At 40.3% G+C, this 72,089-nt stretch overlaps 1 protein-coding gene and 1 long non-coding RNA gene across 2 annotated transcripts; one reads left to right on the top strand and one right to left on the bottom strand.

Annotated features, from left to right (window-relative positions):
• Positions 1 to 23,892: 23,892 nt before the first annotated feature.
• Positions 23,893 to 29,836, bottom strand: LOC133260587 (uncharacterized). The gene is made up of 3 exons (XR_009740877.1): positions 29,166 to 29,836; positions 28,538 to 28,659; positions 23,893 to 24,336 (listed from the first exon to the last, which is right to left on the bottom strand). It is a non-coding gene; the product is annotated as an uncharacterized LOC133260587 (long non-coding RNA).
• Positions 29,837 to 51,101: 21,265 nt separating this feature from the next.
• On the top strand, positions 51,102 to 59,695 carry CCN3 (cellular communication network factor 3). Its single transcript, XM_061439081.1, has 5 exons — positions 51,102 to 51,445; positions 51,573 to 51,798; positions 53,085 to 53,339; positions 54,890 to 55,104; positions 58,174 to 59,695. Exons 1-5 carry the CDS (start codon positions 51,335 to 51,337, stop codon positions 58,432 to 58,434), a joined length of 1,068 nt encoding a protein of 355 aa, XP_061295065.1. The 5' UTR covers positions 51,102 to 51,334; the 3' UTR covers positions 58,435 to 59,695.
• The last annotated feature ends 12,394 nt before the right edge of the window (positions 59,696 to 72,089 follow it).

Below are 72,089 nucleotides of genomic sequence, written 5' to 3'. Positions count from 1 at the left end.
GTGTCACTCAGAAGCCAATAATTCAGGTGGGGTCTGGCCAAGGTAGGTGTTGGGAAGGAGAGGGTAAGGGTAATTGCCATAGAAAGAAGCCAAGTTTTTCTACCCTTTGCCTGACTGGCTATCTTAGACCCTTCTGAGAGTCTTTTATGGTATCATCCTTCCAAATGAATTCTCCACATTCTTTTTCCACCCCTTAAGCAGTCACATGAAGACATTTTACCCCCTCCCTCCCCGCTGCCACAGATTTGCTCTTTCCAGATTCTCACAGGATCAGTCTCCCTCAACCCCTCAATTCTGTATCCAGATTTCCACTTCCAACGTTCTATGATGCAAAATCACAGGAGAAAATGGGAACTGCCTTTTCAAACACCAATTTTAATTGTTTGCTCTTTCATTTTTAACATCTTTTTGGCCCTTGGAGAAGAGTATAACTCGAGGCGTCTCATGTATCTCCAAGATGAATTTAGCAAACGAATCCTGGGAAGACCCACCCTTTTTCTCCCCATTAGAATGAAATACAGCCTAACGCTTGAGTTATGTATCTAAGAATGTGGTTTAGCAAGACGGAAAGAAAAGAAAAACACTTTCAGCTTAATTTTAAACTGCAAAAGCACAGCACCCTCGGTATCTGTGGGTAAACTCTAGAATGACAGCTTTAATTAATTTGGAATTTCCCCAAGACGTAAATTTACTCCTACCTATTTTTAAAGACAAGAGTATTGATCTTGGATCAGTAATAAATTCCTGTAATATCTGTCCTCAGTAAAAAGCCAAGACCATTCTAGTCCATTTCTTTTCGTCTTGGAAGTGTTATGCCAAAACCATCACTTTGTTGGCTGCATACATTCTGATTTATATTCAATGAGAGTTGTAAAAGGCTTTTATAGAGGAGACAGCCGAGTGACATTTTCCTATAAATCACGACCACTTTTACTGCCACAAAGTTCTAGGGTTGAACTTCAAATGTAACCGTGGTGTAAACTCTGTGGTTGGAACCGCATTCTTGCTGAATGAGAAACACGTTTCCCCTTCTACCATGAGCGACTGCACATTCCGATCAGTCTCTGGCAGTTGAGAGCATCACAGAAAATCAGGGAACCGTGCTGGCTTTAACGTAGCAGCCCATGAAATGCAGGTCACCCAGGCCACCTCTGGATATAGCTATGCTTTCAGCTTCGTGAATCATTCAGATTGGTACAGAGACAGGCTGTTGAGCTGAAATACATGAGGCATTAAAGGTAACAAGAGAGAAAGGAAGCTAATTTTGGCAAACATCAGTTTTGTGGATCAGAAGTACACCCCTAGGGAGGGAGGCTTAAGAGGGAGGGAATATATGTATAATGTAGTTGTTGTATAGCAGAGACTAACACAACATTGTAAAGCAATTATACTCCAATTTAAAAAAGAAAGAGCTTGCCTGGTGACTCAGATGGTAAAGAATCCGTCTGCAATGCAGGAGACTGGGTTCGATCCCTGGGTGGGGAAGTTTCCCTGGAGAAGGGAATGACAACCCACATCAGTATTCTTGCCTGGAAAATTCCATGGACAGAGGAGCCTGAAGAGCTACAGTCCATGGGGTCACAAGAGTCAGACAAAAACACAACTGAGCGACTAAAACTTTCACTTTTCAGTTAAAAAAGAAAGAAGAAAGAAATTGGGATAATTATAAAAAAATACATTTTTTTATAATTACATTTTATTCAATATTAGTCTCCATGAGAATTTCTTCTGTCAATGGAAGTGTCTTCTTTGTGCATAACCCTGTTAAACCCTCCAGTGATCACACCTGTTCAAGTTAAAGGTAACTCGCTTTGGTAAGAAACATGTGCAGAGTAGGGGAAGGAGAAGGGGATAAGGGATTAGAAGCTGTAAATTTGCTTTCAACCTGTCTTAGTGGAAAGAACTTGAGTCTAGAAGACAGAAGCATAGCTTTCTTGGTGCCTAGATTCCTTATGTATATGAAACATGTTTATTAAAAATATAGGTGGAAGAAATGTCACTGTACTCCCCCCACAAAGTCAAATTAAATCCATTTTGAGTAGCCACTTACTAAAGATTAGCAAAACTTTCAATTATCACTTTTGCAAGTTCTCTACCCTATTCTTTGTCAGCAGCAGAACCTAGACTTATAAAGTACAGGATGAATGTGACAGAAGCTTTTGGGCTTCAGTCCAAAGCAGTAACCTGTGTGACCGCTTCCTTCCAAAGACTGCCATCCATTCAAATGTATGTAGCCTTGCAGGCAGCGCCATGTTCTTCTTGCCACCTTCAGATGTAGAGCTCTTCACCTAGGCTCCCATGAGCCTGGCGCCAGCACAATCTCCTCCCCTCATTAGAGATCTTTCTACCTTCATTGCATTATGATGAACAGAAATCCTCCAAATTCTTTACCTTTGTCCACCTTCACAGTGAATGAAACTACTGGCCTGGCTTTGAGCAGACTCTGCTTTAGCCCAGGAAAACCACAGCCTGTGTCCCCATTGTCTCTCTGACAACACGGTTTCATCATGTTGAAAGCTTGTGCATGCACAAGCCCATGTTTGTATGTTTGTCTGGGTGAGCATGCACACACACACACACACACACACACAGAATTCACTGACTTCTTGGAAATAAGAGAGTTCAGACCTGCTGAATTTTCTTGGAAGAAATGAAGATAGAGAGGAAGATGATTTCATTTTATTTTTTGGTGAATCTGTAGCAAGAGCATGTGTCTGCGGGGCAGGGGAGAGCAGGAGTAGAAGGGAGGGGGCATTTACATTGTATTCATTATGCAAAATATGGGAAAATCTCATCTCCTCCCTTCGTATCAATCACCAGTTAAACACATTCTGTAGCGAGACTTGCCATGGTGTTTCTCTCTCCTGAGCTCTGGATTGATATGTTCAATCCTCCCTGAAGCTCCTTTTGGCGACATATCAAAAGCCAAACTCATCACCTCTACTCCACCTCACCAACTTGCCCTTCCTCCATACATCTGGGAATGACATGACCACCATCCAGCCAGAAACAAAGGTATCATCCTTGAGTCCTCCCCTCCCCCTTTCTCAGTCCATGTAAAATCAGCCACCAGACTTGATGACTCTATAATCTTAAACTAGCCTAAATCTGTCCACTCCTCTTTCACCACTCTAGGTCAGTCCACCATCCTTTATTTCCTGAGTTGCTACTGAAGCTTTTTAATTGATCTTCCTGCCCCCACTGTTGTGCTGGGCTTGTTCCCATTCAACCACATAACAGTCAAAAATGCCCTCTCTAAACTGTAAATAGTTGCAGTGTGCCCATTGTAATATCTCTATAATGCTATTTATCTGATTTTAATACAGCTCCTTTACTTTCTTTCAGCTACCTTTTCTCCTTCTATGTCCTCTTCCATTCGTTCTTTGGGGGGCAAGCTAAGATACAGTAGCAAATATTAAATAAACCAAAACATAACAGTTCAATACAAAAAAAACTCTTCCTCCACTGTCCCCAACAGTTCTGAGTAGCTATCGGTTCTCTGAAGATGATTCTGCTCCAGGCTGTTATTCAGAGATCCCAGCTACTCCTGTCTGTGGTTCTTCCATCTCTTAGGCTTCACTCGAAATCTGAACCCAGTCGGATCAAGGCGAAAGGGCATGTTAGGCAATATAACTGGGTTAATGGGCCACGCCTGGAAATGGCATGTTTCATGTCCACTCACATTATCATTGGCCACACCCAACTGCAAGGGGGGTTGGCTAAGTGTCCAAGACGGGGATTTTTTTGTGGATGGCCAGTATATGTCCTTTAAATTAATAGACTAAGCAAAGGATTCTTTACCACTCTTGCAGTTTGTTTAAAATGGTTGTTGTTGTTTAGTTGCTCAGTCGTGTCCGACTCTTTGTGACCCCATGGACCAGGCTTCCCTGTCCTTCACCATCTCCTGGAGCTTGCTCAAACTCATGTCCATTGAGTCGATGATGCCATCCAACCATCTCATCCTCTGTTGCCCCCTTCTCCTGCCTTCAGTCTTTCCTAGCATCGGGGTCTTTCGCAGTGAGTCAGCTCTTTTTATCAGATGGCCAAAGTATTGGAGATTCAGCCTCAGCATCAGTCTCTCCAATGACTATTCAGGATTGATTTCCTTTAGGATTGACAGGTTTGATCTCCTTGCAGTCCAAGGGACTCTCAAGAGTCTTCTCCAATATCACAGTTCAAAAGCATCAATTCTTAGGCATTCAGCCTTCTTTATGGTCCAACTCTCACGTCCATACTTGACTACTGGGGAAAGATTACCTAAGAGCCATAGACTCTCAGGTGTCTGAGTGGCAAAGTGTGATAATATAGTTAAGAACATGGAGTTTGAAGACAGACTTAAGTTTAAATCCTGGCTCTAGTGCTTCCTAGTTGGGGGACATCCATGGGCTTCAGTTTGTTCATCCATTAAATGGAAATAATAATAAAACATGAATTTGATGTAAGGAGTAGGGAAATGAAATATTTAAAGCAATTAACTCAGTACTTATCAAGAGCAGTCTTACTAAATGGAAATTATTGTCATTAGTTATTGACTGGGTGAAATGGAAACTAGAAAGAGAGATTAGAAAGAAAGAATTTGGGATCAAGTGAATTCTGTTATGTGACATTTGAAAAATTATTTAGTGCTACTTAAATTATTATATAGACCTTTGTTTTCCTCGGATAAAATGGTAATTCCTTTTAGCTTATAGAATAATGTGGGAATTGAATGGAATATACACATAAAGTCTTTTATATCATGTTTCACACATAATAAGTCCTATACACGATAAGTATAATGACAATTATGATTAAAGAATGAAATAGTATGTCCAGAAGATGAATTCATTTATGTGGGAAAAATATTTTTCCCTTTCTAGAGAGAATAACTGACAGTGTAAAAACTCTTCCCACTCTCTTTCAACTCCAGTTAATATTTTTAAAATTTTCAAACCACAAAGCTCAAGTATGCAAAAAATGTAAGTATTTTTCCTAGTTTCTGTCCCAAATTTATGGTACCAAGAGCAGATTGGATTTTTGCAGTTTCAAGGAAAATTCAGTCACTTAAGGGCTTTTCCCAGTCACTTTCTAAGTGAACTCATTCAGTGTACGGTTCCACACTTGCCCCCACTGTTTGGTGGCCTCCAAGAATCAAAATAACTTAGCGTCCAGAGTAAGACACCTGTTTCTCAGTCTCCAGCCACCCCTGCTGACTTCCACTGAGGTTTGCAAAGCCCTGTTTGACCCAGGGTTTTCCTTAGACTTCCCTGGATGTCCATTGTCCCCTTTGCTGTCACTTATACCTGATCCCTGTCTTCCAGTCACTTCTGGAAGGCTTCTTGAACTTCCAGGCTTCTATCCTCTGCTCCTATGGCTACATGACACCACGTCACAGCTGGATTTTCTACCATAGTGTTTTATAGCTTCAGACAACTCAGTGAGACTAACTCATCTCTTGCTACCCTGTTCCCCATGCAAGCTCATCTCTACTCTTTTTTTTTTTTTCTTCCCTTTCTGTCATATGTGACTTTTATTCAACTGACAAACCTTTTTCTACAGCTGCACTTGTGGAACATCACATGGTAAAAACAGGAATTTTTTTCTCAAGAATTCCCCCCCCTTTTAAAAATATCTTATTAAACATGAGATTGGTCCTAAAAATACAGAAAGAAAGAAATTTAAATTCACAAAACTGTATATTATCAAAAAGTCACTAAAACACCACACTTGATTATATAAAAAGTCAAGTCCCTTTGTTGTTAAAGAAACATGCTAACTTATTTGTGTTGATGGTGTGGTTTCTTCCTGTTACCAGACTGATGGGGGGAGGGGGAACAAAGGGGCCAAGGGGGTTATTTACTTTTTTAACCTGCCTTCCCTAAGAATTACTCTTATTATTCAAGAAGAGAAAACCCAAGTAAATTCATTTTTCTTCTACATCAGGGATCAACAAACTTATTTTTTTTCTCAGTATTTTTCAACACTGCCAACTTTTCCCTCTTTGAAACATTGTCTTCTTGCTTATTTGACTTTTTAGTCCATCTGTCTCACTGATCATTCTTTCTCAGCTTCTGCAGCATACTCCTTCACTTACGTTACAATCTTGGACATTCTCTCCTATTTTCATTCTTTCTCTGGGTATCTTCATAACCTTGGCTGTAAGCCATATTCTGACATTCCTAAAATGTGTACATCTTCTGCCCAGACTATTCCTCTGAGATCCAGGCTCATGTAACCAATTATCTGTTTGGTATGTCTCTGGACATGTCTAATAGGCAACTCAAGGTTGACAAGACCAAACAGAGCTACTAATTTTTGTCTCCACCTGAGTCCTCTTTTTTCTGAAGCCTGCCCAGGTAAGTGGCACCAGCATCTACTTGAATACTCAAATCACCTTTGACCTTGACTTCTCTTTTCCACAAACCTACCAGACACATGCTAATAGTAAGTCCTAGCAACACAACCTCTAAAACATCTCTTACATCTACTCCCTCTTTTTCATTTCCGCTGTGTGATTCTCATCCAAGCCAGCATCTCACTTAATTACCACAATCACCTCCTCCCCATCTCCCTCTGCATCCCTGTCCAGCTACCTTCTCTATGCAAAATCAAAAGTCATCTTTCTGATACATGAATTAAATCACATAGCTCATCTGCTTTAAAGTCTCCTATGGCTTCCTACTGCATGGGTGTAAGATGCAAACTGCCTTCCACAGTCTGCCAGATCTAGAAAGACCTGCTCTATCCTCATTTCATACATTCTTTCCCCCTTGTTCACCATCTTCCAGCCACAGCCACTTTCTGTCAGGTCCTCAGACATAGCAAGCTCTTTCTGACCTCAAGGCCTTTACATATGCAGCCTTTTCTGCTAGGAACATTCTTTCTATGGCAATTAAATGCTCATCTTAAACTTGAGACCCTCTATGGATAAGACACAAAGGAGTCTATCTTCCATCCCTGATGTTACTTTCTCACCCAGCTTTGCTTCTCTTATTAGTCATTCAGTTCAGTTCAGTTCAGTCACTCAGTCATGTCCAACTCTTTGTGACCCCATGGACTGTAGCAGGCCAGGCCTGCCTGTCCATCACCAACTCCCAGAGTTTACTGAAACTCATGTGCATTGAGTTGGTGGTGCCATCCAACCATCTCATCCTCTGTCATCCACTTCTCCTCTCACTTTCAATCTTTCCCAGCATCAGGGTCTTTTCAAATGAGTCAGCTCTTCGCATCAGGTGGCCAAAGTATTGGAGTTTCAGCTTCAACATCAGTCCTTCCAATGAATATTCAGGACTGATTTCCTTTAGGATGGACTGGTTGGATCTTCTTGCAGTCCAAGGGACTCTCATAGAGTTAAAAAAGTTAGCTAGTTATGGTTTCCTGTTTGTTGCTTACCTCTCTCTGTTTCATGAGGGCAGGATGATACCGGTCCTGTTCAGCATTCAGTATGCGTAACATCTTGCACAGGCCCTGGTGCAGAGTGAATGGTTAATGGATGAAAGTCTACTCATTAAAAAAAATCAGTCTAGAATGTTAAATTTGGCAAAGACTATTAGAGATACTGTGGGGCTTCTCTGGTGGCTCAGTGGGTAAAGAATCTGCCTGCAATGCAGAAGACACAGGAGACATGGGTTCAGTTCTTGGGTGGGGAAGATCTCCTGGAGAAGGAAATAGCAGCCCACTCCAGTATTGTTGCCTGAAAAATCCCGAGTACAGAGCATCCTGGCAGGCTATAGTCCATAGGATAACAAAGAGTTGAACACGACTGAACAACTAAGCATGCACCTGTAATTTGTATATATATATTCTACAGCGCAGGAAGGGCTGAAAGGAGCTACCTTGCATCCGAGGTCAGGGGGTGCGGCCGACAGGAGATACCCAGCCTCCGAGGTCAGAGGCGGCGGACGGGAGGAGCTACCCCACGCTCCCAAGCCCGAGGCCAGGGGCGGCAGCCAGGAGGAGCAACCCACCAGCGAGCCCAGGGGTGGCGTCAAGAGGCCGGGCCGTGGCTGCGCGGGCACAGGAGGGCCTAAAGGAGCTATCCCACATTGAAGGTCAGGAAGGGCGGTGGTGAGGAGATACCCCTCGTCCAAGGTAAGGAGCAATGGCTGCGCTTTGCTGGAGCAGCTGTGAAGAGATACCCCACGCCCAAGGTAAGAGAAACCCAAGTAAGACGGCAGGTGTTGCAAGAGGGCATCAGAGGGCAAACACACTGAAACCATACTCATAGAAAACTAGTCAATCTAATCACACTAGGACCACAGCCTTGTCTAACTCAATGAAACTAAGCCATGCCCGTGGGGCAACCCAAGACGGGCAGGTCATGGTGGAGAGATCTGACAGAATGTGGTCCACTGGAGAAGGGAATGGCAAACCACTTCAGTATTCTTGCCTTGAGAACCCCATGAACAGTATGAAAAGGAAAATAATAGGATACTGAAAGAGAAACTCCCCAGGTCAGTAGGTGCCCAATATGCTACTGGAGATCAGTGGAGAAATAACTCCAGAAAGAATGAAGGGATGGAGCCAAAGCAAAAACAACACCCAGCTGTGGATGTGACTGGTGATAGAAGCAAGGTCTGACGCTGTAAAGAGCAATATTGCATAGGAACCTGGAATGTCAGGTCCATGAATCAAGGCAAATTGGAAGTGGTCAAACAAGAGATGGCAAGAGTGAATGTCGACATTCTAGGAATCAGCGAACTCAAATGGACTGGAATGGGTGAATTTAACTCAGGTGACCATTATATCTACTACTGCGGGCAGGAATCCCTCAGAAGAAATGGAGTGGCCATCATGGTCAACAAAAGAGTCCAAAATGCAGTACTTGGAAGCAATCTCAAAAATGACAGAAAGATCTCTGTTCATTTCCAAGGCAAACCATTCACTATCACAGTAATCCAAGTCTATGCCCCAACCAGTAATGCTGAAGAAGCTGAAGTTGAACGGTTCTATGAAGACCTACAAGATCTTTTAGAACTAACACTCAAAAAAGATGTCCTTTTCATTATAGGGGACTGGAATGCAAAAGTAGGAAGTCAAGAAACACCTGGAGTAACAGGCAAATTTGGCCTTGGAATACAGAGTGAAGCAGGGCAAAGACTAATAGGATTTTGCCAAGAAAATGCACTGGTCATAACAAACACCTTCTTCAAACAACACAAGAGAAGACTCTATACATGGACATCACCAGATGGTCAACACCAAAATCAGATTGATTATATTCTTTGCAGCCAAAGATGGAGAAGCTCTATACAGTCAGCAAAAACAAGACCAGGAGCTGACTGTGGCTCAGACCATGAACTCCTTATAACCAAATTCAGACTTAAATTGAAGAAAGTAGGGAAAACCACAAGACCATTCAGGTATGACCTAAATCAAATCCCTTATGATTACACAGTGGAAGTGAGAAATAGATTTAAGGGCCTAGATCTGATAGATAGAGTGCCTGATGAACTATGGAATGAGGTTCGTGACACAGGGATCAAGACCATCCCCATGGGAAAGAAATGCAAAAAAGCAAAATGGCTGTCTGGGGAGGCCTTACAAATAGCTGTGAAAAGAAGAGAAGCAAAAAGCAAAGGAGAAAAGGAAAGATATAAACATCTGAATGCAGAGTTCCGAAGAATAGCAAAAAGAGATAAGAAAGCCTTCCTCAGCGATCAATGCAAAGAAATAGAGGAAAACAACAGAATGAGAAAGACTAGGGATCTCTTCAAGAAAATCAGAGATACCAAAGGAACATTTCATGCAAAGATGGGCTCGATAAAGGACAGAAATGGTATGGACCTAACAGAAGCAGAAGATATTAAGAAGAGATGGCAAGAATACACAGAAGAACTGTACAAAAAAGATCTTCACGACCCAGATAATCATGATGGTGTGATCACTGACCTAGAGCCAGACATCCTAGAATGTGAAGTCAAGTGGGCCTTAGAAAGCATCACTACGAACAAAGCTAGTGGAGGTGATGGAATTCCAGTTGAGCTATTTCAAATCCTGAAAGATGATGCTGTGAAAGTGCTGCATTCAATATGCCAGTAAATTTGGAAAACTCAGCAGTGGCCACAGGACTGGAAAAGGGCAGTTTTCATTCCAATCCCAAAGAAAGGCAATGCCAAAGAATGCTCAAACTGCCGCACGATTGCACTCATCTCACATGCTAGTAAAATAATGCTCAAAATTCTCCAAGCCAGGCTTCAGCAATATGTGAACCGTGAACTTCCTGATGTTCAAGCTGGTTTTAGAAAAGGCAGAGGAACCAGAGATCAAATTGCCAACATCCGCTGGATCATCGAAAAAGCAAGAGAGTTCCAGAAAAACATCTATTTCTGCTTTATTGACTATACCAAAGCCTTTGACTTTGTAGATCACAATAAACTGTGGAAAATATTTCAAGAGATGGGAATACCAGACCACCTGACCTGCCTCTTGAGAAATTTGTATGCAGGTCAGGAAGCAACAGTTAGAACTGAACATGGAACAACAGACTGGTTCCAAATAGGAAAAGGAGTTCGTCAAGGCTGTATATTGTCACCCTGTTTATTTAACTTATATGCAGAGTACATCATGAGAAACGCTGGAGTGGAAGAAACACAAGCTGGAATCAAGATTATCGGGAGAAATATCAATAACCTCAGATATGCAGACGACAGCACCCTTATGGCAGAAAGTGAAGAGGAACTAAAAAGCCTCTTGATGAAAGTGAAAGTGGAGAGGGAAAAAGTTGGCTTAAAGCTCAATATTCAGAAAACGAAGATCATGGCATCCGGTCCCAATCACTTCATGGGAAATAGATGGGGAAACAGTGGAAACAGTGTCAGACTTTATTTTTCTGGGCTCCAAAATCACTACAGATGGTGACTGCAGCCATGAAATTAAAAGACACTTACTCCTTGGAAGGAAAGTTATGACCAACCTAGATAGCATATTCTAAAGCAGAGACATTACTTTGCCAACAAAGGTTCGTCTAGTCAAGGCTATGGTTTTTTCTGTGGTCATATATGGATGTGAGAGTTGGACTGTGAAGAAGGCTGAGCGCCGAAGAATTGATGCTTTTGAACTGTGGTGTTGGAGAAGACTCTTGAGAGTCCCTTGGACTGCAAGGAGATCCAACCAGTCCATTCTGAAGGAGATCAGCCCTGGGATTTCTTTGGAAGGAATGATGCTAAAGCTGAAACTCCAGTACTTTGGCAACCTCATGCGAAGAGTTGATTCATTGGAAAAGACTTTGATGCTGGGAGGGATTGGGGGCAGGAGGAGAAGGGGACGACAGAGGATGAGATGGCTGGATGGCATCACTGACTCGATGGACATGAGTCTGAGTGAACTCCGGGAGTTGGCCTGGCATGCCGAGATTCATGGGGTCGCAAAGAGTCGGACACGACTGAGCGACTGATCTGATCTGATCTGATCTGATATATATATACAGACATACAATACTGTATCTCATCCAATCTCACTTTGCAGATAAATACACTGAAGCCCAGAGTATTGGTGAAGTGAATGAAGCCATTGCTTAAATAGTATTAGAATCCCATTCTTTCATTTCCAGCCCAGGGCTGTTGGTTCTACATCACAGAAGGCAAGGCCAAGAGATCATAGGAGTAATGTTTGGTCTATATTTTATTCCATTTTCTTTATTAAAGTCAACATTTTCAACCTTTAAATAAGTTCCCAGAGGATGGGGACTGTCCTTTTAATTTGCCTAATGCAGCAAAAAGCAAGATAACTGCATAAACTTTTCCAGACATCTTGTTTATAGCCCTTAAGCTGGTGTCCAATAGAATTTAAATTGAATTGAACCTATTTTTAATATTTCAAACCATCGTTGGTTCATGTTTTCCATATAAAGTCTACAGTTCCCTCTTCACATTTCGCATTTCCATCGTCTTTTTCCACCATCAAGTGGTCTGGCTCTCCCATGAGTGTGGCAGCCAGATGACAAATGCTCTTCCAAATAACCCCAGGAGTGCCTTCTGCTTCTGAACCAGGGTTAGACAGCCAGCTACGAGAGTGGAAAGAGCAGGGGTTAGAAACGGGGCACCCCACTTTATAATCCTGACTCTGTCACTAATCCCCTGTGTCCCTCTGGACAATTTGCTTTAACACCCTGGCCACAGCCCCCTGATTTGTAGAATGGAGAATTCAAAATGAAATCTTCCCAAAGTTTCCAGCCAGCTCTAACATTCTGTGTGTAATTTTCTCTGTGTATTGCTACACAAAAAAGAAAACTTTGCAACCTAAGATTAATTCATCTCATCTGTCCCCTTCTCTCCTATTTAGATCTCATTTACTTTCTTCCTTTATAGTGTGACTTCCTTAAGAAATCTTAGGATTCCTAAGCATCTCAGGAATCCTTAGAATCTCTAGGTTCTAAGATTCTAATCTTAGAGAATCTTCTCAAACTCCAAATGACTCCTGAGAATGTTCAATTGCTTTTCACCATTTTGCTTCAACCTCTTTAAATTGATATCTTGAGCAAGAAAATACTTGAGGCATCATTAGGAATTGGTCACCAGTGTGCAGCCTCAGCACTTGTGCCAGGAGGCACCAGTGAGGTTAGCTTTTCTCCCCAGGAAATGCGATTTTGGAGTATTTCTGGAAAATGCCTAAGAAACTTTCCAGACCCCTGAACTTTGTTTTTTCACTTTTGAGGGCAGTCAGACATATATTCAGGGACTTTTCTGGTAGCTCTGACTATAAAGAGTCTGCCTGCAATGCAGGAGACCTAGGTTTGATCCCGGGGTTGGGAAGATCCACTGGAGAGGGAAATGGCAACCCACTCCAGTATTCTTGCCTGGAGAATCCCCTGGACAGAGAAGCCTGGTGGGCTATGGTCCATGAGGTCACAAAAGAGTCAGACACAACTTAGTGATTGTGTATAGACATATATGCAAGCATCCAAGTAGAATGAACACTTTCCCCCAAAGTGTTCCACTTCCTGCTTAAACTGATACTAAAATTACACAATCATCCTACTTGTCTAGTTCAGAGCCACTCTATAGACAGGCTGCCATAAAATTAAGTCATCTATTCTTTCATTCATTTACATGTTTAACAATTTTTTTTTTCAATAGCTGCTATGTGCAAGGCATTGTGTCAGGTAGCCAGGATCTAGAAATGGATAAGGGCACTAATCTATGTCCTCAGAAACCTTGGTCTCCTGATAATGCTGGATAGGTAAATATGAAAATTCAAGGTAATAAATGCTACAATTTCCTTTTACAGACTTCATGGCTATTTTTGAATGATGTATTAGGGGTCAGTGGATCTGCATGGCATCGTGGTGTTTTCAGTACCCAAAACCCATAAAGACTTAATCCAGCCATGTGTTTTGTGTGAATTACAAGAAGGGTATAAGATGAGGAGGTGAAGGAATGGTGATTTCTTCTTTATGCTACTGGGGGTTCTTGGAGAAGCGAATCATATTTGGATGGAGTCCAAAACACCACAGTCTTGTTTTAAAGTGTCAGGTCAATGGCACACATTTCACGCAGCTGAGCTTTGATGAAAACACTATTGCCTGCTCTTCTCATCCCAGCTCTTGAAGTCCCGCTGGAGTAGATTCATGCTTTGCCATAGTGAAAATTTTCATCAAATTTAGAGAAGGAGTTCTGTAGCTCAGTGGTCCAGCTCTCAGCAGGAACCTCAGCAGCTCTTCTTTCCCACCAACTGACACCACTGAGTTTGTGTGAAATGATCATCTCTGTAAGGAATTTGGGAAAAGAAGTTGTTTTTGTCTTACTGTAGTAGAATTTATGTGTTAGTCTCAGTGATTTCCAGTTGCCTTCATTCTTTAACCACAGGACCCTATGGACTATAGCCTGCCAGTTTCCTCTATTCATGGGATTTTTCCAACAAGAATACTGGAGTGGGTTGCCATTTACTCCTCCAGGGGGTCTTCCCCACCCAGGGATTGAACCCGAGTCTCTTTCATCTCCTGCACTGCAGGTGGATTCTTTACTACTGATCCTCTGGGGAAGCCTTCTTTAACTATAGTTCAGAGCCAAAAGGTGTGTTGAACTTTGGGATACCAATAACAAGAATATAATCAACATTTGTTGAACATTTACTAGGTGCAAAACATGGTTCTTAGTTCAAGTGCCTCTTATCCTTTGATCCTCACAACACCCCTGTGAGGTGGGTACTAACATAATCATCCTCACTTTACAGATAAGGTAACTGAGACATAAAGAGAGGTTAAATAGGGAATTCCCTGGCAGTCCAGTGTTAGGACTCTGCTTTTCAATGCAGGGGGTATGGCTTTCAGTCCCTGATTAGGGAAGCAAGGTCCCACATACTGTGGAGTGCTACCAACAATCTTTATTAAAAACAAACCCAAAAAAAGGGCTAAATAATTTGCTTTAGCTAGAAAGTAGTAATACTAAGATATTAACTCATAGTCCATTTGATCATAGCCTTCATGTTGACCTGCTAAACTAGATTATTTCAAATTTTAAAAAAATGTTCATCACTATGATACCAATTATTACAGATGTTAAGTAATTTGATACATTATGGTTATGTTACATAAAATGGATTTTGTAAAATTAACACAACAGAAACTTCAGATGAAATCTAATGATGAAATAAGACATCGTTGTGTCTTACTGATAAACAGTGAGTGCTTCCTGTCCCAGTCCTTTGCATCCCACTCATCCCACACCCTTCACATCCCAATGGGTGTGAATTTACCCTCCCCTGCTCTTAGAAAAAAAAGGGCTTTGATAAGACAGGGTAAATGGATCAAATCTAAGTGCCTCATCCAGTTTTCCAATCTCGAACTTCATTTTTTTCAGTGTTCCAAAGAACAGGTCTATTAAACTTAGTTTTAAGACTTACATCTCATTTTTCCAATTGTCTTGAATGCCCTCCAAGGGTTATGAATGCATGCTAAATCACTTCAGTTGTATCCAACACTGTGATCCTATGGACTGTAACCTGACAGGCTGCTCTGTCCATTGGATTCTCCACAGAGTATATAGTTATGTGAACCAACTGGTAAGTTCCATTTCTGGCAGTAACATATTCTTTAAACCAACATGTGGGGGTTGCTTAATGTGAAGATTAATAGAATTGGGCAGTTAGATGTGTGGGGTTATTAGAGTCAGCATGTATACTCATCCTATCGAGATCAACACAGGAGGTTATCTCGCTTGAATGCGGCCTCTTTTAACAACAGAATGAATAGTAACAACCTCACAGCAACCTTGGATGTGGGGTATCTCCTCATAGGCACTCCAGCACCACACAGACGCTATCCATAAGCCTCTTAACATCTCCATCAGAGAGCAGACAAACCGAAAACCACAATCACAGAAAACTAACCAATCTGATACATGGACCACATCCTTGTCTAACTCAGTGAAACTATGAGCCATGCTGTGTAGGGCCACCCAAGAAGAATGGGTCATGGTGGAGAGTTCTGACAAAATATGGTCCCCTGGAAAAGGGCATGGAAAACCACTTCAGTATTCTTGCCTTGAGAACCCCATGAAGAGTATGAAAAGGCAAAAAGAAAAGACACTGAAAGATGAACTCTCCAGGTTGGTAGGTGCCCAATATGCTACTGGAGATCAGTGGAGAAAGAATGAAGAACTCCAGAAAGAATGAAGAGATGGAGCTAAAGCAAAAACAACACCCAGTTGTGGATGTGACTGGTGATAGAAGCAAGGTCTAATGCTTTAAAGAGCAATATTGCATAGGATCCTGGAATGTTAGGTCCATGAATCAAGGTAAATTAGAAGTGGTCAAATAGGAGATGGCAAGAGTGAACGTCAACATTCTAGGAATCAGCAAACTAAAATGGACTGGAATGGGTGAATTTAACTCAGATGACCTTTATATCTACTACTGTGGGCAAGAATCCCTTAGAAGAAATGAAGTAGGCTTCATAAAGAATCTAAAATGAAGTATTTGAATGCAGTTTCAAAAACAACAGAATGATTTCTGTTCATTTCCAAGGCAAACCATTCACTATCACAGTAATCCAAGTCTATGCCCCAACCAGTAACACTGAAGAAGCTGAAGTTGAATGGTTCTATGAAGACCCACAAGATCTTTTAGAACTAACACCCAAAAAGATGTCCTTTTCATTATAGGGAACTAGAATGCAAAAGTGGGAAGTCAAGAAACAAATTTGCCTGGAGTAACAGGCAAATTTGGCCTTGGAGTACGGAATGAAGCAGGACAAAGGCTAATAGAGTATTGCCAGGAAAACACACCGGTCATAGCAAACACCCTCTTCCAACAACACAAGAGAAGACTCTACACATGGACATCACCAGATGGTCAACACCGAAATCAGATTGATTATATTCTTTGCAGCCAAAGATGGAGAAGCTCTATACAGTCAGCAAAATCAAGACTGGGAGCTGACTGTGGCTCAGATCATGAATTCCTTATTGCCAAATTCAGACTTAAATTGAAGAAAGTAGGGAAAACCACAAGACCATTCAGGTATGACCTAAGTCAAATCCCTTATGATTATACAGTGGAAGTGACAAATAGATTCAAGGAATTAGATCTGACAGAGTGCCTGAAGAACTATGTAGGGAGGTTCATGACATTGTACAGGAGGCAGGGATCAAGACCATCCCCAAGAAAAAGAAATGCAAAAAGGAAAAATGGTTGTCTGACAAGGCCTTACCAATAGCTGAGAAAAGAAGAGAAGCTAAAGGAAAAGAAGAAAAGAAAAGATATACCCATCTGAATCCAGAGTTCCAAAGAATAGCAAGGAGAGATAAGAAAGCCTTCCTTGGTGATCAATGCAAAGAACTAGAGGAAAATAACAGAATGGGAAACACTAGAGATCTCTTCAAGAAAATTAGAGATACCAAGGGAACATTTCATGCAAAGATGAGCACAATAAAGAACAGAAATGGTATGGACCTAACAGAAGCAGAAGATATTAAGAAAAGGTGGCAAGAATACACTAAAGAACTATACAAAAAAGATCTTCATGACCCAGATAACCATGATGGTGTGATCACTCACCTAGAGCCAGACATCCTGGAATTTGAACTCAAGTGGGCATTAGGAAGCATCGGTATGAACAAAGCTAGTGAAAGTGATAGAATTCCAGTTGAGCTATTTCAAATCCTAAAATATGATGCTGTGAAAGTGCTGCACTCAATATGTCAGCAAATTTGGAAAACTCAGCAGTGGCCATAGGACTGAAAAAGATCAGTTTCCATTCCAATCCCAAAGAAAGGCAATGCCAAAGAATGCTCAAACTACCACACAATTGCACTTATCTCACATGCTAGCAAAGTAATGCTCAAAATTCTCAAAACCAGGCTTCAACAGTATGTGAACTTCCAGATGTTCAAGAGGATTTAGAAAAAGCAGAAGAACCAGGGATCAAATTGCCAACATCCACTGGATCATTGAAAAAGCAAGAGAGTTCCAGCAAAAATCTACTTCTGCTTTATTGACTATGCCAAAGCCTTTGACTGTGTGGATCACAACAAACTGTGGAAAATTCTGAAAGACATGGGCATACCAGACCACCTGACCTGCCTCTTGAGAAACGTGTATGCAGGTCAGGAAGCAACAGTTAGAACTGGACATGGAACAACAGATTGGTTCCAAATAGGAAAAGGAGTATGTCAAGGCTGTATATTGTCACCCTGCTTATTTAACTTATATGCAGAGTACATCATGAGAAATGCTGGGCTGGGAGAAACACAAACTGGAATCAAGATTGCTGGGAGAAATATCAATAACCTCAGATATGCAGATGACACCACATTATGGCAGAAAATGAAGAAGAACTAAAGAGCCTCTTGATGAAAGTGAAAGAAGAGAGTGAAAAAGTTGGCTTAAAGCTCAACATTTAGAAAACTAAGATCATGGCATCCGGTCCCATCACTTCATGGGAAATAGATGGGGAAACCTTGGAAACAGTGGCTTACTTTATTTTTGTAGTCTCCAACATCACTGCAGATGGTGACTGCAGTCATGAAATTAAAAGAGGCTTACTTCTTGGGAGAAAAGTTATGACCAACCTAGAGAATATATTAAAAAGCAGAGACATTACTTTGCCAAAGGTCCATCTAGTCAGAGCTATGGTTTTTCCAGTGGTCATGTATGGATGTGAGAGTTGTACTGTAAAGAAAGCTGAGTGCTGAAGAATTGATGCTTTTGAACTGTGGTGTTGGAGAAGACTCTTGAGAGTCCCTTGAACTGCAAGGAGATCCAACCAGTCCATTCTAAAGGAAGTCAGTCTTGAATATTTGTTGGGAGAACTGATGCTGAAGCTGAAACTCCAATATTTTGGCCACCTGATGTGAAGAACTGACTCATTTGAAAAGATCTTGATGCTGGGAAGGATTGAGGGTGGGTGGAGAAGGGGATGACAGAGGATGAGATGGTTGAATGGCATCACTGACTCAATGGACATGAGTTTGAGTAAACTCCAGGAGTTGGTGATGGACAGGGAGGCCTGACATGCTGCAGTCCATGGGGTCACAAAGATTGGACATGACTGAGCAGCTGAACTGAACAGGGCAACCAATCACAGAAATTGAGCTCCCCTGATGAAAGATAAGAACCTTTGCTCTCATGATCAGTGGCACTTGGACCTACAGTGGTCCATGATCTCCTTAATCCCTCCTAACTTTGAGGGTTTGTCCTCTGGGTGGAAACTTTGGACCTCAAAGAAACTATATCTCTTGTTTTGGGTTCTATCCAGCCACTGGAGAGAGATTCAGTGGTGTAAGAGATACTTAACACCAATAAGAGTATTAAAGAACCATCACAGTAATCTTTCTAGAACTTTAGGCACTGAGGCATTTTACTCCTACTCACGTATAAGTGTGTATGTGATATGTGTAATTGTAAGAAAATTTTAGCTTAAATAAGCTGAATTAATTTTTTTGAATATTGCTGTTCATTTGAATGTTAATATAGTGAAAGCCATTTGAAAAGGCTACCCGTATTTGGTTTTTGCTTATTATAGCAGAGTCAATACAAAATGATTCACTGAAGGTCTTAGACTCCCTGCAGCTTTTCCATTTGCCCATCTCCTTTCTGCCAATTCATTGACGGTACTTTTTCCAGACCCATTCTTCAGCATTTATGCTTACAGCTTATTCCACATTCAAGGTTTTATGCACTTGTCTAAGTTTTATAATTATGTTGCATGGGAATTTCCAGTTTGCCCTTTCAGAGCACAAGGCAGGCATTTTATTGAATATTTATTGAAGAAATAGATACTTACTAAATATCCAGTAAGCTGAGTGAGAGATTAGAATGAAGAGAACACAACCTCAGAAGTTTGAAGTGTGTCCATAAAACTGAATTCAACCTTCAACACATGCAAAGCAAATAAGTGAATGTAACCTAATGCTGTAAAGGCCCATTAGCCTGCACATTTCACGTTTTGAAATTACATAATAAGATAAGGGAAGACAGGGCTTTTCCAACTTGTAGATGGGAAACACGAGGCAGAAAGCAGTGGTTTGACTGAGGTTTTTTTCCACTTAATTTCATTGCCTCTTAAAAAATGACGGAAACATTCGTGGAACAACTTTGTGCTGATTCACTCAAAAACTCAACCTCAAGCCATTGTGATTTCTCATTTCTTTTTTGGACCAAGTATTTTTGTGTCTGCAAGTGAAGTAGAAGTGTAAAATCGATTAAGAAGGATGGAGACTCCTGCACGTCTGGATCAGAGAGAATTTTTTCACCCTGACTGCAAGGTAAACCCATTACTCCTTGATGAGGTGCTTTCCTTTGTTCAACCTTCAAATTTAATACTTAGCAAAAAAAGAAAAGGAAAATGGTTTGGGTATAAAATAATATTCAACACACTATTAAAGTTGAGGGATGAGAAAGCAGGAGATAAAAAAATTAATATTTATGGTTACTTAATAGATGTTTTTAAAAGTTCAGAATCAATATTTTGAAAGATTGACTCCTGTTTAAATGTCAGAAAATAAATGGAACAGGCTGAGGCAGTGTTGCCAGGCCCAAACTACTCAAATTGTAGGCAAGTACGGTTTGTGACTGCTCTGGTATTGGTGTTCTCACTCAGAGCAGAGGGGTATGAGAAATCGACATAAGAATCAATCATTTTAAACCTACTGTGGCAGACAATAATGATTCCCAAAGGCGGCTACGTCCTAATCCCTAGAGCCTGAGAGCATGTTATTGTGTGTAACAATAGGGACTTTGCAGATTAAAAAAAAAATTTTTTTTTAAGTAGAACTTTCAAAAATTATTTATTTATTTATTGGCTGCTCTGGGTATTCATTGCTGTGCTCAGGCTTTCTCCAGTTGCAGGGAGCAAGCAGGGACTTCCTAGTCCCTAGGACTAGTTGCGGTGTGGCGTCTGTTTCGGAGCACAGGCCCGCGGGGTCCAGAAGTTGTGGCACGCGGGCTCAGTAGTTTGCTTTGCAGCATGTGGGAGCTGCCCAGACCAGGGATTGAACCCCTGTCCCTTGCATTGCCAGGTGGATTCTTAACCACTGGACCGACCAGGGAAGTCCCAGATTTTTTTTTTTTTTTTTTTTTTAATATAGCTGTGCTGGGTCTTCACTGGTGCTTGAGGGCTTTCTCTAGTTGCGGAGAGTGAGGGCTACTTTTTGTTATGGGCCCTAAAGTACACAGACGTCAGTAGTTAACGGCACATGGGCTTGGTTGCTCTGCAGCATGTGGACTCTTCCTGGACTGGGGATCAAACCCATGTTCTCTGCATTGGTAGGCAGAGTCTTATCCACTGTGCCACCTGGGAAGTCCCCAGATTTTTTTTTTTTAACTGAAGTATAGTTGTTTACATTGTCATGTTCATTTCAATTGTACAACAAAATGATTCTTTCCACATTCTTTTTCATTATAGAAAAATAGTTATTACAAAATGTTAAATATAGTTCCCTGTACTATAGAGTAGATCTTTTTGTTTATATTTTTTAAACTAGCAATTTTTAAACTATTAAGGGGAACTATTTTTTTTTTCATATTCTTATTGGCAATTTCTCTTTCTTCTTTTTTGAAATGACTGTATATTTGTACATTTTTCTATTGATTTATTCATATTTTTCATACTAGTTTATTGGAATCCCTCACAAGTTAACGTTAACACTTAGTCATGTATTTTGCAAATGTCAGTACAATTCATTCTTTTCCTCCTTAATTCATTAAGATTTTTAAACAGAAATTTGTTTTTCTTATTTTTATAGGATTCGGTTCAGTTCAGTCACTCAGTCGTGTCCGACTCTTTGCAACCCCATGAACTGCAGCACACCTGGTCTCCCTGTCTATCACCAACTCCAGGAGCTTACTCAAACTCATGTCCATCTAGTTGGTGATGCCATCCAACCATGTCATCTCTGTCGTCCCCTTCTCCTCCTGCTCTCAACCTTTCCCAGCATCAGGGTCTTTTCCAATGAGTCAGCTCTTCGCATCAGGTGGCCAAAGTATTGGAGTTACAGCTCCAATTGGAGTTTATAGGATTAAAACTTTTATTAAATTGTTCTTTGGTGACATGCTTAGAAAATGTTGCTCCAAAGTTGCACATTCATCCCTACTTATTTTCCTCCAAGATTTGATGACTTTACTTTTTCCATTTAAATGTTTTATCCACCTGAAATTCATTTTACCATGTGATGTTACCTAGTGATAGAACTCGAATTTTTCTAAATTGGTAGCTGAATTTACCAATACCATTTACAGAATAAATCAAGAACATCTTAGGCTCTACCATCACAGAATTCATGCAAACAGTAGGATTGGTATTTGAGTATTTCCCCCCAATGATGGTGCCCTCCTCATTGTCATGTGTTGAATATCCTCATAAATTGTCTCTCCTCTCCTAGGAATTGCTGCCAGGAAAGTGTCTTACAAATTCATTTTCAATACAATCTCCAAGTGTTGAACACCTTCTATAGATCAGGCTCTGAGCTAAGCTTCTTAAGATAAGTCACAGATCTTATCTTCAAGAAGTCTAGTGTTCAATGGTGAGACACAAATAGAAGCAGTAGGAGTTTTTAAATTAATTAATTAATTTGGCTGTATTGGGTCTTAGTTGTGGAAGGCAAGATCTTCATTGCAACCTGCAGGATCTGAGTTCCCCAACCAGGGATTGAACCCATGTGCCCTGCATCAGAAGGTGGATTCTTAACCACTAGACCACCAGGGAAGTCCTGAGAAGCAGAGAGAGTTTTAAGGTAGAATAATACTGAAGACTTCCTTGGTGGCTCAGATGGTAAAGAATCCACCTGCAATGCAGATTTGATCCCTGGGTCAGAAAGATCCACTAGAGAAGGGAATGGCAACCCACTCCAGTATTCTTGCCTAGAGAATTCTATAGATAGAAGAGCCTGGCAGGTTACATACAGTCCATGGGGTTTCAAAGAGTCAGACATAACTGAGGCACTAACACTATCTAATACTATTAATATTTATAACTATTTATTGAGTGCTTACTGTATGCCTCTCACTAAACCAGGTACTTCATAATCATCTCATTTCACCCTCAGGACAATGTTTAGGTGCTGCATTGATTCTCACGTTCATGACACATCCTCCCTTTACAAGTGATTAAAGGAGCAGATGTTTCAGGTACTGAAACTGATCGACACGACACACTTTTTAGTCCAAGCCGGTTGTCAGTCCTGAGAAAACATCACATTGAGAAATCTGTTGACAAAGCAAGGTGAGGGAAGAGCTCTGTGGGTCCTCTTGGCTGCTGAGCCCTAGCTTTGGATGACTGGCAGAGACTAAGGGCATACTCTAGACAACTACAGAGCATTATGTGTTCCATGGCGACCAGGAGCCACTACAGATCCCACACATTGTGTCTGACTGCTGCTTTCCTCACTGGCCTGGAGGAGCCACCAGGCTTGCACCTTGTCCAGGCCAGCAGCTTCTGTTTCAGCTATTCTGAGTCCAGTGCCAGGCATGTGTGCAGCCTCATGGCAAAGGGTTCCAGCTCCTTTGATTTCACTGGCATTGCCAAGGTTGGAGGCAAGGAGGAACTGATTTATGTTCCCATTTGTCATTCTGCCCTGCTTCATGTCTATGAATCTTCAATGACTTCCGTCCCAGATGCAGAGGCAACAGGCTCCCACTTCTTCGACAGCACCTACAACTGTGTAAAATCAGATCCCTAACGTAAATCCTTTATTCCATGTCATCCACAGCGATTCTGTGTCTCTGCTGAAACACTGACTGATACAATATGTTTGAATATTAAATAACAAATAGGGGTTAGTGGTAGCCTCTGGGGAGAGAAGGAAGAGAATGAATTGGCTGTAAGGTCTTCAGTGTTATTTATGTAATAAAATAACAATTTTTTCATAATGTATTTGTTACAGCAAACTATATCATATATTATAAAGTGGTATATGTTATTTTCAATTATAAAATTGTCATATGTTATAATAAAATTATAAAATTGTGAATTTATCAGGCTGGTGTCTGAGTACACAATGAATGAACAAATGTGTGACATTGGGCAAATTATTCAACCTCTCTTCTTTTCCATTTCTTGATCTTCAAAATAATAGGATTTAATTATATTTATGTGCATTTAATTTTAAAAATTCTTGAACTCCATCAGTACAGTCTGTTGATTTATATCAGGAAATAAAATACCTGTTCTCAAATATTTGAAGACCGCAATGGAAGATGGTGATCTGCTTTAACCTATGTTATTTTTTAGAGCAATGGGTTATATTCAATATAAGAAATAATTTCCCACCAAAAGAACAAGATGACTTTGGAGTAATGTGTTCTCTCTTTCTGGAAAAGCACAGGCAAAAGACAGATGATTCTTTTTTTTTTTTTTTTTTTATCATGGGGGCTACTGAAGAACTTGCCATCACGGGAGAATGATCAAGTAGCATAAATACTTTCCATTTAAACTATTAGTTTAGATGGTTACCAAAGCATAGTCCAGGGCTAATTTTTTTCAGTTATAAAAGATATAGCGTTACAGTTTTAATAGTTGATCAGGGCATACACAATTTCTTGCTTGTTAATTTGAACATGTAGCCAGGAATAAATAGCGCACAGTATGTGTAATGCAATCTTAAAAGTGTTTTATTGGAACAATTCTTAGACCTCATACAAGGAAATGAAAAAATAAGGAATGTAAATGAATGCTATGTCAGACTGATGAGGCAAGTCTCCAGAGATCTCTGGAAGTTAGAATGGATTTTAAAATTCATTATGACTGAATTATAAAATAAATGAAAACCAGCAGGGTTAATATGAGGTTGATGATGGAGGAAAAGAAAGTTCTGTGGATACCCAAGACGGAGCAAGTTCAAGTTCACCTCTAGGATAAGAAGAGATTTTATTCCAGGTTCTTCTCTTTTAGAGTTTATTGTGTGTCAGGCACTGTGCTGGTCACTTGAAATACAAAGACCAAGAAAACACAGTATCAACCATTTAGAAGTTCATGCTTTCAAGGGAGGGGCAGACATAAACAACTGAGTGCACATAATAATAATAATAATAGTGTAATAGCTCAAACCACTTGAGCACTAACAATGTCCCAAATACTTTTCTAAGCACTTTATACAGATTCATTCATTTCATTCTCACACCAGCCTTATGAGGTAGATACTATTCTATCACCTGTCTTACACATATTGAAAGTGAGGCACAGGTGGCTTAAGTACCTTACTTAGGACACACAGCTTCTGAGGGCGGAGCCAAGGTTTCGACCCAAATAGATCTAGATCAGAATCTGTGATCCTGACAATGCACCTCTTGCCTCTTTCAACATGATGATAATTCAGGGCTAAGAAGGCTAGAGATTGCTACTTTAAAGATGTTTATAATTATTCTTACTGTTTTTTTTTTTTTTAATAAATAATCTGTTGATGAGAAGCTTTGAAAATAGAGACTTTTAGTGCATATTAGAAAGAAGATGGGGACATTCCATGCAATTTAGCACAGGTTTAGTAATAGACACGGAGAAGGCAATGGCACCCCTCTCCAGTACTCTTCCCTGGAAAATCCCATGGATGGAGGAGCCTGCAGGGCTGCAGTCCATGGGATCGCTGAGGGTCGGACATGACTGAGCAACTTCACTTTCACTTTTCACTTTCATGCACTGGAGAAGGAAATGGCAACCCACTCCAGTGTTCTTGCCTGGAGAATCCCAGGGACAGGGGAGCCTGGTGGGCTGCTGTCTATGGGGTCACACAGAGTCGGACATGACTGAAGTGACTTAGCATAGCATAAAATAGACATGTGTGTTTCTGATAGTTCCCAAGAAACCTAATGGCAAAAATCACAGCTCATCTCAATTATATACCTATTGGATTGCAAAACTGTATCAAGCATTTCTTGGGGGTGGGGTGGGGTGGGAAGGATAAAAATAAGAGAAGTCTCTTAATTTTAGAAAGTTTAAGCTCTAGCAATATTACATAGGAACCTGGAATATTAGGTCCATGAATCAAGGTAAATTGGAAGTGGTCTGTTTGACCACTTGACAAGAGTGAACACCAACATTTTAGGAATCAGTGAACTAAAATGAACCAGAATGGGTGAATTTAATTCAGATAACCATTATATCTACTAATGTGGGCAAGAAATGGAGCAGCCCTCATAGTCAACAAAAGAACACGAAATGCAGTCCTTGGGTGCAATCTCAAAAATGACAGAATGATCTCTGTTCATTTCCAAGGTAAACCATTCAATATCACAGTAATCCAAGCCTATGCCCCCAACCAGTAATGCTAAAGAAGCTCAAGTTGAATGGTTCTATGATAACCTAAAAGGCCCTCTGGAACTAATGCCAAAAAAAGATGTCCTTTTCATCACAGGGGACTGGAATTCAAAAGTAGGAACTCCAGAGATACCTGGAGTAACAGGTAAGTTTGACTTTGAAGTACAAAATGAAGCAGGGCGAAGGCTAACAGAGTTTTGCCAAGAGAACACACTGGTCATAGCAAACACCCTCTTCCAACAGGACAAGAGATGACTCTATGCATGACATCACCAAATGGTCAATACCGAAGTCAGACTGATCATATTCCTTGCAGCAGCAGATAAGCTCTATACCATTAGCAAAAACAAGACCAGGAGCTGACAGTGGCTCAGATTATAAACTCCTTACCACAAAATCCAGACTTAAATGGAAGAACTGGACATGGAACAACAGACTGGTTCCAAATAGGAAAAGGAGTACGTCAAGGCTGTATATTGTCACCCTGCTTATTTAACTTATATGCAGAGTACATCATGAGAAATGTACACCATCAGAGTACATCATGGGTTTGAGGAAGCACAAGCTGGAATCAAGATTGCCGGGAGAAATATCAATAACCTCACATATACAGATGACACCACCCTTATGGCAGAAAGCGAAGAAGAACTAAAGAGCCTCCTGATGAAAGTGAAATAGGAGAATGAAAAAGTTGGCTTAAAGCTCAACATTCAGAAAACGAAGATCATGGCGTCCAGTCCCATCACTTCATGGCAAATAGATGGGGAAACAGTGGAAACAGTGGCTGACTTTATTTTTGGGGCTCCAAAATCACTGCAGATGGTGATTGCAGCCGTGAAATTAAAAGACACTCCTTGGAAGGAAAGTTATGACCAACCTAGACAGCATATTCAAAAGCAAAGACATTACTTTGCCAACAAAGGTCCGTCTAGTCAAGGCTATAGTTTTTCCAGTGGTCATGTATGCATGTGAGAGTTGGACCATAAAGAGGGGTGAGCACAGAAGAACTGATGCTTTTGAACTGTGGTGTTGGAGAAGACTCTTGAGAGTCCCTTGGACCGCAAGGAGATCCAACCAGTCCATCCTAAGGGAAATCGGTCCTGGGTTTTCACTGGAAGGACTGATGTTAAAGCTGAAATTCCAGTATTTTAGCCACCTGATGTGAAGAGCTGACTCATTTGAAAAGACCCTGATGTTGGGAAAGATTCAGGGCAGGAAGAGATGGGGATGACAGAGGATGAGATGGTGGATGGCATTACCGACTCAATGGACATGAGTTTGGGTAGACTTCAGGAGTCAGTGATGGACAGGGAGGTCTGGCATGCTGCAGTCCATGGGTTCGCAAAGAGTCAGACATGACTGAACGACTGAACTGAAACACTAGCATGTAAGATGAATCTAATACACAAATAATTATAGTATAGAGCAGTTTGTGGTAATGCCATGAAAGGGATACAGAATGGCAGAGAAGTTGCTGCTGCTGCTGCTAAGTCACTTCAGTTGTGTCCGACTCTGTGCGACCCCATGGACTGCAGCCTACCAGGCTTCTCCATCCATGGGATTCTCCAGGCAAGAACACTGGAGTGGGTTGCCATTTCCTTCTCCAATGCATGAAAGTGAAAAGTGAAAGTGAAGTCGCTCAGTCGTGTCTGACTCTTAGCGACCCCATGGACTGCAGCCTATCAGGCTCCTCCATCCATGGGATTTTCCGGGCAACAGTACTGGAGTGGGGTGCCATTGCCTTCTCCTGGCAGAGAAGTTAAGAGCTAAGAAATTTTCATTCTGTGGAAGGATCAATTACCAACTTACCACACCCTATTCCTACTTTACATTAAAGGTTCTACTGATTTAAGTTTCTTTTTCTCTGAAAATTCAGTGTTCTTCATTAGCTTTATGGTCTTGTCTTGCCCTACAATGTAGGGGTTATTGTAATATTGTAAGTAAAAGATAAAACAAAGGAAAACTACCTAGGGCTGTAGATGTAGAGAAAGGATAGAGTTAAGTAATTTAAAAGACAGATTTAGCTAGTCTTGAGCACCAATAGGAAATACTGGAAAGTGTTCAGGAAACAATCCAGTGTGCTTTAAATGTTTCTATCTTAGATGAGCATGTTGATGGTAGAGTCATCTGTCTAAATAAGAATTAATATGGAAGCAACTTTGGAGTGGAAAGAAAAATACTGAGTTTTAGTTGAGGTCACAGTGACCTTAAAATATTTATGGAGCACCATGGTGTCTAAGAGACAGAAATATAAACAACTGAGACATAAACTGAGAAATATAAACTGGGACACTTTGGGTGATAACCTGAAATTATTGGCTTGGGTCAAAGCAATCTGAGAGAGTCTAACATTGAGATGTTCAAGATACAAATCCTAAGGAGTATAAAAAATTAACAACATTGCCACGAAAAGAGGTATCTGAGAAAATTAAGAAGTCCAGAGAGAGACAGGGTAAATATAGGAAAGAGGAAGCCAGGGGAGGAGAAGAGCTTCAAGAAGGAAGGAAAAGCCAACATTGTTGGTTGCTTTGAAGCCTCCATCAGTAATAAGTAAAAAGGATTTGTTGGGTTTTAGTAGCGCTGGCTTTTTCAATGGCTCCTGCAAGAGCAGCTGCAGAGGAGCAATGGTACTGGAGTGGGTTGCCATTTCTTTCTCCAGGGCATCTTCCTGACCCAGGGATCTAACCTGTGTCTCCCGCATTGTAGGCAGACGCTTTACCATCTGAGCTACCAGAGAAGCTGAAATGATGTTACCTGAGGCCAAGAAGAAAACTGCAGTAATAGATTGTAACTTCAAATATAGATGATTCTTTCAAGATTTTTGGATAAAAGAGGAATTAAGAAGACAACTGGAATAGTTGTAGCTGGACTTACAATTCAGTTTACAGGAGAATAAATGGGAAGTCAAAATGCTTTTGTCTCTTTTTTTCCTTTAGGCTCTGTTTGCAAAGTGCTTTAATTCTGTGCTTATGAAGAAATTTCTGAAGTAAAGATTTCTGTAAAAATATATGTTAGACAACAATCATCATTTTCATGAACATGAATCAATATAATATTAATATCACCAATTTCTATATAACTAAATTTACTAGAATTCTAAAATTATATTTACCTGCATTTAGTCAGCATGCTCATGCTTAGTCACTCAGTCGTGTCTAACTCTTTTTGCAACCCCATAGACTGTAGCCCGCTAAGCTCCTCTGTCCATGGGATTTTCTAGGCAAGAATATTGGAGTGGGTTGCCATTTCCTCCTCCAGGGGATCTTCTAAACCCAGGGACTGAACCCACATCTCCCATGTCTCCTGCCCTGCAGGCAGATTCTTAGCCACCAAGCCACCAGGGAAGCCACATTTGGTCTGTATATTTTGAATTAATTTATTGATATGAAGTTTCTTTTGGGTGTATTGTTAAAATACTGAGAAATAATAAACAACACAACAATAGTTTTTTGAGCATTTACAACATGCCAGGCACTTTTCTCGGTGCATGTATTTTATTTACCTTTGCCAGTCCTCCCAAGAATCCATGAGGCTGGTCCTGTTTTTTATCTCCATTTCACAGAAGCACACAGGGAGGTTCCATTCCCAACTGAGTAAATGGTAGGCCTGTGTTCCAGCCCAGGCAGCTCCGTATGCATGCTTCTAATCATCATGCTGTCTTGCATCTTGGTTGTAAATTGTAACTATCATCATACCTAAAGAAGCATCTCAGGCAATAGAGTCTTGTTCTATTTTTCTGTCTTCACTAACTTTCAGGAGCTTATTTCTCCCTCCTGCACTTTAGCTTGAACAATAAAAAAGCATAGCAAAGTCACTTGTATAACTATACCAGAACTCAGATTCAAACTTGGAAATGTTTAATCCCTCTGTTTAAGAGGACTTCTTGGCTACTCCATCTCACTTTCCAAATGGGAACCAAGGAGGGATCCTTGCATGAACAGGTCATTGCCATCGGACCACTGGGTAAGGTATGCAATTGGGAGATTTTTAAATGGATTTTGATTATTGAGGAATTCCCTGGTGGTCCAGTGGTTAAGACTGCATGGTCATGGCCAAGGACTGGGGTTTCAATCTCTGGTCAGGGAACTGAGATCTCAGACCACATAGGGAGGCCAAAACAATAAAATAAAAAAGTTTCTGATTGTCAAAGTTAGAACTGAAATCTAAAGAAAAGCAAAATTTATTTCTCATGAAAACTATTCAAGATATTTATACAAAAAATACTGTAAATAACAAAACTCTTCAGACTTGGGATCGAAATGTTGAGAATGCTTCAATAATAAGAATAAAACTAAGGGGAAGAGACTTTTCTCTCAGCTCATATTAAATGGATGGGACACGGTTTGCACAAATATTTTTTTAAATGTCCTTATTATGAGTTACATAGGGAGCAACATAAAATAATACAAGTTTAGAAACAAATTAAAAATTCAGATCAGATCAGTTGTTCAGTTGTGTCCGACTCTTTGCGACCCCATGAATCCCAGCACGCCAGGCCTCCCTGTCCATCACCAACTCCTGGAGTTCACCAGACTCACGTCCATCGAGTCAGTGATGCCATCCAGCCATCTCATCCTCTGTCGTCCCCTTCTCCTCCTGCCCCCAATCCCTCCCAGCATCAGGGTCTTTTCCAATGAATCAACTCTTCGAATGAGGTGGCCAAAGTACTGGAGTTTCAGCTTTAGCATCATTCCTTCCAAAGAAATCCCAGGGCTGATCTCCTTCAGAATGGACTGGTTGGATCTCCTTGCAGTCCAAGGGACTCTCAAGAGTCTTCTCCAACACCACAGTTCAAAAGCATTAATTCTTCGGTGCTCAGCCTTCTTCACAATTCAACTCTCACATCCATACATGACCACAGGAAAAACCATAGCCTTGACTAGACGAACCTTTGTTGGCAAAGTAATGTCTCTGCTTTAGAATATGCTATCTAGATTGGTCATAACTTTCCTTCCAAGGAATAAGCGTCTTTTAATTTCATGGCTGCCGTCACCATCTGTAGTGATTTTGGAGCCCCAGAAAATAAAGTCTGACACTGTTTCCACTGTTTCCCCATCTATTTCCCATGAAGTGATGGGACCGGATGCCATGATCTTCATTTTCTGAATGTTGAGCTTTAAGCCAACTTTTTCACTCTCCACTTTCACTTTCATCAAGAGGCTTTTTAGTTCCTCTTCACTTTCTGCCATAAGGGTGGTGTCATCTGCATATCTGAGGTTATTGATATTTCTCCCGGCAATCTTGATTCCAGCTTGTGTTTCTTCCAGTCCAGCATTTCTCATGATATACTCTGCAGGGTGTTAAATAAGCAGGGTGACAATATACAGCCCCAACATACTCCTTTTCCTATTTGGAACCAGTCTGTTGTTCCATGTCCAGTTCTAACTCTTGCTTCCTGACCTGCATACAAATTTCTCAAGGGGCAGATCAGGTGGTCTGGTATTCCCATCTTTTTCAGAATTTTCCAGTTTATTGTGATCCACAAAGTCAAAGGTTTTGGCATAGTCAATAAAGCAGAAATAGATGCTTTTCTGGAACTTTCTTGCTTTTTCGATGATCCAGCGGATGTTGGCAATTTGATTTCTGGTTCCTCTGCTTTTTCTAAAACCAGCTTGAACATCAGGAAGTTCACAATTCACATATTGCTGAAGCCTGGCTTGGAGAATTTTGAGCATTACTTTACTAGCGTGTGAGATGAGTGCAGTTGTGCGGTAGTTTGAGCATTCTTTGGCATTGCCTTTCTTTGGGATTGGAATGAAAACTGCCCTTTTCCAGTCCTGTGGCCACTGCTGAGTTTTCCAAATTTGCTGGCATATTGAGTGCAGCACTTTCACAGCATCATCTTTCAGGATTTGGAATAGCTCAACTGGAATTCCATCACCTCCACTAGCTTTGTTCGTAGTGATGCTTTCTAAGGCCCACTTGACTTCACATTCCAGGATGTCTGGCTCTAGGTCAGTGATCACACCATTGTGATTATCTGGGTCATGAAGATCTTTTTGTACAGTTTTTCTGTGTATTCTTGCCATCTCTTCTTAATATCTTCTGCTTCTGTTAGGTCCATACCATTTCTGTCCTTTATCGAACCCATCTTTGCATGAAATGTTCCTTTGGTATCTCTGATTTTCTTGAAGAGATCTCTAGTCTTTCCCATTCTGTTGTTTTCCTCTATTTCTTTGCATTGATCGCTGAAGAAGGCTCTCTTATCTCTTCTTGCTATTCTTTGGAACTCTGCATTCAGATGTTTATATCTTTCCTTTTCTCCTTTGCTTTTTGCTTCTCTTCTTTTCACAGCTATTTGTAAGGTCTCCCTAGACAGCCATTTTGCTTTTTTGCATTTCTTTTCCATGGGGATGGTCTTGATCCCTGTCTCCTGTACAATGTCACGAACCTCATTCCATAGTTCATCAGGCACTCTATCTATCAGATCTAGGCCCTTAAATCTATTTCTCACTTCCACTGTATAATCATAAGGGGTTTGATTTAGGTCATACCTGAATGGTCTAGTGGTTTTCCCTACTTTCTTCAATTTCAGTCTGAATTTGGCAATAAGGAGTTCATGGTCTGAGCCACAGTCAGCTCCTGGTCTTGTTTTTGCTGACTGTATAGAGCTTCTCCATCTTTGGCTGCAAAGAATACAATCAATCTGATTTCGGTGTTGACCATCTGGTGATGTCCATGTATAGAGTCTTCTCTTGTGTTGTTGGAAGAGGGTGTTTGTTATGACCCGTGCATTTTCTTGGCAAAACCCTATTAGTCTTTGCCCTGCTTCATTCCGTATTCCAAGGCCAAATTTGCCTGTTACTCCTGGTGTTTCTTGACTTCCTACTTTTGCATTCCAGTCCCCTATAATGAAAAGGACATCTTTTTTGGGGTGTTAGTTCTAAAAGGTCTTGTAGGTCTTCATAGAACCGTTCAACTTCAGCTTCTTCAGCATTACTGGTTGGGGCATAGACTTGGATTACTGTAATATTGAATGGTTTGCCTTGGAAATGAACAGAAATCATTCTGTTGTTTTTGAGATTGCATCCAAGTACTGCATTTCGGACTCTTTTGTTGACCATGATGGCTACTCCATTTCTTCTGAGGGATTTTGCCCACAGTAGTAGATATAATGGTCATCTGAATTAACTTCACCCATTCCAGTCCATTTGAGTTCGCTGATTCCTAGAATGTCGACATTCACTCTTGCCATCTCTTGTTTGACCACTTCCAATTTGCCTTGATTCATGGACCTGACATTCCACGTTCCTATGCAATATTGCTCTTTACAGCGTCGGACCTTGCTTCTATCACCAGTCCCATCCACAACTGGGTGTTGTTTTTGCTTTGGCTCCATCCCTTCATTCTTTCTGGAGTTATTTCTCCACTGATCTCCAGTAGCATATTGGGCACCTACTGACCTGGGGAGTTTCTCTTTCAGTATCCTATCATTTTGCCTTTTCATACTGTTCATGGGGTTCTCAAGGCAAGAATACTGAAGTGGTTTGCCATTCCCTTCTCCAGTGGACCACATTCTGTCAGATCTCTCCACCATGACCTGCCCGTCTTGGGTGGCCCCACAGGCATGGCTTAGTTTCATTGAGTTAGACAAGGCTGTGGTCCTAGTGTGATTAGATTGACTAGTTTTCTGTGAGTATGGTTTCAGTGTGTTTGCCCTCTGATGTCCTCTTGCAACACCTACCGTCTTACTTGGGTTTCTCTTACCTTGGGCGTGGGGTATCTCTTCACAGCTGCTCCAGCAAAGCGCAGCCATTGCTCCTTACCTTTGACGAGGGGTATCTCCTCACCACCGCCCTTCCTGACCTTTAATGCGGGATAGCTCCTCTGGGCCTTCCTGGGCCCGTGCAGCCACCACTCCTTGGATGTGGGGTTGCTCCTCCCGGCCGCCGCCCCTGGCCTCGGATGCAATCTCGTCGCTGCCCCTGACCTCAGATGCGGGGTAGCTCCTCTTGGCAGTTCCTGTGCGGTTGCAGTCTGTTACTCTCGGCCGCTGCCCCTGACCTCAGATGTGGGGTAACTCCTCTTGGCCACCGCCCTTTGGGCATGGGGTCCTCTGGGCTTCTGCAATGGAACTGAAAGAATATATATATATATATATATATATATATATATATATATATATATAAAACCTGATATATAGACATTATGATAGGAGAATGGTTTAATGGCTTTTCAAGCTCTTGATGATTCTAAATGTATAATATGCTGAGATACAGATATTCCTATCATTATCCATAGATTATGTCACTTCAAGTAATTCATATACATGACATCAAATTAACCTTGAACAAGGTCTAATCTAAATAGACTCTTTCTCATTGAGCATGTAGAAGGAAGTAAAGAAAAACATTCAATATTTTAAATCAAAGAATAATACATCTGCATAGCTTCTCACTAAAATATTAGAAGATAAAGCTAAATGTACTAATTGGGAAAAGGAAAATAATACTTGTTATAAGCTATTAGATATCTTAATATGCACTAAGAGTTTTACATATTCTACCTCAGTATTCCTCACTACACTTTTCTCTCTGGGAATTTCTAAGTGTTCCAATTTGGAAAAAAAAAATCAATTAAGTTTTAGTTAAATAACTGATCTGCGTTCACTGAGCTAGCAAGTAGCTGAGCTGAGATTGGAATCCCGTTCTGTCTGATTCCAAAATTCCTTCCACTTCAAATATTACTTCTGCGAGTAATAAAAACCATGGTCTCTCAAAATTTGAATACAATGGAAAGGTAGAAATTAAATAATAAATGTGCCATGTGTGTGCTTAGTTGCTCAGTCGTGTCTGACTCTGCGATTCCATGGACTGTAGCCCGCCAGGCTCCTCTGTCCATGGGGATTCTCCAGGCAAGAATACAGGAGTGGGTTGCCATGCCCTCCTCCAAGGGATCTTCCCAACCCAGGGATCAAACCCAGGTCTCCCACATTGCACGTGGATTCTTTACCATCTGAGCCTCCAGGGAAGCCCTAAATAATAAATATTCATAGCAAAATGTTGATCTCAGATTAAGTGGATAATAATAGATCTTGGTAATGTTCCTGTTTTACGTTAAGAAGTGAAACAAGCCATAGGAAAAAAAAAAAGAACTAATTCATATGCAGAGATATCATTTACCCAGTGATCACCCATAAGAACCACAGCATAACTATTAAGAGTCACTAATTTCCAAAAGATCTTATTATCCTGGAGTTCGATTTATACCAAAAAAAAAAAAAAAAAGGAATATATGTCCTGCCTAATGGCACAGCATCATCCATTATTACACTAGTGGAATTTCTAGGTAAAATTATTGAAATAATCATTCTATTTCTGTCAATATATATTTAATAGAATGTGGACAAAATTGCTTCCTCAGTGAAAATCATGTATAAGTTAAGATTGTAAAATTCAACTGGCAAAATTCTACCTTAAGCTAGTTTAGACTAAAAGTGAAATGTATCAGAAACAGTTTGAGGCAGGATGGATCCAGGAGCTCAAAAAATAACCACCCAGAACTTCATTCTTAAACCTCTCTTTGTTTTGCTTTCCTTGATCCTCAGGCTCCCTTTGAAAGCCCTCTCAGCTCTCCTTACAGCAACAATGGTTTCCATAGATCCAGACTTCAGGACCTCACCTCATAGTATTGTAAAAAATGATGGTCTCTAGTAGTTTTCCCAGAGAAGAGACAAAAGCCCCAAATGATTGGCCATATCATTAGCTCTAGTTGGACTTCCACAATCCCTATGATCAGCGAGATGAAATACAAGTATTGACATAAGCCTCCAGAGTTGCTGCTCTATAACTGGGAGTAGACATCCCACGCAGAACACATGGACTCAGAATTGGGAAAGGCTAGTGTCTCAAAGGGGAGCTTGGGATACAATTAAATGGGAAAAGGATGTTTCAGTTCAGTTCAGTCGCTCAGTCGTGTCCGACTCTTTGCAACCCCATGAATCGCAGCATGCCAGGCTTCCCTGTCCATCACCAACTCCTGGAGTTCACTCAGACTCACGTCCATCGAGTCAGTGATGCCATCCAGCCATCTCATCCTCTGTTGTCCCCTTCTCCTCCTGCCCCCAATCCCTCTTTGGTGTCCTCCTAATTACAAATGTCAAGTACAAACTGAAGGATTTCTGACCAAGACAATAACATGAACATAGGTAATCTCATAGGCTGAAATAATATCCAAAACAGCAATAATATTAATAATTATATTGGATAAAATGTATTGATTGACTACTAAGTTAAAAGGTGAATGTTTTACATATTTTTCTAGATTGAAACCTCATAACCACCTGTGAAGTAGCTGTTATTACTACACCTATATATTACAGATGAGGACATTGAGGTCCAGAATATTTTAATTTTTCCAATTTAAAAAAGGATGAAAACTTCATCACCTGTAAACTATGGAAGGGTGCCATCTAGAGGACAGAAAATTTGAAGGAAAGTTGCTAGATAAAACACAAATAAGGCTAGATTCATGCAAAAAGTGTTTATTGAGCATCTACTACGAGTAGATATTGGGTTGATCATTAGAGACACTGAGATGAGTGATAAGTGGAGGAAAAGTCAGCTTGTAACCCCAGCTGCTAAACTTCTCATAATACTTCAAACCCACCACCTGTCTCAGGGTCTTCGTATATGCTGGTCTTTTTAGTTTCTCTCCAACCGTAAGTCTTCTCTTCACACATCTCATCTTTAACATGCATGGTTCATCACTGTGTCATCTAACACCTAAACTCATTGTGCCTCTGTCAGTTGGTTGACTGTCTGATTCTTTGCAACCCCATGGACTGTAGCCTGCCAGGCTCCTCTGTCCATGGGATTCTCCAGCCAAGAATACTGGAATGGGTTGCCATTTCCTTCTACAGTGGGTCTTCCTGACCCAGGGATACAACCCATGTTTCTTGTGCCTCCTGCACTGGCACAATCCACATAGGCAGATTCTTTAGCATTGCACCACCTGGAAAGCTTAGTACCAGGATAAACGGAAGGCTGATAATCCCAGCTGCTACCTAAGGTCGTACTAATTCTCTCTAGTACTCAGTTTCTCTCTTTCTGCAATTGCAATTTAAAACCTTAACTGTCTCCTCGAATCTTTGACTCTTCCACCTTCTCTTACTCTCAGCAATCTACCTCATCTATTTCTTCATGAGAAAATAAAAATTACTAGACAGGAACTTTCTCATGTATACTCCTAACCCTAACCCTAGCCCCATCCAATGTGGTAGTTCCTCAGAATCTTATTTTTATCATAAAACTCCCCCCTGAATCCAATTGAAAAGACCCAACTTGGACAACCTGGATTATGCTCTTGAAAAATTAGAATTGAAACTAAAGAATTAAAAATTCAGTTGCATGCTTACTTCTGACTGGAAGAGATGTAGAAATGTGAGTGATGTGCTATGACCATTGTCCATCAGAAGTATAGAACAGATTAAGTCAGTATGCACAGATAGAGGGGATGGCAGAGAAATTTTAGAAACAGAGATGAGAAATAAAAGTAAGTCATTTCTTGGTTCCAGGCCCTAAGTCAGCTATGTGCCTTCATTTCCTTGGAGACATTCCTGTAGTTGTATAATTAGGCTTGTCATGACAGTTTAGGTTGGTTTCTGTCACTTCTACTAAAATTTATAAACATAAAGCATTTACTTTGTAATTGTTTGTGAAACTTATTCTTTTCTCCCTCTCTCCAAGCAAGATTCTAGTCTAAGCTGTCATCTTTTAGCTGGACAATTGTAATGTCCACCTACTGGTCTCCCTACATACCCATTTAGCTTCATTTAGTCAGCTCTCTAGTTGGATGAGATCATATGATTTTACTACTTTAAAACTTTTAATGGCTTCCTTTTGTTAAAAAACCAAAGATTAACATATACTGTGCAGACCTATATTATCAAGTTCCTAACTATATGGATCACCTTCAGTTCAGTTCAGTCACTCAGTCTTGTCTGATTCTTTGAGACCCCATGAATCGCAGCACACCAGGCCTCCCTGTCCATCACCATCTCCCGGAGTTCACTCAAACTCACATCCGTCGAGTCGGTGATACCATCCAGCCATCTCATCCTCTGTCATCCCCTTTTCCTCCTGCCCCCCAAACCCTCCCAGCATCAGAGTCTTTTCCAATGAGTCAACTCTTCACATGAGGTGGTCAAAGTACTGGAGTTTCAGCTTTAGCATCATTCCTTACAAAGAACTCCCAGGGCTGATCTTCTTTAGAATGGACTGGTTGGATCTCCTTGCAGTCCAAGGGACTCTCAAGAGTCTTCTCCAACACCACACTTCAAAAGCATCAATTCTTCAGCGCTCAGCTTTCTTCACAGTCCAACTCTCACATCCATACATGACCACTGGGAAAACCATAGCCTTGACTAGATGGACTTTTGTTGGCAAAGTAATATCTCTGCTTTTGAATATGCTATCTAGGTTGGTCATAACTTTCCTTCCAAGGAGTAAGTGTCTTTTAATTTCATGGCTGCAGTCACCATCTGCAGTGATTTTGGAGCCCAAAAACATTAAGTCTGACACTGTTTCCACTGTTTCCCCATGGATCACCTTAGGTTACAATAATCTTCCCATTGTTCACTGACCTTCAGCAGACCCTGGAGCTCATTAAATGTACCCTGCTTGAACCCTTTTTCATTCTGCTCCCTCTGCCTGATATACCCTTTCACTCGTTAAACTGGAAAAGTCTATTTATCCTTCAGATTTCAAATTAAATGACATTTAAAATTATAATAGTGTTTATTTTTTTTTAAACCGCCTCACTCTAATTAGACTATAAGACTAATAAGGCTATATTTTCATCATCATTGTATTCATAGTATCTGACACATGGTAAATCATCAATAAATGTTTGTTAAATAAATGTGTAAGTCAAGTACCAGTGGATATACCATTTACATACATAGGGATCTGAAAAGGAGACAATACTAAAGAAACAACAAAATGAATGAAATGCTAGAAGAAAGCTTTACAGAGATGAAGTAAGTCTGAACATACAGAAAAGTTGCTTAAAAATACAAGCATAGAGACTAATAGTTTGATACCGCATCCAGGCAAAGTGAAGAAAAAAATACAACTTGTCTTCCAGTGAAGAAAAGTATGACTTCTCAGAGGTTATCTTCTCTAAAAGCCTAGAGACAATGAATTAACATCTATAAATACCTAAGACAAAATAATCTCCAATTGACTATCTACTGAACCATTTGCTATAGTGGTTATGAGTATAGGTTATGAAACAAAAATTGTCTAGGTTCAAATCTTGACTCTACTTACCAGTTGTCTCACCTTCAGCAATTTAAGCTTTCTGTCTTTCAGTTATACCATCTTCAGAATGGAGATAATGTTTAGAGCTTTCGTAGAGAAGAATTCAATGAGTCAATATATGGCAAGTGTTTGCAACAGCTCTATCTAAATATAAGCATTATCCAAAGTGAAAATTTTGTTATCCAAGAATTCTGTGTCCAGTCAAGTTGCAGATGTAAAGGACATCTTCATGTGCAAAACTCCTCAGCAAGTGTACAACTCACTTACCCCTCCTGGGAAACTAAAACATTAATCAAAGTGAAGAATGTAAAAAAAGAGAAGTCAAGGCACTAAAAAAATGGAAGTCATCATTGAAACTATCATCAAAGATAATGTATAAGTAGCTTAATGAAAATGTTATAATTTACTCATACAATAAAATATATAAAATAAAATGCTCAATGAACAAAAATTAGGACTATAAAAAAGTTTATTCCCAATCTTATTAAGAGAAAACAAGTAATATTCACTCTTTAGCTAAGTCATTAACATAAAATAGGCATTTTCATTTAAAGATAATGAAATTTTCATTTAAAGGTAATAAAAATGAGTTATTTACCCTCTAAACCACTTGAGGAAAAAGCTGAGGTTAAAAACAAATAAACAAAGAAAAACAAGAAAAAGAAAAGGAAAGCAGGGGATTGCAAATATTATAGAACATAAAACAAAATGAGAGAGACAAGAAAAATCTTGTCAGTTATGACAATAAATGTAAATGTATGAATCTTGCCTATTAAAACATCAAGTCTATGTATGTGTCAATGAAAACAATGAATGATAATACCATTGCAGGATGCTGTTTGAAAAACAGAAATATACACACCTAAAGCCAAAACAACACAGGAAATTTAAAAATCAATGAATCATCAAGGCTACATTAAAAACAAGAAGAAAAACAAAGAACTGAAATATTTGTATTAGACAAAGCAGAATCCAAGGGAAAATTATTTAAAGATACAGTAGGAAATATTTTATATAGAATATATATATATGAATTTATAATTTATTATGAGAATACTTTATACTTTTAATATACTAAAATGCCATAAATACACAAAGAAAACAAATAAATTTCATAAAAGATATCAATATAATTATTTGTCATAAATAAAGTATGTGAAAATGTATGCTTTAAAAAAATTTAATAAGTATAATATCATCATGTTAATAATATTAATTAAATGCATGTATATATATACAAGGACTCCCCTGGTGGCTCAGGCATAAAGAATCTGCCTGCAATGCAGAAAACTTGTGTTTGATCAGGAGACATGGGTTCAATCCCTGGGTTGGAAAGATCCCTCAAGGGAAAAAATAGTGACCCACTCCAGTATTCTTGCCTGGGAAATCCCATGGACAGAGGAGCCTTGCAGGCTACAGTCCATGGGGTGGCGAAAGAGTCAGATGTGACTTGGTGACTAAACAGCAAACAAAACATATATACAACATTATAACCATGGAAAATAAACTTTCTCAAATTCTATGAAACATTTACAAAAATAAAGTGACTTGCTTTAAACTTTGGAGAAACAAATGATCCACAAGCAAAATAAACTCTTCCAATACAAGTGAAAACAGGAGAGCTTCCTAATTAGTTATTATCAATTAACATCAAATTCTAACAAAGATTAAAAAGAAAAAACTATAAATATATTTTACTTACAAATATGAACACACAAATTATAAATAAAAACCAACAAATCAATTTATCAGCTTACACCATAACCAACTTGGCCTTTTCTGAAAACACAAGGATGATTTCATATTTAGAAATCAATTCATATTGAAGATGCAATATACATAACTCAATAAAAATCCTATACAATAAAATGTTAAAATGTATTCAGTAAAACCAAATAAACATTACTGGCTTTAAAAGTTTTCTTTGATAGAGTAATTAACAGGATACTTATTGGTAAAATGCTAGAGAAATTACCATGAAAGTCAAGAAGGAAACAAGGACATCTATTACTATCCCAACAATTAACGTTATTTTGGAAGTCTGGAACAATGCAAAAATAAATAGAAATGAGAAGATGTCCAAAAAAATCAGATATAAATTACTAATGTTTGTAACTAGTAAAGAATTGTTTGACTAAAACAGCAAGATAATTAGATGTGTGAAAGAAATTAGAACTAATGATAAATTTTAGTAAAACAGTCATATGTCAAATACATAACAAACAATGTCTTAGACAATATTGTCAAAACAGTAACCACAACAAAATACTCTGGATGAATTTCACAAGCCAAAAACAGTATTTATATGGAGAAAATGTTAACCTTACAAAAGGGATTTAAAAAAAATATTGTGTTCTAGGGTGAAGAAAACAACTACAACAATAAAATTAGTTAACATTTTTTTTTTGAGTACTTCCCACAAGCCAGACTCTCCTGAACACTTATAAGTATTACCTCATTTAATCCTCATAAAAATCCCTTGAGGCAATTCAATAATTATTTCCATTTTTAAAATGAGTAAACAGCTTTTTCAAGTGCACACAAAACATTCACCAAAATAACTCATATTTTGAGGCATAAAAGTCAAATCTTACTAATTTTGAAAGAATTGAAATTATAAACCAAGCATGTTCTGTGACCAAAACAGAATTAAACTACAAATAAATAACTGAGAGCCATCTGAAAAATTCCCAAACATTTCAAAATTAAGCAGCATACTTCTAAATAACTCAGAGATCAAAACAGGAGTCACACAAAAAAAGTAGAAAATATTTTGAATTGGATAAAAATGAGAACACAATATATCCAAATGTGTGGGATTCAGCTAAACCAGGGCTTAGGGGAAAATACATAGCATTAAAACAAGAAAGTTCTCAAAATATTTAAGCTTCCACCTTAAGAAACTAGAAATTGAAGAGCAAGTTAAACCTAAAGCAAGCAGACAGAAAAGATAATAAAGAACAAAAATCAATAAAATTGAAAACAGAACAAAAGAAAAGAAAATGATCAAAGCTAGTTTTTTGAAAACACCAATAAAATTGATAGACTTCTAGCCAGAACGATCAGTGAACAAAAAAGGAAGAAATTAACTACAGCAGAAATGAAAGAGGAGACATTACAGATCCTGGAGAAGTTAAAAGGACAGTAAGGGAATATTATGAGCAATTTTGTGCACACAAATTCAACAACTTATATGAAATGGAAAAGTTCCTTGAAAGAAACAAATTACCGAAACTCACTGGAGAAGAAGAAATAGATAATTTAAATAAGTAGAACTGGAAATGGAAAGACCCAGATACAACCCCATAGACTGTAGCCTGCCAGGCTCCTCTGTCCATGGGATTTTCCAGGCAAGAATACTGGAGTGGGTTGCCATTTTCTTCTCCAGGGAATCTTCCCAAGCCAGGGATCAAACTCGTGTCTTTTGTGTCTCCTGCATTAGCAGGCAGATTCTTTACCATTGTGCCATCTGGGAAGCCCTTAGGAGCTACAGACACTTCTAAAAACACCTTAGCAACTGAAAGAACTCCTCCTTCCTGGTTTAATAAAGATGTTTTCTCTTTTACCTAAAGGCAAGCCTCCTATTTCAGCTGAGATTCTATCCTTGCCCAGGGAACCCAGTTCTCCTCTTAGATAATGGGACTTGCCGCCCATTATCTTGCCCTCAGAAGAAGGCAAATGTAGAAGAAGGAGATATGGGTTTACAATTAGTAGAATAACTGCCAAACTTTGGGGGAAAGGTGAGAACATGTTTATGACAATAAGGATTGATGGTATTCAATTAAGGAGAAAGAAATATCATTTTTAGATCAGGCTGAATTTATGGTTATAGCTGAATTGATTAGAGATTCTGAATTTAATCCTCTCATTTAGGCATATGGGGCTGAATAATGAATACTTGGACTCAGGACTGGGCTGTACCAAACAAGTTGAAATTTCTTGGTATAATAAAAAGGAAGAAATTCTAAGATAGAGATAATATGAGTGAATGGGGCTTATTATATGTTACCACTCACCAACCTATAACCAAGGGGTCACATTCTATCACTAAGAAGCTAAATCATTAATTTAGGGGATCATAATGGACTTTTTTTTTTCAATGAAAGAGGCTAAACAGCAAAAATCTGAACACAAGGCATGTAGTAAAGACATTTATTTTATAAAACTTTTGTTCCAATTATACAGTATACATATATATATACTCTTATGTGTGTATGTGTATATGTGAACATGCATTTATGCATTTTTGTTTAGGATGTAAAATTTCATTATATCTTACTGAGTGTCATGGTCAAAAATATTTGACAGCCAATGTTCTGGTTTGTTATAGATGACCTGATACACACAAGTTAGCGGCAGCAAGAAGCAATTCTTCCTAAAGCTGAGCTTCACACTAGAGAGTTCTAAAAGACAATGAAACAGACGATATTTCATTAGTGATATCTTGCTGTGTTTCTAACCTGGGTAAAGATGACTTGAAGGAAGGAACTATAGCAATTCATAAGTAGTGACACGAGGAGAACAAAATGGCCAGGACTGGGTGACAAGAATACAAGTGAGTCCCAGAGTTGGCTGGAACAAGAGATCTCAATCAACAAAAGGGAGAGTTCTGCTACAGGAGGAGGAAAGGAAGAGTGCATGGGAAGGGAAGACTGAATGATCCTTCCCCGTGTGATCAGCAAACTCAGCTGTAAAACCTAGTGAAAGAGAACAAAGTAGGTAGAACCACTAAAAGCACTGAGGGTTTACATCCCTGTCTAACGAATCACCCCGACCACTCAACGTGCTGACTTTCTGGAAATCACCCAACATTTATCCCACTTTCATACACCGCTAACGGAAGAGCCAAAGGATGCATCCCCAGAAAGCAAATTGGAAATTTATATCCAAAATCATAAATTATACAAATCTTTGCTCTATTAATCTCAAAGAAAAAAATCAAACTTATTCACAGGATGCAATAAGGAAAAAAAATAAAAACCAACCTTGTCTACTGGTAACTGTTGCTACCAACTAAGTGGTGAGTTTCCTCTACTGTGAATTTCACAGAATATCAGCATCTGATGAGGATTCTCTATGACAAGAGATCATGTGTGGTGGAAATAAAAATACAGATAATGTGAAAGTGAAAGTGAAGTCGCTCAGTCGTGCCCGACTCTTTGTGACCCCATGGACTGTAGCCTAACAGGCTCCTCAGTCCCTGGAATTTTCCAGGCAAGAGTACTAGAGTGGGTTGCCATTTCCTTCTCCAGGGGATCTTCCCAACCCAGGGATCAAACCCAGGTCTCCCACACTGCAGGCAGACGCTTTACCATCTGAGCCACCAGGAGGCAAAGACAATGTACAGCCCCCCAAATGATGGAGCTTCCCCTGACCCAGCTAACATGAATAGCTATCGTTTCTTCTGCAAAAACAATTCTTTTTGTTCATTGTTCATCCTGCCTCTGCCATAAAGATTATCAATAAGATAACCAATCAGGGAATTACCTCCACATCCTGTAATTGCCCAACCCAAAACAGAACACAATTTTTTGAACTGTCCTCAACATCATCTAATCCAAATTCAAATCTTATAATAAGCCACCTTTGTGTGTCACATGCTGTTTTTGCTCTTTAGTCGCTTCAGTCATATCCTACTCTAAGTGATCTCATGGACTGTAACCCACGAATCTCCTCTGTCCATGGAATTTCCCAGGCAAGAATACTGGAGTGGGTTGCTATTAGGGATCAAACTCGCATCTCCTGTTTGGCAAGCAGATTCTTTTACCACTGAGTCACCTGTTACATGTTAGTACCATTCAAGCTGCAGAAAAGGGAAGTTGTTTCATTGAAATAGAAGCCTTGGGGTGTTAGGGATTAATTCTCTCACAGAACCCTGTTGAAATGGCTCCAATAATAAATCATATTATTTAGCTTAATAACAATCCTAGGAAAAAAGAACAATTATTATCATTCCTATCTTACAGACAGAGAAAGGCCAGGAAGCACAGACTGGCCAGGTAGTCTAAGATCTAAGGATCTGAACCCAAGTAGTCTATTGTAGAGATGTTTCATCACAGAAGTTATTTGGCTTCCATGAAAATGCTATCACAAGCTATTTAGTTACCTAAAGTCAAAACCTGGTTTCATACTGTCATTACCCTGACCTCCTGCAGCCAGTCAGAGCTCCACTGAAGGCAAACATCGCTTCCCTCCAAACTCCTCTTTCCATTCCCATTGCCATTCTGCAAGTTCAAGTCCTCATTGTCTCTCGTTGAACTGCAACAATGTCTAAACTGCAGTACTTACCTCTGGTCATCTCCTCCTATAATCAAACTCTTAAAGGATAATGTTCCTAAATATAGCTCTGCTTTGCAACTCCTTGCTGATAAGTAGAGAATGAGAGATAGATGATAGATAGATAGATAGATAGATAGTTTTTTTTAATTAAACTTGAGAATTTGGCATTTATATTCTTCCAAGAGTCGGCAGCTGTGGTCCACTTTTCCAAACTCATTTCCCCATGACCTTCCCATGTTTCAGATAAATAAATCATTCTTAATTTCCTGAACAAGTCCTGAATTTTCCCATCCTTATGCCTTTGTTCAATTGTCTCTGTTCAGCCCACATCTCCAGATTTCCAAATTTCATCCATGCTTTATTCAACTTAATGTCATTTATTCTTCAGCATTTAGTAAAAAAACAATGAAAAAAGGATTATTGTTTTTACTACTATCCCTTTCCAGTCTGCACTACACTCCTGCTCTCACAGCAGAGAGACTAATTTCATCTTCCTTTATGTTTCTATGTTACTTTGCCTTTGTTTATTTACAGGAGTTATCACATTCTGCCTTACGCAGTAGTTTTTTTTTTTTTTTTTACTTCATTTTCCTACTAGGTTATCAGGTTCTTGAAAAAACAAAACATCTTATTCATCTTTGATTCATGTCATGAAGAATAAAATAATTATCATTTCATGAATTGGACGACATAAACATTCACATCAGCAAACACAACACTGTTTTGTGGCCATGTCTCTCCTGTAAGTCTGTGTTTTGTTGCTGAGATTTCAGAGATTGGTGGGAGAGGCTGTATGAGTTTTTTTTAATACTCTGAGATAGCATTTGGAATAGAGACGCACCCAAAAAAGAATCTAATTTTTCCTTTCTCCAGGAACAATTGTTAAAAGTTATTCAAAACTTTGACTGTATTCAGGTGATACTACTTCTCTTCTTGTTCCCTTGGCCACTGGCGTTTGTGGGCTAGACCCACCATCACCCAATGGGAGCACCCCTGAGGCATGGCTGACACGCCCGCCATATGTATATGCCTTTGTTTCTGACACCAGTTTCTGGTCTAAAGGATTCTAGTCCATGAAGCAGAATGGTGTTCAGTCTACCCAGCTGTCACAAACCATACAGAAGTCACACAGAAAGGATGGCTGGTGGCTACTTTCTTCAGCTGAGTGCAGGGAAGGGCACTACTGGTGCCAGTGGGCTGGGAATGTGGTATGCACATCGGCAGACTTGATAGACTCCACTCCAGTTCAAAACACTTAAAATAATTATTTGATTCCCCCAAAGCTCATCTCCCTAGAAGGAGGTCATTAGCAGTGTGAGAAAGAAACTTATTTCTCAAATTTCTCTGTAATTTCTAGTATGTCTTTTTTTTTTTTTTTTAAAAACCTTTAGATTTGGGTTTTTTAAATAATAAATGCACTAAAAATAAAATGTGGGCAATAAGAAGATGTTTCCAAAGGGGATAACACTAAACATTATATATTTAATATCTTGCCTCTCATCACTGTTCCTTCTCTGCCCCTCATTGTTTCTGAAAAAGCAAGAAGTCAAGAGAGTTGTCAGAAAAACAAGAGGGTGTGGTTGGAATTAGCCATATAATTGGACATCATGTAGGGCTGGCTTGCCTAACATATACTCGGAATTACCTTGTGTTCTACCAAGTCCCCGAGGCCCCAGAAAAGGGACCTATGAAGGAAATTCAGAAAAGAGCAACAAAACGTTTAACAAGCTGTGAGGCTGACTTACGAGGCACAATATGGGACCTAAGTATCATGTGGGTGGGCGTAACAGTTCACTTAGCGCAGTGAATGTCTGTGAGCTTACAGAGAACATGCTCACTGAGGAAAGGGGAGAGACGGAGTTGTGCTGTGGGTGACAGCAGTCCCAGCCTTTTACTGGTTTCATTTTTAATATGGGATTCTGTGCTTTACATTTCTCTTGCCTGCTACAGAAACCAGTGCCAGTATATTTTACATCTTTTATCATAATAAAAAAGATAAAACAACAACAATGTAAGCCTTTATAAAATGCAGGAAGTTCTCTATATGTATTCTCTAAATGTAGGAGCACTGACTGGTAAGTCATAAAAATAAAAATCCATTAACAGAGAAGGAGAAAGGAGTCTCTGGTGCCACATCTAGGATAAGGGAAAGGGAGGAGAGAAAGAAATGAAAGCGGAAAAGTTAAATAAACACAGTCCTTGCACCTTCTAACCCAGTGGAGTTGTCATCTTGGTTGGCTGCCAAGATTTATGAGAAGTGTCTATTACAGTTTCTCCTAACTTCCCCAGGGGCTTCCCTGGTGGCTTACATGGTAAAGAACCTGTCTGCAATGCAGGAGACCCAGGTTCCATCCCTGGGTCAGGCAGATCACCTGGAGAAGGAAACAGCAACCTACGCTAGTATTCTTGCCTGGAGAATTCCATGGACAGAGGAGCCTGGGCTAAAGTCCACAGTGTCACAAAGAGTCAGACATGACTGAGCAACTCACACTTTTACTTTAACTTCCCCAGCAACTCAGCTGACACATGGTTTATTTCAAACAAGGGATCACCAGCCTGTGTGCCATCCTTTAGACGCTGCGTGCCAAGAAAGACTTAAGAAAAGGTGCGTGTCAGGGGCAGACGAGTAATGACTGATAAGACCAACACAGCCTCTACTGATGCCAAGAAACAAACGGCCTCTACCTCTTTCTTACCTCCTCGTATGTAAAACAGTGACAAATGACAAAACTTTAAGTGAGGCTAGCAGTGTCTCAAAAGGTCCTAAACCAACTGATCACGTACCTGTCCCTGAAGTAGATGCTGGGAATATTATGGAGAATATGACCTGCTCCCTGTCCGCAAAGGCTCCCAGGCGGGAGAGGGAGATAGATGCAGAAACAGGCACATCATTATTACTCAATAAGTTAAGAGATATAAGAGAAAAGCAAGAGATGCTGAGCCTTCAGAGAGGATGAAATCTCTCCTAGCAAGGAGGAGTCCAGAGACGTTATTCTGAAGGTGGCCACGCAGGACCTGACATGTTGTCATCAGATGGATCCACTCTCAATTGCCAGCTGTTTTCATGCAGAGGTCCTTAACCAGGAGCATCTATCTCCTGCATCTATGTCTGTATCTAGGAGATTACAGACTGGACATTCCTTCTCTGGTGACAGGATCATAATGTAAGAGATTAGGGAGAACTTAAGGATGACACTTTTCTTAAATGTTAGGAGCTGGTCCGTGGTGGGACAGACTGAGAAGCTGACACAAAGAGAAGGAAAATTTAGATAGAAGGATGGAGTCCTCATAGCTCCAAGGACCTGACCTTAGTTGTCTCTGAGGTTTAGCAGCACCGTTTCCACGTCGTTTTTATGTGAAATACCACAGGCTCTGCCTAATAAATTTGTCTTTCTAAAACTAGCTCGTTTGGTTTTTATCACCTGCAGCAATCAAGAGACTGTGTGAACTGTAACACACATTAGCAATGACTTGACATCCTCCTTGTCTCACAGTTAAATTTCTCTTCTCAACCTCCCCCTTTCCAAGAAGAGTCAACCCAATCTTAGTGCTGCCAATTTCTCCTTCTTCTGTCAATTCATACATTGAAAATTTAGCCAGTATTCCTGCCTCCTGGTTAGCTGTACTCCTACTGGTTCCATATCAAGGTTTCCCAAAGCCAGTTCCCATTTCCAAGTATTCAATACATTGAAATGTTGTCTACCAAGAGCCTTCACCAGAAAATCCAACTTGAGTGGGTTGAGGGTGAGGTCCAAGAATCCATATTTTTCATATACAATGGAATATTACTCAGCCATAAAGATAATGAAATCACTCCATGTGTAGCAGCATGGATGGACCTAGAGATTATTGTATCAAGTGAAGCAAGCCAGATAGTGACAGACAGATGCCATTTGATATTGTTTAAATGTGAACTCTACAAGAAAAAAATGACACAGATGAACTTATATCCAAAGCAGAGACTCACAGACACAGAAGACAAACTTACGGTTACCAAAGGGAAAGGGGGTGGGGGTGGATAAATTAGGAGGCTAGGATTGACATTTATACACTACTACGTATAAAACAGCTAAACAACAAAGACCTACCGTATAACACAAGCAACTATACTTAACATCTTGTGATAACCTATAAAGGAAAAGAATATGAAAGATAGTATGTATATATATATATATATATATATATATATATAATGTGTATATATATGGAAATGTATGTATAAATACATATAAATATATACATACATATGGCTGAATCACTTTGTTGTACACTTGAAGCTATCACAACATTGTAAACTGACTATACTTCAATTTTTAAAAATCCTTTTGAACAAAAATATACATCTTTCAAAATACACCCTGGTTAATTCTGATGTACAACCAGGTGGAAGCATCGCTGTGCCAGATGACTCACGAAGCCCATCAACTTGAAGAGTGTACTGAGTGTCCCCGACGTGGCACAAAGTAAAGGTTCAGCCTCTCACCAAGCTTTCCTAATCAGTCTGCATTTCCTCAAAGAAAGCGGAATTCATGGAGGCTCAGAAGTAGGTAATAGCAGTCTTAAGCTGTTCAGAGAACTACTCTGAAGGGGCTGGGGATGATTTCATCCTGGGAGGTAGGTGTGGCAGGGGGCAGACTGCCTTTGATTTCCTTCATGCTGGAGATGGATGATGTAGAGGAAATTTGCTTCCTTTCAAAGCCTAAAGTTCCATCACAAACCAGTATAATTTTCCTGAAAAGTGGCTTTGCAACAGGGCTACCCCGAAGGAGGTGGACACGGTGATCCCAGAGGCAGCAGCAAAGCTGAAATACAGGACAGAGATTTTAAGAAAACTGTCTAACACTGTCACCTTTGGGGCAAACTGTTCTTTCTCATGAGAGATGACAAGAGTTTCCCAGCAGTCATTTTTTGAATTTTTTGAAAGTAGGTGCCAGGTGGAAGAAGGATTTGATGTGCTGGAATGCCAGCTCAGGAAAGGAAGTATCTTTCCCAGTCCTTCCTTAATTTGCTGAGGTTTTGACAGGGCCTGAGCTGAAGCCATCTTAAACACCCTCACAGGCTCTTATATTCTGACAGATGCCCTTTCATGGGAGGCACGATACCACAGGTGTTTCAAGGTTTTTCCCTATAAGAAAGGACATTTTTTATGTCCCTCAGGCTCTCATATTTTCATTCTATTATGTTTTACTTGTATTTCTACCAAACCTGCAGATTTGGGGGTTTAAGAATCAGCAGGGCTTGAAATGATTAGTCAAAAGAACTCTACCTTAGGACTTCCGTAGTGGTTCAGTGGCTAACTCTCTGGGGCCGGGGCTTTGAACCCTGGTCCCTGGGAACTAGATCCCACATGCCGCAAGGTAAGATACCGCAAGCTGCACCTAAGATCTGTTACAGCCAAATAAATACAAATTAACAACAACAACAACTTTGCCTTTTGGCAAATAGCATCCCCCATCCTAACTTTAAGACTTATATTTTCTGCCCACCCCCGCACCCCCGCCCCGCATTTTCCCCTTCTCTGTTTCCCCCTTTCCTCCCTCCCCCCTCCCCAGCTCTCCACACTCAGAGCGAGCGTGCCCTAAACTGTGACAAACTTGCATGTGCTTCCTTTATGACTAAACTCCTGGGCCTCTCGCCAACCCCCCACAGATGGTCGCAAACATCAGACACCCCTTTAGGGGAGCCCCACGTTTGCAACCCGGCTGGAAACCGCCAGGCGGAGAAGCGTGATGGGGAGTGGCGGTGTCTTAGTCCTGGGGGAAGGCGCAGCCGCTTCCAGGAGGAAACGGGCGTTTCCTTCCCACGCGCTCGGCGAGCTCTGGGTCCTGGCCCCGGGCCTCCACCCAGCCCCGCCCGGAGCTCTGGGAAAAGCCAGTCGCCACACACAGGCACACGCAGGCCCGGGGGCCGCGCCCAAAGGAGAGCGGCACCCACGGCCAATTGCTATGGCAACCCCGGGGTTCGTTCCATTCCCACCCCGCCGGTCCCCCCGCCTCCTGCCTGAGCTGCAGCCAACCGGCTTGTGCGCGTCCCAGGAGCGCGCTATAAAACCTGCGCTGTGGCGCTGGCCCGGGGCGAGCCCGACCTGGAGCGGGGCGAGCGGAGCCAATCTCCGACCTGGAAAAGGCCTATGAGAGCGACAGGGGAAAGCCTGAACATGCAGGGTGCGCAGAGCTCGAGTCTCGATCTGCCCAAGCAGTGCCTCTGCCTGGCTTTCCTGCTCCTCCATCTCCTGGGACAGGTGAGTGGCGCACTCACCAGGTGCCTCTGGTCACTTTCTGAGCAAAGCCCCGGCTCGATCCCTGGCTCACTGGACTTTCCAGCGACCCTGATGAGAAGTTTCTCCTTCTGGTCTTTCCCGCCCGCAGGTCGCTGCGGCTGAGCGTTGCCCCTCCTCTTGCCCGGCCACGTGCCCCCCAAAGCCGCCGACCTGCGCCCCCGGGGTTAGAGCGGTGCTGGACGACTGCTCCTGCTGCCTGGTCTGCGCTCGCCAGCGCGGCGAGAGCTGCTCGGTGCTGCTGCCGTGCGAGGAGAGCCGCGGCCTCTTCTGTGACCGCAGAGCGGACCCCAGCGCCCAGACTGGCATCTGCATGGGTAAACCTGCCCCCATCCCGCCACCTGACCTCCTGTCTCTCGATAGCGGAGCTGTCCCCTCTTTCCTCTCCTCTTCTCTTTGTTCCCAGAGGGTGATGCGCAAATACTAATAGTGATGCCTTAGTTGATGTTTATGGAGCGCCTGTGCCAGGGATGGTCTGGGGTCGCGTGGGGTTTGGAGGAGAGCCAGAAGCTCGAAGGAAACCTGCCCTCCCGTGGAGGTGAGAAGCGTTGGTCACTTGCCTCCCTAGAGAAGAATCCAAATAGACTGGGAGCAGAGCAGAGTTAAGGGCCAGTGAAGTCATTTCCTATCCACATTTCCAGGGGACGCTTGGGGGGTGATGGAAACTTGGGCTTACTCACAGGCTCAGAGTTCCCCCAGCTGTAGCCATTCAGGTTTGTTTTCACACCTGTCATTGTCCCATTTGAGCCAAAGCAGCCCCTACTCTCCTGGGACCTATGGAACCCCTCTATGAGTTGTGAGTAAAATCAAGCTGGTGAAACTCAATCAGTTGGGGATCAGTTTCCCACCTGGTGCACCATTTAGTTGGAGGCTGTCCCCACCTCCCTGGATGAGGGGGCTTGGGATAGTCTTTTAGCTTCTTTTCTAAACTAGCAATGATTTATTGCGCTGGAATGCCAAAGAATCTGAAGCCCTTCCCAGTCTGTCCAGTTAACCTGTTTGGAGACTGAAGTGCTCTGTTTTCCTTTTTAATTCTGAGCTCCTGGAATAGGAGAATCTAAGGAGGTTCTTGCAAAACGACCTTTTCATTGGGAGCAAAAGCTGTGGGACCTTGGGAGTGTCACTTCATGGTTTGGCCCCTCTTCCTTCATCAGTAACATGAGTGTCAGGACTGGGTGGTCTTGAGTGTCTCTTCTTCCTCTGGGAAGCTCCATGAGGACATCTCTCTACTGGTGACAGATCAGCAACCAGATGCCTTCAACTAGAGAAAGAATGAATTGGGGTTTGGAACATGTGCTGTGCATCTTCTATAGCTTCTCCAGTGCATCCTGTTCTTTTTTTTTTTTCCTCTCCCCTTCCCTCTCTGCTCTTCTTCCCCAAGACTCTTCACCACCCCATTAATAATCACTGTAGCCCACCAAGCTCCTCTGTCCATGGGATTTCCCAGGCAAGAGTACTGGAGGGGGGTAGCCATTTCCTTCTCCAGGGGACCTTCCCGACCCAGGGATCGAACTCAGATCTCCTGCATTGCAGGCAGGTGTTTTAATGTCTGAGCCACCAGGGAAGCCCCTTCCCTCTCTGGTCTTCTTCCCCATGATTCTAGCGGTAGAAGGAGACAACTGTGTGTTCGATGGAGTCATCTACCAGAGTGGGGAGACCTTCCAGCCAAGTTGCAAATACCAGTGCGCCTGCCAAGATGGACAGGTTGGCTGTGTGCCCCGCTGTGAAGAGGACTTGCTACTGCCCCAGCCCGACTGCCCAGCTCCCAGAAAAGTTAAAGTGCCGGGGGAGTGCTGTGAAAAGTGGATCTGTGACTCCAAAGAGACGGGGACATTAGGGGGCCTCCAGACCCTTCCAGGTGAGAAATTCAACATACCTGAATTTAACAGTCCCAGCACAGGAGGAAATGCAGGCAGGAAGGACGTGTGCTCTCTGGGATTTGCAGTGAGAAACCGGGTTCAGTTTCTGGCCATTCATTCGTGGAGTCCAGCTGGCCCAAGGAGATTAGACATATCACGTGTGGGAATCCCAGCCAAGTTATGGAAGTATGCACACAGCCTCTCCTGAAGAAGAGTCATGTTCAGTCGTTCTTTTGAGTCATAGGAGTAATTTTTGTAGTCTTATTACATGACTACTATTTATATTTTAGTCTGTCTCACTTGACCCTTGTTAACATTGCAAAGGTATGTTTTGGAAACTTTATGCAAAACACACAATTGATATAGCTTCTATATTTATGGCTAGAGTCAATTTATGTGAGTCACTCAGTCATGTCCAACTCTTTGCAGCCCCATGGACTGTAGCTCTCCAGGCTCCTCTGTCCATGGAATTCTCCAGCCAAGACTATGGGAGCGGTTAGCCATTCCCTTCCCCAGGGGATCTTCCCGACCCAGGGATTGAACCCAGGTTTCCCACAGGGCAGGAAGATTTTTTACCATGTGAGCCAATGGGGAAGGCTATCAATTCAAGGGGAATGCCTTTTAGGTCATGCGAAGGGCCTGGTGACAGCTCTTTCTTTTCTGGATTCTGTCAACTACCTATGCACTCTTAAGACTATCTCCCCTAAGGAATGCCATCCCTGCACAAGTGTCACAGAGAAATGCCACCTTTCTAGATGCTGCAGGAAGGATCAAGTGACACTTTAGGATCTTTGTTTGCTTTTCCTTTTGCTTTGGCTCATAAAGGAGATGATTTTTTTTTTTTTTTGGAAGAACAAAAATTCAAGATCCAGTAGAGAATATTTTAGAAGCCATTAGTCAGCCAGATTATTTACACTGGCAGGACACAGAACTTTACAGTCTTTCTGAAGTGAGGAATTATCAACCATGCCTTACAGATAGGAAAATCGCCATGTAAGTGAGGAGATGTGCCCAGCATATTAAGGCCAGCATATTAAGTGTTGAGACTGAACTGTCTGAAAGTGACTGTATCCCACAACCCAGACAACCAGTTGCACCTCCCTAAGGCAGAGTTTTACTTTCATCACTATTTTGAGTTGGTTGGTTCTACTTTCTCATCCAATTACAATTTTTAACTGATCATCTTTCTAGACAAAAATCATATGTTGAAATCATGTGACTTCAGTACAGTTTATGGAATGGTTGTTGATGCTATACAGTGCTATATTCTTAAAACTACTAAGCTTCTCAAAGACAGGTTCTCCTAAATGTCTCATGAACAAATTGGACAGTCATTCTACAAAGATTTCTTGAAGGTCAACTGTGTGCTAGGCATTGTGCCACCTGTTTGGGGCTTATAAATACAGAGTTCCAGTCTGTCCCCTGAAAGCACCTGAGTTGAGCAGGTACCCGATTGGATGAGATGCTTTTTCTAATGACGGTTGAAAGGACCACTCTGCCATCCCCATGTTTCACTCAGTAGTGCTGTCTTTTTTCCAAAATCCCATAGCCTACAGGACAGAAGCCACTCTAGGAGTTGCAGTCTCAGACTCAAGTATCAACTGCATCGAACAGACCACAGAGTGGAGTGCATGTTCCAAGAGCTGTGGCATGGGTTTTTCCACCCGAGTCACCAACAGGAATCCTCACTGTGAAATGGTGAAGCAGACCCGGCTCTGCATGGTGCGGCCCTGTGACCAAGAGCACAGGCAGCCAACAGACAAGGTACAAGCCTGGGGGAAGCCTCCCGTGACAGGGGAGGTGGCCTTGCTCATTGGGCCCTGTGCCTTAGCAAGTCTCTGTGATGTTAGTTGACTCTGCAGTCAGCTCCAGTAGAGGATAGAGGAGTTTACCCTTTTTTTTTTCTCTCTCTCTCTTTAATGCATTGAAATATCCTAAGGAACTCATAGCAGGTAAAGAGGGAGAGGTCAGGAACGTCCCGGTGGTCCAGTGGTTAAGACTCCATGCTTCCATTACAGGGGGCACGGATTCAATCCCGGGTCAGGGAACTAAGATCTACATGCCACGTGGTGCCACCAAAAAAAAAAGAAAAAAGAGGGAGAGGTTGGACAACTCCAATACTGTCCCCAATTGAGACAAGTCTGGCAAATCTCATTTCATCCTGGAAAAACACAGTTACTCAGTGATCAAGCATGCTTGATTTTAGAGAGGTCATTTCTGAGGCCAGTTGTCTTCACCCTTTAGGTTTAGTCTGAAAGGAGCAACAGAGTAGGGACCACATCTGCCTTCCAAATCCTTCCGTCCTCCACATCCTACCTGGAATGTACTGTGTGCTTGATAAACAACTGTGGATGAATAAATGAATGGGTGTCTGGGAATTATTTTCAGTCTTTCAAAAAGCCTAGTGCCACCAGTACATTTGCCAGGAAGAAGTGATATGTGCCAAATAAAATAGCACATTGTTTTCCTTTTTTTGCTGGAATGATATCAAATCAGTGTGTTAATGCTGAGTAGAAGGCATGCAGTTCAGAAGCTCTCATTGGTTCCTGATGACATCACAGTCCTTGTTAGCAGACCCCGAGATGAGATAAATGCAATACTCAAATGAAACTAGTTGATGGACCCTTGTACAAACCTAAAGCCAAAATAAAATAGTCCCTAGCAATGAAAGATTTACATATCTCTCCACTGAGGCAATATCATCTCATGCTTAAGAGTACAACTTTGGAGCCAGACAGCCTGACTTTAAATCCTGGCTTCTCATATTAGCTGTGGGACTTGGGTGATTTTCTTAACCTTTAAGCCTCAGTTCCTTCCCTTACATAACAGAGACATTAACAGTAGCTACAGTTCCTTACACAGAGTTGTCATGAAGATTAAATTCTATGAATTTGCAAAGTGCTGGGCATAGATTGCTGCCCTGGCTCTCAGATGCTCAGCTGAGTCTGACTCTTTGCGACCCATGGACTGTAGCCCACTGGGTTCCTCTGTCCGTGGGATTCTCTAAGAATACTGGAGTGGGTTGCCATTTCCTCCTCTAGGGAATCTTCCCTACCCAGGGATTGAACTCTGGGGCTCTTACATCTCCTGCACTGCAGGCAGATTCTTTACCACTAGCGCCACCTGGGAAGCATAGATTACCGTATTAATATATATATATCATTACTTGATATTAACTATTATTTCTGTTATTGGTAAAATAAGAGTCTCTAGTGGTTGCATTGTTATATGGCTACTTAACTCTCTGACTTTTTAAGATCCATTCTAACTTTATGCTTCTTCTACTAGTTTAGAAAGAACACCTAGAAAAACCTTCCTCTCTGTTTCTGTCCCTTCATCTCTCTCTCTCTCTCTCTCTCACTCAGTCACACACACACAAATGCTGCAGACCTTGTGCCTTTTGGTTTATATTGGCAAAAACATACACTAAGTATTAAATATCAACAAAGAAAAAGCAAGAGCCTTTAAGTACTGTCAAGAACATAGTACTTTATTCCATAAGGTTTTTCCATGCCATGGCTTTAACATTTTGCTTTTTCTACTGTTTCTTTTTCCAGAATTTATAGTTTTTCTTATAAAAAATATAATATTGCACCCAGTTTAATATTATGAGATATTATATTTAAGATATTTATTTATAGTGTGTATATATATATATATTTCATTAGAAGTCCAGAAATGTGCTCAGAATCTAGGGAAATGCTAGCCCAATAATCATTACTTCCTTGTCACTGAAAGATTCTTAAATATGAAACAGTGCTTCTGTAAGTGTGGTCCCCAGACCAGCAGCATCATCTAAGAACTTTTTAGAATTGCAAATTACAGGGATCCACATCAGATCTACTGAATCAAAACCCTGGGTTTAAGACCCAACAATGTGTGTTTTAGCAATGTTTAGTACATTTTCATGCACTCTTAAAGCTTTAGAGCTACTGATTTTAGAGAATTCCAAGTCTCATCACTCCACGATTTATGGACTGTGCCTAAAAAGGTGAAAAGCAGTGGAGAATTGTGACAAATTAGGCGAAGAAATCTAGGTGGGAAATTAACATATAATCAGTGTCTTACTGCATTATCAGTATTGGGGTTCTTCATCAGTAATTACTAATGGAATGTTGAATAAGTTCCCTACTTACCATGCCTTCATGGAAAATAACCTTTAATCCCACTGTCTTAAACTTTCTTGAGGTCACAGTGTAATATCAGCAGAAAAAATGAGCTTTGTGTCAGACAAATTCAGTTACTAGTTGTCTTCTGATCACTTCAGCCTTCTGAGACTCCATTTACTCATCTATAAAACTTGGACAATTGCTCTTTACATGAATAATTGCTGCTTGTATGAGTGAATGTTGCTAATAAGGTTAAGTGAGTTAATGTCTGAAAAAATTTGAAACATTAGTAGGCTTGCAGTGATGCCATATTTATTCCATTTCTCTTTATAACACCTAAAGAATGTATCGGACTAAAACTAACGCTAGTTTTCTTATGATGGCTTGAAAAAGAAACTTTCTTTATCATGTATATGCATTCTAGGTAGGAAGGCAGATGAATACAGGAAGCAGTTAAGAACTGTACCTGTCTGAAGGGCAAAGAATTTCCCAGAATCTCTTGGTTTATGTATCATGGCCCAGAACTTGGCCACAAGCTCCCAGATATTCTGGGGGAAGCAATACTTGTAGTGGACCACACTGCTAGAACAAAATTAACATTCTGTGAGCAAAGAAGAAAGAGCAACAGATATTGGGTAGGCAACTAGCAAGTTATTCCATATGCCTAAATGGGTCTCTCAGAGGAAAGATGGCCATTTCATGCATCTCTCCTTTTCTTTCTTAGAAAGGAAAAAAGTGTCTCCGTAGCATCAAGTCAATCAAAGCCATCCACCTGCAGTTTGAGAACTGCACAAGCCTGAACACCTACAAGCCCAGGTTCTGTGGGATCTGTAGCGATGGCCGATGCTGCACTCCCCACAACACCAAAACCATCCAGGTGGAGTTCCAGTGCTCCCCAGGGCAGATCCTCAAGAAGCCAGTGATGGTCATCGGGACCTGCACCTGTCACAACAACTGTCCTCACAGCAACTCGTCTTTCCTCTAAGACTTAAAGCCAAATACCAGCGGAGGGAAGATGTAACGTGTCCCTTGAGAATCCCACCTGCAGAGGCAAACTGCAGCCACCCACCATCAAATGAATATAAGAAAGATTACGAAGAATTATTATCCTCCTCTGAGTCTCATGTATTTTCTGTGGTCAAATAAGGTCAGTTATATCTGTCTTTGTTTTCATGAAGGATATGATTAACTGTAAACCTGGAATCAAGGTAAGCTCAGGAGAGTACTTAGGGATGACTTTTTCTTTTACATGTTTACTACACACATTTACTACACATTTACTACATGTGAAAACTTCTATAAATTTCAGAAATCAGATACAGATCTTCCTGTGTAAACAGTATCATATTGTGCTCATCTTGTTATACACTTGTGAAATTTCAAGAAAAGGTCACTGTAATGAATGACATGGTGAAGTCCAAGGTCATACTGAGAGTATTGCCATATAAATATTTCACCATAGATTGAGGATTGACCTAAGGGTTCTCTGTGGAGCACTCTTTTTCAGTGACTCAACTCTGAACTTCAAATTCTGAGATCTGATGAAACATATAGTTCTCCAACTTGAAATCTGTTTTCTGTCTACATGGAAAACAAGCTATATCTACACAAATGGAAGCTTATTAATTAAGTGCACTGGTGTCGTAAACTGGCTCCATTTCAGACAAGTTGACTCCTTTCCAAAAGAAAGAAGCTAAACAGAAAACTACCCCTTATGCAGAGATGACCAGCCTCTATCAGCCCTCGGACATTTGTATGTGTCTGGAGGTTCCTGGGGATCACTAGTTTTTTAATTCAGAAGAAGCAGAACACATCAGCAGGGTTCCTCTTACCTTACTAATGAATAAACTGAGGCCCAAAGCACCTGATTACAACTTTTGGTAACTTTCAAATATGCTGGTAGTGGAATTTTGAAAAAGAAAAACAAAATCAACATGACTGCAGTGGCGAGATACCGCAAACTCCATGGGGGTTCAGAATTATTGTACAGATGCCCCAAACTTATCCTTGGGTCTTAGTTAGGCAAACTCATGAACAAGATATATGCATCTACATACATTTATCTAACTTGTCAGGCTATAAGATAGACTGCAAACTTAAATGTATACATTCTTCTATTGTCACCCTATGTGTTCAGCTTTTCTCCTTTTAAGTATTTATATAAATATAAATTATACATTTTAAAAAATATTCTTTTTTACTTTCGCTACTTGTTGGACATTACTAAATAAACATTATCTTATCAACGTGTGACTCTGCTATTAGTTTTGTGCTTCTGAGTTGTTTATTGAGAGTATAAACTAAATTAAAATTTACCAATTAAATCAGATAACAAGTGACAGCATCTATTGAAAGCAAAGTGGATACTTTTAGATGAACTTAACATTTCTGATCAGAAGGAAAACAAAAGACCGTTGTTAATTTGGTGATCTCTATTGCCGAGGCCTCAGATATTCTCCACTCTTTTTACTCAATCCAATATCTAGAACCCTGATATTTTTTTCTGGACAGCCTTTGAGATACCTCCATATATTAAAAATTGAACTTGTGGTTGGACCAAACAAAACTCACCTTACTGTCTGCCTTATCTAGTTAAAGTACCCCCCCCATTCTCTCAATTAGCCAACTTAAATTGCCAAGAGTATCTTCTTTTTTAAATTGAAGTATAGCTGATTTACAACATTATATTTGTTTTAGGTGTACAAATAGTGATTCTATATTTTTATAGTTTATACTCCATTTACAGTTGTTATGAAATATTGGCTATATCCCCTGTGCTATACAATGTATCCTTGTATCTTGTTTATTTTATACATAATAGTTTCGGCCTCTTAATCCCCTACCCCTATCTTGTCCCTCCTGCCTTCCCTCTCCCCTTTGGTGACCACTAGTTTGCTCTCTGTATCTGTGAATCTTTCTGTTGTGTTATATTATATTCATTCATTTTGTTTTTCAGCTTCCATATATGTGATAACATATAGTATGTGTCTTTCTCATCTTTTTCTGTCCATTTCACTTAGCATAATACCCTCTAGGTCCATCCACATTGTTACAAATGGCAGAATTTCATTCCTTTTTAGGGCTGAGTAATATTCTATTTTGTGTGTGTATGTGTATATATACATATATATGTCCATTCATCTGGGGATGGGCACTTAGGTTGCTCCTGTATCTTGGCTAATACACTAATGCTGCTACGAGCACTGGGGCTCCTGATGCCAGGATTACCTTGATCAGCCTGCCTTTACTCAGTGTCCAGTGGTGATGCAGAACACAGTCATGAGCAGGGCTGTCATCTGGGCAGCGTGAGGGCTAGAGTTAATATAACTCTGTGTTTTAAAGTTTCTGGTCAATGCACTGGTTCTCTGGTTCTTTCATAATTTTTTTTAAAAAAGTTTCCTTAATTCCTAACTTTACTTCCCCGAGCTGCAAGCCTTCTTCCCACCCATAACTTTAGCTAGCTTCTATTTGCCTTTTAAAATAGACTAGAAAGGACTTCCCTGGTGATACACTGGGTAAGAATCTGCTTGCCAATGCAGGGGACGCAGGTTTGATCCCTGGTCCGGGAAGATTCCACATGCCATGGAACAACTAAGCCCGTGCCCCACAACTGCTGAGCCTGCATGCTGCAACTACTGAAGCCCGCACGTCTAGAGCCTGTGCCGTGCAACAAGAGGATCACCACAATGAGAAGCTGTGTACTGCAATGAAGAGAAGCCCTTGCTCTCTGCAACTAGAGAAAGCCCACGTGCAGCAACAAAGACCTGGCACAACCATAAATCAATCATTTTTTTTTAAAGATAGATTGGAAAGCCAGTTTTATATCTAGGAGTTTATTCAAAGGAAATTATCAAGGGGTGCTGACTTTGATTTCATACTTACTTTGTACTGAGCACTTCACCATCATTATATTGTTTAATTTGCATAATAATCCTACAATGTAGACACTCTTCCCCATATTACAATTGAGGGAACATCTAACATTTTTTAAATAAATGTTTAAAAGGAACTGGTGGACCTAGAACTCAAATCAATGTCCTTCTGCTATCTTGTAGATCCCTGCAAAGATTATCTGCAAAACTATTCAATCCAGTGTTATTCATAAAAGCAAAATAGGAAGACTCTGAGGTCCAAAAGTACATGTTTGATTAGATAAATCCCAGGACATCCATTATGATGAAGAACAAAGCAATATTTAAAATGAAAATGTCAGAAAATACTTACCCCCATAAAACATATAAAATTTTGAAGAGTGATTTGTTTTTAAGTTTCCATGAATTGAAAAAACTCTGAGAAAATGGGCAACAAAATATTAGCAATTATGTCAAATTGGAGTCATATTTTCCCCTTTTTTGTGATTTCTTTTTGAACCTTTTTTTAAACTTAGGACATTTTTGTTGTTATTTAGTTGCTAAGTCATGTCTAACTCTTCTGCCACCCCATAAGCTGTAGCCCACCAGGCCCCTCTGTCCATGGGATTTCCCAGGCAAGAATACTGGAGTGGGTTGCCATTTCCTTTTCCAGGGGATCTTCCTGACCCAGGGATTGAACTGAGTTTCCTGTGTTTCTTGCATTGGCAGGCAGGTTCTTCACAGCTGAGCCACCAGGGAAATCCAACTTATACTACCTGTAATATGATGAGAAGAGCAACAACAGGAAAATAAAATAGCAAGTCTGAATTCACATATCCCTTCAAACACAATTTTCTTTCACACCTCTGCCCATTCATCCTGCACTGGCTGCCCCTGCCAGCATGCAAAACATTTATCAATTCATTCATTTTGTTCTTTCAGAAAATACTTACTGACTGCATTTGTGTGCCTAGCATAGTTTTAAGTCCTGAGAATACAGTCATGAATAAAACAAACAATAAAATAAATGTTACTCTTCTCCCTGGAAATGACTCACTATAGGCTTCAGCAAGCAAAAAGCAGTAAACAAAAAGTCAAAGAAGATAAAGCCTAAGAAGATTATTAAACTAAGGTGACCTAATAGTTTCTGGGTGGGTAATTTATCTGGAGGTAGTGAAGGTGTTTCTTTCTGAAGATGTAGTATTTCATCTTACATCTGAATCACTAAGATTAGGAGGGAGAATCTTCAAAGCTGAGATAACAGCTTAGGATTAAAAAAAAAAAAAAAAACAGCATCTGGAATAAGCTTGGAGCTTCATTAAAAAATACCCAGGTGGCTGGAGCAATATGGAGGCAGGTGATGTTACAAATGCAGGGGCTCAAACATGTAGGGCTCGCCCCTATCATACTAGCTTTCACATCATTTACAACTAATTCTTTAAAAATCCCATTACAATGAGCATCTTGAGGCCAACATTTTAGTCTTCTTTGTAAAGAAGTACCTGGGCTTTCCCTGATGACTTAATAGGTAATGAATCTGCCTGCCATGCAGGAGACACAGGAGACGTGGGTTCAATCCCTGGGTCAGGAAGCTCCTCTGGAAAGGAAATGGCAACCCACTCCAGTATTCTGCCTGGGAAATCCCATGGACAGAGGAGCCTGGGGAGCTACAGTCTAATGGATCGCAAAGAGTTGGACACGATGAAGCGTGCATGCAACACAGCCTGGCACACAGCAGGACCTCACTCATTGAATGAGTGGATGGATGGATATATGAGTGAATCAATGAACTATGCATTGACAAAAGATAAAATGTTCTTCGAAATAGATGTTAGGCTCTTAAACTCTCGTTTTCAGTGTCACTGTCACTATAATTTTCTTTATCTTTCACTTAGAGGTCTTCAACTCTCTATTACCTACAAACACACATACATGCATTCCTGAAATCATGATTTCAGATAGTTGGGAAAAAAATGTGATCTGATCTACAAATACTTATTAACTCTAGAACATTCTAGTAATACAGAAATGAAAGCAGTATTTACAGAGCAGAGTTTAAGACTGCAGAAAGAGTACAGGTTTGGGAGTTATTCAAGCTTGGGTTTGCAAATCAGGTCTGTTCTTTCCCAGCTTTGGGATATTGGGCAATTTGGACACACCCTCTGTGTCTTGGTGTCATACCTGTACGATGAAATCATGATATTGAGAGAGTAGCCAATCACCCTAAGTTGTCCTGAACTGATATGGTCCCTGGGACTCAGGAATTTCAGTTGTAAAATCAAGACAGTCCCAGGCAAAGTTGGATGAAATGGTCATCCTATGTACCAAATACATATTGTTGTAACTTAATGTGTGTTCATAAGCACTCGGTCATGCCAGGCACACAGTAGGCCAGCAAATGACAGCTGCTAAAATGAAATTCTCCAGTAGAGTCAAGCACCACCCCTTAATCATGCATGTCATGTCCAGAGGCAGACATTACTGACCTCAGGAAAAGACCAAGAGATTCAAAGAAAGTTAATGACCTATTAAGGGCACAGTGAATGAAGGGGCTGGGATTCAAACTCAGAGTCTGCATGAGCTCAGAGCCAAAGTTCTTTCCTTTCTACAGCGCCACAGACACTGAGGCCAAGTATATTTTCAGCAACCAAAACAATTCCAACAGTTTTCATTTTTGTGCTGTTTTCCCAAACTATAAATGTTCTCTTTTAGAAACAGCATTGCAAAGTCGTGAGCTTGTTGAGATCATTCTGTGAATGTGAAACTTTTGAAATCACTTAATTGCTGTTTAATGACAAGGCACACTTCATTGAAAATTAATGGAGGATTTTTCTTTTCTTTTGTCACTTGAGGATTCAATTCAACAATGCAGTGAGGACAGTTTTACTCTAGGAAATATGTTTGTCACACGCCTATCTGTGCTGGATGAGATTATTGATAAAGCTTTTGCTGGAGATTTCTGGACAGTATTAGATTTCCCTCCCAGTGTTTTCCTTGTAGATACACGTTGTCATGCTTCTGAACAGGTTTTGCTCCAAAAATGCTCAATGTTATAAGTCAGACCATCAAAACAGTATGTCCTTTTGGCTGTGCGCTATTGAGCTTAGTTTGAAGATTCATTTTTGTTGGAAGTCTATTCATCTTAACCACACCGCATGGTTCTTTCAGGCAGTGTTATGCTGTCTTGACCGCAGAGGGTTCACCAAATTCAATTACTGCTTCAATAACATTGCTGGCACTTGCTGAACTCTGAATAAAGAAGAATTCTCTGCAGCCATCCAGCTGAGGACTGTGAATTACTGTTACATTAAGCCAGCTGTTCTGGGGATAATTAGAAGGTGCAAAGGGTAAGGATGGCAAGGCCGTACAATTTTTCCTAAAGAATATATGTCTTTCTCTTTAGGACAAGAAACTGAAGGTGTGAATTTCAACCCAGGAAGCTCTACAAAAGAATATACAGTTCCATTCAAATGGCAACATTTCACAGAATAAAGAGCCTACCAGTACTTTTGGGCCAAAAGGATCTTGGAAAGAAATGCTTTATGATCCAAGAAGAGGATGTTGCTTGGACTTATATTTTATTAGCAAAATCCAAGAAGCGAGATCTGTTTGTAGCATAGATTCAGAAGTCTAGAAGAGGGCACAACGTTCTTAGCCTGGGTTAAATAAGGGTCAGTATGTCCCCAAATGACCCAGATTTGTCCTGCTGAAGCAGGGCCATCCACAAGATTCTTGGGGGTCCTTGGCAGAGGAGATCCCAATAAATGTATGTTCTAGTTCCTCTGAAAGTTCAGCAGTGAGAATCTTCCCCAATATTTTTCAGAGGTTCTCAGCACCCAAGAAAAAGAATTAAAAACTACAAGTCTTATTGAGTGTGCCCTGTCATCTCTCCAATCTACATACCCTCATTCAAGAATATACTTCAATTTCATTCACCTCATTAGAACTGACTCAAATAGCTGAGTAACATTCCATTGTGTATATGTACCACAAATTTCTGGAACCTATTATACAGAGTGAAGTAAGTCAGAAAGAAAAGCACCAATACAGTATATTAACGCAGATATATGGAATTTAGAAAGATGGTAACAATGACCCTATGTGTAAGACAGCTAAAGAGACACAGATATGAACGGACTTTCGGACTTTGTGGGAGAGGCCAAGGATGGGATGATTTGAGAGAATAGTATTGAAGCATGTATATTACCGTGTGTGAAGTAGATGACCAGTCCAAGTTCAATACATGAAACAGAGCAGTCAAAGATACTGTGCTGAAACAACCCAGAGGGATGGGAAGGGGAGGGAGGTAGGAGGGCAGTTTGAGATGGGGGGACACATGTATACCCATGGCTAATTCATGTCAATGTATGGCAAAAAACACCACAATATTGTAAAGCAATTAGCCTTCAATTAAAATACATTAATAAAAGACAAAAATATATATATACTTCAAGGTCACTTTCTCTAAGAAGTCTTCTCAACTGCACCCTTAAGTTTTGAACAGAACTGGGCCACTTTCCCCTTGTGCCTAAATGCTCCTCATAGCAATTCTATCATAGCTACTAAAATGCCCTGCATCTGTTATTTGTTTTCATGTCTTTCTCCCATTAGACTCTAAGCTCCATGAGGGCAGGGACCTCCTTTGGTTTTCTTGCCACTGCCTCACATGGTGCTTTTCAAACTTCCATCACCTTACTCCAAACAGCTGAGCGTGGTGAACAACTACAACACAAATCCAGCATTTCAAGCTGAAGTTTCTAGGCCATGCCACATTCTTCTCTTAGAAGTTCACATAAATCTTGACTTTTCTTGAATCTGTCCATGCTTGTTTAAATATAAAAATAACATTTAAATTTTCTAATTGGCTAGTCAATTTTTACCACCTAAATCTTCAAGTAAAATTGATGCTACATAATGGTATTAAACTGAAACTTCTCATATTTCCTTGCACACTTCACATGGTCAGATTAGCAATAATAATAATAATTCCAAATTCTATCTCATTTATGAGGCATCAATCTTAGGAAGTACTATTAACAATTTATACATCAAAAAGAAATAAATTCTTCCAAATGACCTAGGACATACCATCGATTATTAGTACAAAAGTCCCACTTTTAGAAGTACAAAAGGTTGCTAAATGTTTCTTTTAGAATATTTAAAATTTAAGAAGGAGATAAAGAAGGAGAGGATGGTGGAGGAGGGAAAGAATTAACATTTATCAAGCTTATTAGGTTTCAGACAACAGGCAAAGTCTTTTACATAGATGACCTCATTCACTTTACTTCTTATAAAAATCCTATGTGGGCGATACTATTTTATCTCAAAATTCCAGATGAGGAAAGCAAAGCTTTGGAAAGATGAACAGCTTATACAGAATCAAAAATCTATTATGTGGTAAGGATTGCATCTGAATTCTCCCGTTCCATATCCAGAATTTGTTTGTTTAATCCCTCTGCTTTACTATCTGTATCCTGGGTTACATGTACTTGTTTTGTCAAAAATTTTACTTTTGTTTCAGATTCCAAGGATTTGTTAACAAAAGAAACCACTCATTACACACAATTAAACAATTTCAATATGTAATAGATAGTTATTTAACTTAATTTCAATATACAATCATTAAAAGAGAAATAGAAACAAAGAACTGTAACAACACACACATCACTAAATGGAGAAAATCAGTATCCAGGCTTAAACAGCATGCTGGGAGGGCAAATAACAGCAATGTGGACAAGGATGTGGACTTCAACAACTCTCGTGGTTCTACCCACATGGATACTTACGGAGTACCTACTATAAGCCATGCACTCATAAATTTCATCTTTATCACCTTATTTTCCCTCACCACAACCCTAAAAGGTGAGCAATGTTACCCCACTTTACAGATAAGACTGATAAGGATTCACACTCCAGGGCACGTGGCTGTAGAGGCCAGACTTGTGATAGCATGACTCACCATCATTCCCAAGAGCCGGCAGTGCCCTTCCTCCTCCTTTTCTCTGTTATTATAATGAGCATTTTAAAGGTTGAACTCTCTGCAATAGAAGCACTTCCGTTTTTTGGATTAGAAAATAACCACCAAAGCCTTTAGATTTATTCTGGTCTTTCTAGACACTATGGTGATGAAATAAGCAGTGAAGTCTTTTTTTTTTTTTTTTAATTTTATTGGAGTATTAGTTGCTTTACAATGTTGTGTTAGTTTCTGTTGTACAGCAAAGTGAATCAGTTATACATACACACATATCCTCTCTTTTTTAGATTTCTTTCCCATTTAGGACGTCACAGAACGCTGAGTAGAATCCCCTGTTCTATACAGTAGGTTCTCATTATTAGCTATTTTATACAAAATAGGGCATATACATCAGCTCCAACCTCACAATTCAGCCCACCCTTCCTTTCCCCCTTGTTACGTGTGAGTTTGTTCTCTACATCTATGTTTTTATTTCTGCTTTGCAAATAAGTTTAGCTGAATCTTTATTCTAGATTCCACATATAAGTCATGTTATATGATATTTGTTTTTCTCTTTATGACTTATTCACTCTGTATGACAGTCTCTAGGTCTACTTATGTCTCTACAAATGGCCCAATTTCATTCCCTTTTATGACTGAGTAATATCCCATTGTATATATGTACCACATCTCCCTTATCCATTCTTCTATTGATGGGCATTGAGGTTATTTCCATGCTCTGACTATTGTAAATAGTGCTGCAGTGCACACCAAGACACATGTATTATTTTGAATTATGGTTTTCTCCTGATATACACCCAGGAGTGAGTTTGCTAGTCATATGGTAGTTGTATTTCTAGTTTTTTGAGGTGTCTCCATTATGTTCTCCATAGTGGCTGTACCAATTTACATTCCTAACAACAGTGTAAGAGGGTTCCCTTCTCTCTATACCCTTTCCAGCATTTGTTGTTTATAAATTTTTTGATGAAGCAATGGAGATACTAATTAAAACTGTATGTATACATCTCCAACTTGTTTGAGAGATTAAAAAAAATCAAACAGGAAACCAGCTACTAAAACTACATCTTACCAAAGAATTTGGCTTTTCTATGGAGCCACTGATTCGTTGGACTGAAATAAGATATCAAGGTGCATCTATAAATGCAAAGATTTATAGATAGAGTCATTTAATTGGTCAGACCATTTTTTGAAATAGGTCATTTCATTCTAACAACTTGTTTATAACCCAAGTTACTAACTAGTTAATGACCATTCAATATCTTAAAAACAAGTCATTTGTTTAGTAGTGCCTATTACCATTTTAAAAGTTAGCCTTTATGATTTTTCCAAGAAAAATGTATTAATTAGTTAATACTTTCATTTGATCAAAGCTTGAGACTGTCTAAGGCCTGACCACACACCTCTTCTCCTATTAGACTGATCATCACAGATAATTCTTCCAATGTTGGACACAGGTTCTTAGACAAAAAGAGTTGAACTTCATACCACACTGAAATGGTTAATGAAGTTTAAATTGTTCAACCTTGGAACAAAAGTAAATCCAAGTATTATTTTCCATTGCCTTCCTTAAAAACACAAAGTCCTGCCTTTTAGTGAGCATACTTTCCCCAATACTTTGCATTGAGTTGCATACCTCTTTAGCTCTATACAACTTAACTGTGTATTTATAAGACCCTCAAATCTTGTAAATTGCACAAAACCCTTTTCACCCACTAATTTTCTACCACTCTTTTAGTTCTGTGTCTTTCTCATCTTTGATTAATATTTATAGCTTTGAAAATGTCTAGAGAAGCTACTATTTTTTTCCTGAAGGGGAAAATGACATTATTTCACTTGGGTGTTCCCTGAACTCTACAATCTCACTATGAAAAAAAATAGTGACAGCCAAGAGCTCTCATTCCTACCCTGACTAGCTAGGTGTGTGGCATTTTTTCCATGGGCATTAAGCCCAGAGCAAATGTCCTTTTATTGGTTATCTAGAGCCTTCACAGGCATTTGGCTAAATTTTAAATTACTCAGGGTTTGTGTCTTCCACAGGATGAAAGACTATTTACACCTTCTTGGCTGTTTTAGATTCCTTGCCTGGCTACATGAATCCATTGTTTTTCTTTTTTTAAGGATTTTTTTTTAATTGGAATATATACAACTGCTTTACAGTATTTGTGTTAGTTTCTGCCATACAATGAAGTATATCAGCCATATGCATACATATATCCCCTCCCTCTCGGATCTCCCTCTCGGATCTCCCAGCCACCCCATCGTCCCACCCATCTATGTCATAACAGAGCACCAAGCTGAGCTTCCTGAGCTTTGCAACAGGTTCCCACCATCTATTTTACACATGTCAATCTCAGTCTCCCGATTCACCTTACCTTCCCCTTCCCCCCACTGCATGTCCAGGTGTCTGTTTTCTGTCTCTACATCTCTATTCCTGCCCCAGAAATAGGTTCATCTGTACCATTTTTTTCTAGATTCCATGTACATGCATTAATATATGATATTTGTCTCTTTCTGACTTACTTCACCCTGCATGACGGACTCTATGTCCATCTACATCTCTACAAATGATCCTGTTTCATTTCTTTAGTGGCTGAGTAATATTCCATGGTGTACATGTACCATATCTTCTTTAAGGCTAGTTGATACATCACAAGTCAGGAGGAACCACTTGAGGTAGTATTGAGGCTGCTACTTTGTTTCCAAGACTTCATATTTGCCTTCCTTTCATCTCTGTGGAGTGAGTAGCCTTTCCCTTCTCCAGGGGATCTTCCAAACCAGGGATCAAACCCAGGTCTCCCACATTGCAGGCAGATTCTTTACTAGCTGAGCCACAAGGGAAGCACAAGAATACCGGGGTGGGTAACCTATTCTTTCTCCAGCGGATCTTCCCAACCCAGGAATCAAACCAGGGTCTCCTGCATTGCAGGCAGGTTCTTCACCAGCTGAGCTGCCGGGGAAGCCTGATATATGTACCACATCTTCTTTAAGGGTAGCTGATACACCACAACTCAGGAGGAACCACCTGAAGTAGTATTAAAGCTGTTACTTTGTTTCTAAGATTTCACATTTGCTTTCTTTTCACCCCACTCTCTCAACTTTTCAATTTCTTGCTTTTTTTTCTTCAAAGAGTTTTGGGAAATGCAGGCATTCCCCAATACATTGGTCCACTAGGATGGCACTGAACTGTAGCAGTTGCTGTGTGTGCCCACCAACGGCCTCTTTTCTAGATGAAACTATTGAACTGCCCTTCTCAAGTTCAGTATCCCATCTTTGGGATCATCCCTACACTTAAGAGGTAGAAAGCAAACATAATAGAAATCTCTACATGAGCACAACTAAGGAAGAACCTTTATCCATCAATCTGAAGCCATCATAGCCACTGTTATAGTTCACAGATAATAGTTTACGGGCTATGTTCAACAGTCTTTACTCCTCTACAAAACATTAAACAATAATTTCACACAAAATGGGAACTCGGTAAATGCTGTATAAAAAATGAAAGGATAAAATGATGAAAGAATGAAAGGACCATGAGCTGGAGGAATTGGATGGCTAAAGTGTTAACTGACAAATAAACAAATGAGACCTGGAACTTTATGACTCTCATTCCCTGATGGTTTAAATAAAAGTTTTCTCTTTGCAAAATTGATGCTGAAAGTCATCAATTATGATGTCAGGAATTCGTCCAGAACTCACACCCATCCAACAATTGTTCCATGCTCCCTTTGCTGGTTCTCAGCAACCCTCCTGTTAGTTCACACCTCATTTTGCATTGCTTCTATCCTTACCGCTGATAACCTCAAGACTTCACCTTAAAAAAAAAAAAATATATATATATATATATATATGGAGAATAGGAACCTGTCTCTGTCTGCCAGTGCAGGAGACCCAGGTTTGTTCAGACATCAGGAAGATCCCCTGGAGAAGGAAATGGCAACCCACTCCAGTATTCCTGCCTGGGAAATCCCATGGACAGAGGAACCTGGCAGGCTACAGTCCATGGGGTCCCAAAAGAGCTGGACATGACTTAGCGACTACATTTTAAAAAAAGAAAGAAAAACACCACTTCAGGGCAAGCACTAATTTTGCCTCAAAAACAAAGCAGATCAAAACCAAAAATCCGATCTATTCTGATATCATGAAAAACAGTATGTCTCCTTTCAACATGGCTTTAACTTCACCCTTGGTGGAAATAAAAACCCTAGAATTATTGAGGAAGGAACCTTTGACTCTTTTTTAGGTCCAGTTTATATTCCAACATCTTAATGGAGTAACTCCAGTTCTAATTAGGTTGATTTCCATTCCAAATAGTCTTACACACATTATCTCATTCAGGGTTCATAACTACTCACTGAGGTACTGATTTTTCTGCCTATTTTACTCGTTAACTGGTATTTGAGAGAAAAATATGCAATCTATAAACTCAAAAGAAATAGCTTGTAATGAGTTCATTTGAACCATCAGTCATGTTTCCCACAAATGACGTAAGTCTTTAATTGCCTAACTTTTCCCAGGAGTAGCAAAGCATACCATTGGTTTTGTGGCTTTCAATCTTTTCTAGAACATTCTTAAGCAGTAGCCATTAGAGAACTTAGAAGACAATCTCCATTAAGTATGTATCACCCCATCATCATAGACTGGGAGTTACCTATTTCTCCGTATTGCAAGGCATAGCAAATATGCTATCCAACACACTCCTATAGACCTTATAAATCATAACCCATCATGCAGATGACAGACATACCCAAGAAAAAAATGAAAAAATGAGGGTGAGATTTCTATTCTTCATAAATCATGCTTCATTCCAATGTATTC

The sequence above is a fragment of the Bos javanicus genome, chromosome 14 (genome assembly GCF_032452875.1).
Source record: "Bos javanicus breed banteng chromosome 14, ARS-OSU_banteng_1.0, whole genome shotgun sequence".
NCBI lineage: Eukaryota > Metazoa > Chordata > Mammalia > Artiodactyla > Bovidae > Bos > Bos javanicus.
This window is presented reverse-complemented; position numbering and strand designations above follow the sequence as displayed.

Excerpts from the sequence above, each read along its gene's own strand:
- CCN3 (XM_061439081.1), top strand. The coding sequence starts at position 51,335 with ATGAGAGCGACAGGGGAAAGCCTGAACATGCAGGGTGCGCAGAGCTCG. Across the intron at positions 51,446-51,572 it reads TCCTCCATCTCCTGGGACAG|GTCGCTGCGGCTGAGCGTTG; the intron begins GTGAGTGGCGCA and ends TCCCGCCCGCAG. Across the intron at positions 53,340-54,889 it reads GGGCCTCCAGACCCTTCCAG|CCTACAGGACAGAAGCCACT; the intron begins GTGAGAAATTCA and ends AAAATCCCATAG.